Raw genomic sequence first — 55551 nt, 5'->3', positions numbered from 1 at the left:
TTTGTGGCAGCCCTAGTTATGTCGCACAGAAAAACCAACTTACACCTCCACTTTTTGCCCCATTGCACTATAGTGTTCTGTTCACCCCCTGCATCTTCTCCCACATCATTCCTACTAATCTACCTTTTTTGCAGCGACTCCATCTGTTTTTCAGTCGCATAAATTAGTTCCAAGCAGTTTCATATCAATTACACATTTAGATACTTCATTAAAGATTCCTTTTGCCCTGGTTGTAGTATGCAATGATTTAAAGCCCAAACGTTCCTCTATGACACATAAACTGCAGCCCCACAGATGAAGATGGCCAGCTGTGCTGTGTCAGTAGTGTCAGTGCTCTCATCCACAGCCACAGAGTATTCAATGAAATCTTTTCCCTTTTCCATCAACTGCGCTTGTAAATCAGAGACAAGATCACACATCCAATCAGCAACAGTATTTGTGCTTAAGCCAACATTTGAAAATGCTTGTGTTTCTGTGGACACAAGATGCCGCACACTTTAATCGTGGAGTATTTCAAAAGCTCTTCCTCTTTCTTCTCTGCTACTACAAAACCTGCTTTCACAGCAGCTCTCTGGCTTTAATTTGATGTGACATCAGATTATCAGATTCTTCTCAAACTTCCAAATTCTGCACCTACTGCTATGTATCCAGGTTTTTGTACTTGTCCCAATGTTGTGTTTCATAGCGCTGTTTTTATTCTTTAATTGCTGGCAATGTCAATAAAATGATACTATCCCTCCCTCCTGTTTTCAAAATACACTCTTAGCTTAGCCATTTCTTAGGGACTAACCTAAATGTCAATATATAAACTCTGACTTGAATTCATCCACATACTACTGTGTTACTAATGCATTATGGGACCGTTGTTTATACAAGTCTGAGTTATATGAGACAAAGATTGCTTTGGGATTTTAACCTTAAATGGTGGACTTTAGAAACTCGTCAGACTGGTGAGCTCCTGTGTTGTAAAATGACAAAACCATACATATGACCAGGATGTAAGCTCTTTATGCAGTAGAGTTGGATTTTTATGCTTTCCAAAGCAACAAGGAGATGAGGTCATGAGGATGGCTTTGGGTAGCAGCTAGAAGAAAGAAAAAAAACAACAAAAAAAAAACAACCTTCAACAACATTTTGGAAAATACTTCAAGTACTTATTGGCGAGTTAAAATTCTAACACATTTAACTGCTGTAGTTACATGAGACTATACACCCTACAGGGAAATCTTTAGGTTTTAAGTGTGTGTTCAGGGGGACTGAATACCACCATTACACCTCGGGCACTCTTACATCTCGGGCACACGGAAATTGTTGTGGCTTCTTTGACACACATCAACAGAGAGCAAGGGGACTACACCCTAAAAAGTTGTGCTTTAAGTGTATGCATTGCCATGAGATGAAAAGATTCAAACTGAAAACTGAAATACAAAACTTACTATAATTTAAAATTGAAGAAAAAAAACAAATCACAGCACGCTATTAAATGTTACGTAACATGAATACTATACAGTATGTGTTTGCAGGGAAAAAGATGCAGAAATGTGTGCACATATCACAGAAAAATGCCTCAGAGTCACACAAGCGTGAATGTGAGCTTGAAGCCATTTATAATTATTAACATGTTTGATGAGCAGGTGATCCCCATAAAAAGAGTCTGAGAAAATGTCCGGGAACATAGCAGTAGTAGTAACTAAAAATAAAGTTACCATTCCTTGTGTTTGTGAGGATCAGCCACAATAACACACCTTTGCCTAGCTATCTAGCTTCTCTCTGTATTACATCATACAGCTTCAGCAGATCCCAGAAGCAACGTCCGAGATCTCTGTTCAGAAGAGTGCAGTGCCAGGAACAGCAAAGAATCTCCCAGGCCTCTGGTAAAGGACCCGAGCTTTAGGGATAAAGGAGAGTGTGGGGAATGCAATTTTTTTTTGTATGTATGCATTTAATTATTTCTTTATTACAATGAAAGGCTGACCATATCGAATTAATGTCTGAATATAAATGAAATAAAGGCGAATATATTGAATGAAGAGTGATGTTACAGAAGCTCTGGCATCACCTGTTGTTTTAGATGCGTAATGTTAAAACATGTCATGTCACAGTGTTACTTCTTGTTCGAGTTGCATGCTTTAAAATAGGCTGTAATAAACTGGCTATGCTTCAGCATCCTATTTGGACCTTTATGTTTTGCACTTCACTTCACTCAGTGATTCATTTCATTTTCTTTTTTCTTTTTACTTTAATGTCTACTTACTGTTAGCTGTTGGCATAAAAAAATTACACTGTTAAGTTTGTAAGAAATAAGGAAAATTTGAATTTAATTTTACATAATCTTCCTTTAGGACTGCTAAAGGTTCTACGATGAAGCAGTAGCTACATTTGTCATCTGTAGTAAAACACTGAAGCATCTCTTTTATTAGTTTGGACAGTACATGCATTTTCCATGGAATTGTGTCTTATTTCTATTACTTAGGAATGCTGCACCACCTGCTGACTTTTTCTACATCTCTAGTTCTGTTTACTGTGGTCCACGTCAGTTGATGACTTTGTAGACTTGTAGCTTTTCCCCGTCCTTTGTCGTTCACGCAGGGGAAAGATTCAAGTTAAATCCAAGTAAATGCGTCACTGCAAACCATGTGACAATATTTGGTCCACTTATATTCATTTATTTATTTATCTATACAGGCGTATGGACTGCCTATGTGTGCTTCCACTGCTGGCCGAACCACCATAATTTCCCTATTAGTTAATTAAGAAACACGCCTGACTTAGCTGGTTATCATCACAGCTCAACACCTGTGTGTGTGAAGCTGTGTCATGGTGACATTGCTTTGTTCAAAAAGAGCACATGTGCTTCATCCTTCATAAATGCTGACAGTTAAGCTGCTAGATTTGTATCACTCTGGGAATAGGAAACATCCGGCTCCACAGTAAAGAACTTGTTCAATGGGCTGTTGCAACCCGGAGCTTATCTTTCCAGGAAATGATGTGATGATTAAACAGCAGTAAGTTCAGAGGATTTGCAGCTGACCAGTAATGGAAATAATTTATAGTAACTGATAGTTTCGTCCAAACTAGTCTACAAATTGATGATGTGACACGATGACTTGTGTTTCTAGAGTAGTGTCAACATTGCCTTTCGTTATGGTTTGCTGTGTGTCATTCACTGTGCCATTCACGGTCTGCAGTGCGTCTCTGGAAACAACAAATTTTATTGTAATTTACTGTTTATTGTATTGTAATCATAAACTTGTACATATGGGTTACTGTGTAGCATGGTTTGCAGGATTGCTGGTGGCTACTTTCAAGTCTTAGGCAACTTTTTTTGTTTACGTTGTTTTTTTAAATCTCAGCTGATGGTTTACAGAGTTTAAAGGTTTAAGGTTAATTCTACACAGAGACACCTAAACATTCATGTTCTGTCATTTTTTAATTTAAATGTTCACATCACCACGTTGTCTGTGACCAGAACAGGTTGAAAAGCTGACAAACCAGAAAGCATGACGAGTTCCACCTATTTGACTCACTTTATCTGACACCAGTGCGCTGTCACTGGCTGTGTGTGGACTCACAGAGCCAAAAACGTGTACTCTGACGACATTCTTGAAAACTTGGAAGTATACTACAAAGACAACTGACTAGAAAGAGCAGAAGCGTTTTCCCTTAAAGCGTGAATGAGACGCAAAATTAAATTCCCTTTCTGGGAGAATTTCAATGCGACATAAAATCGCACACATCAACAATCCTATGCAAAATACACAAAGAGCACATTTGAATGGGATGGTGAATTACCGCCTTTCTAACTCCTGACAGGTGTAAGTGACACCGGCAGCTTTAATCACACGTTTCCTCTCAAAATTAACCACGAACGAGGAGGTACTGAGGCTTTCACCAGCAGTGACGATTAAAGTGCGCCATTGGAAAGCAAGGTTTTATAAACTGGGGTTTATAAATCCCATCCCACAGTGCAGTAACTTTACCTGCCCGGTGATGCCGGTGATAACGGCTACTTTCTTCTCATTCTTCGGCTCTCCATGAACATCGGAGCTAACGGTGGCAGTCTCGAAGCACTGAGCCATCTCTGACCGGGTGAATGTTTACGGTTTGCTGCCTCACTGACCAGCCGGACCCAGCAAAAGGCTTCCGTCAGTTTACCGTCTGAGTAACACCGACCCTCCGCCGCATCCGTAAACCAAGCTGGAAACCGCTGCACGCTGTTACGTATGAGGAAGCGTGATGAAGTTGGCCAATGGGAACCGAGCGAGAAGAAGCAGTAAAACACACTTGCCTAAAGAGAGGAAAGCCTGTGAGCGCTAAATAGTTTTTTCTTGCAACAGCGTCACTAGAAGGACGGAGGGAGAAATGCAACCAATAACTGTTGTTTCTAACAGCTAAGAAAAAGACTTTTGAACACTTCGCAAGTATTTGTTCACAATATAGGCCATAACTCACAAACCTGAGCACAACTGAAACTTTTAAATGTAGTTTAAAAATAAACCATTTTAGAGTGATCCTGATTATTTTCTGTTTTGTTTATTATAGGCAGCACAGTGTGATTAGCACTGTTGCCTCACAACAAGGAGGTCCTGAGTCTACGGTGGTGAGGTTTGCTGTTGTTGTACGCAAGCTGCTTGGCATACACCTTGTAATGAAGAAAATGACTTGTGAACATTATAGTAATAACATTTAATTATTTTTAGGCATGTTATGTCTAATACTTTATTAGGAGAGATCAGCTCAAAGTGTTGCCATACCGGGAGAAACACTTCTCCTTTCACCAAGCTCCATGAAAAAAGCTCGAACACTAACACGCAATTTTTGTGGTGATGTAGTGCACTTCACCTCACTTGTCCATAACGAAGCAAGCCTGGTTACACACCTCACAAAAGTCTTCCTAGTGCACAGTGTAAGACACACAGCCAGGGGCGATAGGTCAGACAATCAATGTATTCAGACACTGGATAAATAGTATAACTGTAATAAGTTACTTGAATTTTCAAAAATCGCCAGTATATGTTTCAAAGAACATTACTATTACTAACATAACATGACTATTTAAATGTTTTACATTTATATTTTCATTTTCTATTCCTACATCTGTCTCTTCCAGCACTACTCTCACCTTCTCATCTCCTTCCTCCTCACCATACCAGTATCTCTTGTTTTTTTCAGACTCTAGTCATCTAAGCCAGTAAACAACACCAAAGAAGAATCAACAGCACAATAAGCTCTTTGGCCTTGGCAGAAAGGATTTGGCACATTTTTCGCCAAACCCACAAATGCATTGTCCTTAAAATGTGGCTTCATTTAGGGGAAATAAACAGGCTTTCCAATGGTACAAGATGTATTACCAAACACAAAATTCCTTACTCTTGCTTCTTTTAAAAAATATATATAGAGAGAAAACATTTTAATTTGAGCCAAAATTACAAATTTATACCAAGGATGTTAGCCTAAACTGTGAGTGGGGATGTATAATGAAGTGAATTGAGTAAGTTTCCATTTGATGCAAAGCAGATGCTGCCAAAAGCCTGGCATCTTAATCTTAGGAAAACCATCATGCAAATATCATAACTTCAATGAAGCAGCCAAATATGCTCAAATATTCCTTACAAAGCCCAACGGAAAGTGATCCAGATCCACATCAAAATGTAATGGCTTTTATTTTTTGCTCACACCGAATCACCAAATTTCTTCATATTTAGCTAGAAAATTAGACAGACAGATACAGAAAGAAACAGAAATGGCCACATGTCTATCCCCACATAGCAACTTGGCTGAAGTTTGATTGTCTCCAAATCTGGAAAAATATGTTTTTCTAACTCAAAAGACATTTCAGAGAAATTTCAGAGGAAAGTCTATGTGTGGGCAGTTACATCTGTCACAGAATTGGTCTCTCCAGGGGCCAAAATAAATACAATTCACGACCAGAACTTGATATGTTGACCCAGAGAGGGGAGTCATTTGAAAAGATGATCCACAATGATTTAAGACAGTATCTTAAAAGAAGCAATCAGAGCTGCTCTTCATCTCTTATTGTTCTTGTACATTTGATCATGTATGACAACATCTGCTCCAGCTGAGAGTGTCAGTAGCCTCGAGAAAGTGTTCTCTTTCTGCTCAGCTTTTCTGGGAGCACAGCATGGTGGGAGGTGTGATTTCATTAGAGTGTAAAGTAAACATCATCATGAAAAAAGGAAAAAAGAAAAGAAATGTTCCCTGGGTCCTGAGAAGCACAGCAGTCTGACGATCCACCCAGCCTGATCAAACAAGAACAACACACAGCTCTGTTACAGCCCGAGGCTCCTCACTTGTTTGGGCAGCAGGTGTCTTGCTGTGCGTTTCCAGATATTTGAGTGACTGTGTGTGCACTGCTGTGCAGAGAGCTTCATTCTTCACACGTGTGTCGAGTGTGCAGAAACACCACAGAGTGCAGGTCTGAGTTCAAGTGAAAGAACTTGAGATCAGATGGTCACTTTGATAGGATATCTAGCAATTCCTTCTTGGCAACTGAGAAGAACATTTCTCAGGAGTTTAAGTTGTTAATAGTGGGCTCTTTCAGGATGACAAGGCCTCCAGAGATCTTTTTGAAAATAAAGAAAAGTTGTAAATTAGGACAGCGTCTGTATTTTGAATAAAGAAAATGAGCACAGAGAAAGAAGTCCTTTGCCAAGGTCAGTGTCTTATCTTACAATGGTATCAACAGTAAACAAAAATTCCATGTAGTACCCTTTGACTTTATGACAAGTGGGTGTGGCATCAGTTACATCCACAAGCACCATGCAGCTGACAGAGAAACTGGGAGACACGTCACACTCATACAGTAGCAACTTGTCCCACAGTAGGCTTTTCCAGAAGTATACTCTGCTTTATCTTCTTTCTGAGACCAGTGAAGCCTCACTTTACTAAATAAATATTACGTTATGTTCAATAAGACTTCTCAGGAAAGTGTTTACTGAGGTCAAAGGTCAGTCCATCCTTCTAAAACTCCCTCCTACTGCTCCTACAATTTTAGTCATATTTCAACGAAACTTGTATCAGGTAATGACTTCCAAGGTTAAATGTGGTTTACTGTGGTATTCCACATAAATACAACTGTTGATGTACCAAATAAGTGTTTTTTAGCCAACTGGATCAGTGGGACCAGTGGAAATCATGACAAAATGACCATTTGTATTAAATGGAAACAGAATTATTAATGAATGCAAGTGTGTTGCCTGGCTTAGAGGAAACATTTGCATCCGGTCTCTAGGAATCTTCTGACAATAAGACGTTCTAAGTGACTGAGTCATCAATGAATTTTCAGGATCTTAGTTGCCTTTGTAACTTCATTCATTCCTTTCTTACTGCCAGTGAATAGTGCTGTCACAAAGAACAACATACTGGTCAGCCAGAGGTAGTACAGGAGAGGCTAGCGTGGAGCCTGAGGCCATGTTAAGTCCATAGAACCTAGCAAATGTGCACAATGTTGCCCAGGTTGCTCCTGCACATTTGCCAGATTCTCCACTAGTGTAACATCTCTCAGTCCCAGATGTGGTGGCAGTGCAACATGTCATGCATGGATTGAAGACTGGGTCCAAACCGTTGTCCCATGCATTAACACCAACAACTCTTATACACCATCCATGTTAAAAGAGTAAGGTATCGTTAACAGAAGGTTCAAAGTCAGCGAAGAATGACAGATCCCCTTGTGGCCATGCATCCCAGCCGGGACAAAAGCTCCAACCTCCTCGAAAGATCCTGTGGGTCCCTGCTCAGCAGACTGAGAGGTGTCAGGAACCAGACGTCCGAAGCCACCAAGAGAACCCTGTGGCCAAATGCATCACACTGTTAAGCAAGCAAGTGAAGTTTGCGGACGACACTACAGTGGTGGGTCTTATCACCAAAGGTGATGAAACGGCCTACAAGGAGGAGGTCAGTGCCCTGACCCACTGGTGTCAAGACAAGACAAAGACATATGTATGTATATATATATATACACACACACAAAGATATACATATTTAGTATACACATTCCGTAATGCGCATACACTCTTATATTGTACATGTATTTATTCATATACTTCTCAGATTTACCCATTCTTATATTTTGCTTGTTCTTATGTTATTGTATTTTTACACACCTCTGTTGCTTGTGAAGCTCGCACACAAGAATTTCACTCACATGCACTGTATCAGTGTGCCTGCACATGTGATGTGACAATAAAAGTGATTTGATTTGATTTGAAGCACATTAGGGGAATCAAAGGGAAAGCATAAAGGAGACTCCCTGGCTAGGCACTGGTGAGAGCATCTACCCTTAGTTGGGTGCCAGCCTATACCAAGAAAAACCATAGATGGCAGAGTTGTGCGCTTGGACAGAAAGATGTCCAACCAGGCTATGCTGTACTGATTCCAAATCATTTGCACTCCTTGTGGGTGCAACTTACACTCCCCTTAGGGGACTCTGTGGCAAGAGTGTCAGTCTGTTTTTTTGGTCTGCCCGGGAGATTCATGGTTCTCAGGGAAGTAAACTGTGAATGCACTCATGTTAGAAACCTCTGGGCTAAGTGACTGAGTGACCTCATCACCCAGATGGTTTATGTGAAAGTCTGCTGAGGTGCTTTCTGTTCAAATGAGGACGTGGTTGCCCTAGATGTCGGGAACTCTTCTCCCTGGGGTGGCTGTAGCTCCGGAGGTAGAGCTTCTACTGAGGTAGTATTTACTGACAGGAAGGTTAGTGGTTTGATTCCTTGGCTCCCCCAGTCTGCATGCCAACTGTCCTTGGGCAAGATACTAACCCCATTTGCCCCTGAAGAACTCCCCCTATCTACTGTTAAAATCTTCTGTTTATATGTGCCACCGATTGGTAGGTGGCTGATTGGAAATTTGCAGGCTGCACCAAGGACCAGTGTTAAAACTATTTTGAACTGCAAAATGTAAAACTACTCCAAGAAGGATTTATGTCTCGTTGCTGCTGTCTTACAGTTTATCCATCTTTAAGTATATAAGCTCTTACATTTTTCATGTCCTTGAGTTGCATTATCTGCCCCTCCCTCTCCCATTACTGCTTTGTGTATTTTCCCAAGTCTTCAGACACTAATAAACATTTCAGATTTCATTGTTGATGAGGCTGGGGAATGAGCAAGTGAATTTTCGTTGGTCTTGGATGTCCTCTTCCTTTCCTTTTCCCAGAGCCTTGCTCGCACTTCAGAGTTTTGATTTACGCTGATAAAAAGGGGCTCATTCTGGTACAGCAATCAGATATTTTGATGGATGTTACAAGATCCCTGAGTTGATGGCAATACAAATTTCAGCAGGTCACAGGGTGGTTTTATGTGACAATGTAAACTCACAACCCCAGCCCGTTATCTGGTGGATTTATGAGAAAAATGTAATTCTCAGCTGGAAAACTCACTGGAGCTGTCTGCTAACTCAGCATATCAACTAATCAGTGAATCGCCCTCATTCTCATACTGGTTTTTGTTTCCTCTCTTTTTTTGTTTTTAACTTTGACCCATAAAATTGGTTATCTTCTCTTTGTTGGACTGTCGTTTTTCTTTTGCAAATAGCCAAAAATCCCTCGCTGTGCACAGGGACATGTTTGTTATTGCTGGAGAATGAGACTGAGGGGGACTCAGTTGGAACTCAGTTGTTAAATGAGGTTTGGATTCTCAGCAGCTGACTGTGTGAAGTAATGATGCTTCCAGCCGCTGATTTCCCGTAATGCTGCATTAATCACTGGACATACAATCCTTAGTAGGGATTCAAGCACAGAATCTCATGAGTCATATCAAATATTTAAATACAGTTACATCCTTTCAATCATTTGCTATTGTGCAGTCTTCCTTTGGCTTGGGTTAAATATTTTGACAGTTATTTAAAGTGGGATTTTGGAGATAAGTGGATTAAAATGGCTAGTAAAACCAGGAGACAGGGAACAACGGAAAACGAGTAACTTTAAAAAAAAAATTTAAACACTACATGTGGTCTGTGCATAGTGAAATTAAAATAATGGGAATCACATCTGAAACAGTCAAAGAGGCCTTCATACAAATCTACACAAGGCCAAGTTTAGCAACCTACAGCTACTTTTGGGCTTAAGAATTGCAGATACACTATAGATTACAAGGATTAAATGTAACCTTAGGCATGTTTTCACGATTTTAGGTACATTTCTCTTTCTGCGAGGCTGTAGAATGCTGATTTGTAGAAATTGAGTAATATGAAAATTAAGTAGTTAATACACCTCAAATACAAATAATCCTTTAGGTTTCTCTCCGTACCCTATTTTGTATCTGGTTCAGATTTTGAGATGAAAGGGTCAAATATCTGGTGACTTTCTTTTGGTTTGTTTTGAAACATTGAAAGAGTCAGGATGCATTTACAAACTTATGAAAACATAAGAAATTATAACATGTTCAATTAAGAAGATTTTGTAGCAGGACAATCATCCCAAATGAACTTTAAAACTCAGAAGATTAAAGATGACCAAGGAATGCATTTTCATGGACATTCCTCTACGTGCGCTTGTGGTTTCAATGAATCCGGTGAATCCATCTATGCAGCTTGTTTGAAATTGTTAAGCAGATATTATGCAAGGGCGCAAAGGCAAGAAGTAAATCATGGATGGAAATAAGCCACCCCCCATAAAATCTTATTTCATTTTAATGATCAGATTGTTCAAACATGTTATTTCTTTAGTTGTCAGAAAATAATGTGTCCCAGTCTCCAGTGAGACAAAGAGGGACTATTCCTCCGTTTCCCCACATGAGGGATTTTCCTCTGAACTGAGCAACTCTAGTTGAGGTAAACAGGCGAGATAACTCACTGCACTTCTGCAGTAGGGCAGAAAAGGATACACACCATATGTGTGCTATTGGTATTTCTGTGCTTGCATGGGTTCTGTCAAGGTACTCTGGCTTCCTCCCACAATCCAAAGACATGCAGTTAGTGTGTTTAGGTTAATTGGTTATTCTAAATTACCCATAAGTGTGAATGTGATTGCAAATTCTTTTCTGTCTCTCGGTGTTATCGCTGCAATAGACTGGCGACCTGTCCAGGGTGTACCCCGCCTCTCGACAGCTGGGATAGACTTCAGGCTACCCGTAATAAGTGGAAGAGCATGGATGAAGCAGCAGCTGTATGTGAAATTTGTTATAAATCCATAAAATTGAAAGATGCACATGACAAGTTTTATGTTAACCAGACTAGACTTTGTTGAACACTCCTAAAAATAACCCTTTACGTGAACTTAAATAATCGTGGAAAGGATTTCCACATTAATAAATGGCTTTCTATTCACACTTCTGTTTGTATTTGAGTTGGCCTAACAAAATTTGCATGAGTTGGATCATTTCCATCAAATTAAGTTGGACTCAAGTGCAGTAAATAAGTTGATTCATCATTAATTAATTAAGTTGGTCCAACTCAAGTACATTAAGCTGGAATAACAGAATTGCATAATGCTTAAATAAAGCAAGCTCTAACTGGGTCTTGAAATGCCAGATTATGTACAGAACCAGTGCCATGTAAAGGCTTTTGACTTTGACCTACCTGAGACAAATCACACAGTGGCTTCAGTGCTTGCTGCACCTTCTTTATCTTTATAGATATATCTTTATAGATATGACAGCGTACACAAGACAGGAAAGGGGGGACCTAGACCACTGTATTGAGGGCTAGAGGCTTTGTTACATGGGTTACCTACTCTGCTGTGAGCAACAGGGGTGCCCTACTTTAGAACCTTTTAAAAAATCAAAGAAAATTCCAAAGCAGAAGTATCTTTACTGTCATATTTCTTTTTCAATTTCCAAAAATACCCAGTAAGTAAGATGCACTATGAATGCTGTCTGGTGTGAGTTATTTATTAACATAATAATATTTCATAATTACTGATCTCTCATAATTGCACAAGAAAACCTGAAAAAGAAATAATAAATTCAAATGCACAAGTATTGAATTCACAGAGCTTTTCTGCTTCCAAATGGAAAAGCAAACTGAGCGTTGAAGTCACATTCAGTTTTCATCTCCTTGAAAGGGATGACAAAGCAATGGCTGGTGTCTTTTCTGCTCTGTTGTTGGCTCTCCGTCAAACTGAGCTGCACAGATGCACTTACCGTCTGTGCATATCTACATTAAATCCTGCTCTTCTCCATTGAAAAAAAATCACTTATTGAATAAAAGCTCTTCAAGTACATTCTGGTGTTGAACCAGTAAATAAATGAACATAAGAATCCACTTCAGTCATGAAAATATATATATATATATATTATTCACATGTAGTATTCTGTTGTTCGTGATGCCTTCATGGAAGGTGAAAGGGCTACTCCAAACTGCCGAAGCAAGACAAGGTGGCGGCATAAATGCATACAGAAGGTGATGCGGGCTTAAAAATTAGGGTGAACGATGGCACAAACCAAGATATATTCACTGGTTCACTGATCACTAACATTTTGTCAATCCTCAACGGGAAGTGAGGGTATGCAGTGCTGTGCTGTACACAAAATAAATTAATCAGCTATGACTTCTAATTCAATCAAATTCTAAATATACTTAAAGTTATGTTCAAGAAAAAAAACATTTCGTTTTTATAAGACTTGTAAATTAAAAGAAAAAAAATCGCAAAAATATATTATTCAAATAAGAGAATTCAGTCTATATTGTGTTTAAAAATGTTTTCTGACTCTTAGAGAAAATAAATGAAGAAAGTGCAAAGCATGCAAGAAAACAGGACAATATGACAAACTGTGGCTGAATAACAAGGATGGTTTGATGCTATACACAGCTGATCTGTCATATATGTGGAAGCAGACAGGTCACGTGGCCTTTATGTGTCCAACAGTTTGGGTTCTTCATCATCAGTGTTTTCAGACACTACAGAATAGGACTGTCTGTTATTACCGTGCATCACACTATCTGGAGTCAGAACTGCAAGATATGGAGCGATGCAGAAGACGGATGGAGGAGAGTAGTTATCAAGTTCATACACAGGTACAGCAGCATTGGTCCAGTGTTGGGCTCCAGCTCCTTTCATTATCAAAAGGCATGCCGAGGGTCTCACATAGTTTCTAAGAGGAAAGCAAACAATATGTTTGGCTTAATAGAAGAAAAGTTGAGAAACTGTCCTACAATAGGCTCTTTGGGTTGAAAATTAATTAAAACATTTATATATAAGCTAACAGGAAAATGAAGACAGAAATCTCTTACTTGTCTTACTCTCTGAAGGAGGACCATGTGTGGAGTGGCACTTAGTTTTCTGCAGTAAGAGGATCCAGTAAAACTGTTTGTTATTACACTCTTTGAATTAGGATAGCAAACAGGCTTCAAAGATGCATAACACAAACACTTTTAAGTCTTCCTTTCATGTTTACAATAGATATTACACACATATTGGTTCATTTGCTTACATGCAAAATTTACATCTAATGTTGTTACATAAGTACAAATCTAATCAAGTGAAATTTACTTGAATGGTACACATTCATATTTGAATTAATAAACTTTTGATCTTTTATATTTCAGATGCATTTTACTAATAAAAAGAAGCATTTTTAAAATTGTATTTTGTATTATTCACTGTTTACTATAAAGTAAATTTTGCGGTAAGGTGAATTTAGTATTTACCTTGCGATTTAGTTGATAGTGCAGACTCCGGTCTGACAGCCAGGGATGTTTGAGGGACTCTGTTGCACTCATCCTCCAGCTCTTGCTTTTCACCAGAAGACGTGTGATAAAGTCTTTAGCTTCATCTGAGACGTCTTTAAACTCCTCTTCCTCAAAGTTCCACTCACAGGCCAGGATGTTGTTCAGCGTCTCGTTGTCATCATCCCCCAGAAACGGAGACAAGCCGCTGAGTCTGGACATTAAGAATAATACAGACGTCAGGAACTGTACAGGTTGTGTCTCTGTGTGTGCACTGAATGAACTCCTTGACTCACAGCATATAGGTGATGACTCCAAGACTCCACATGTCCGTGGGGAATGACACAAACTCGTAGTTGATGACTTCAGGAGCTAAAAACTCAGGCGTTCCAAAGTTGACCTTTAGCTTCTCCCTAGGCTTATACCTGTCAGAGGAACCAGAACCATAAGAGAAAAACATACTCAAATAAACCAATGCATGAAAGATGAGGTGACTATAAATCTTACCTCCTGGCAAGGCCAAAGTCAATGATTTTAATCTTGTTAGTAGCTCTGCTGACACAAAGAATGTTCTCAGGCTGAAAAAGAACACAAATTCTGGTGTCACATATACCGGTACTGTGTTTTAGAGGCCGTTCTTCTTTTTGGCATAGGTGCAAAAGATAAAGAAAAGAACACAGACAACACCCTAAATTTTATTTCATTAACAGAGATGGAAGCTTTTATTTTGAAACTTTATAAACTTGTCTTTTCATTAGACTGTTTAGGCTCCAAATGAATGTTGTAACATATTGAAAAATAAATAAAAATACTGAAAGAGATTATTCCTACTGTGATGCGAAGACTCAAGTAGGTTTACCTTGAGGTCGAGATGTAAGATGTACATTTTATGCATGTACTGCAGCCCTTCACAGATTTGCCGTATAAACAGCACCGTGTCCAACTCTGTGAGGTTGTAGTTCTCGTCAATGATGCGGTCAAACAGCTCCCCTCCTTCCACACTACCACACAAAGAGAGACACTGTTACAGCCAGTTCGAATTTGTAGAGGCTCTTTTTGTATTGTCACAGACACACACAAACTTACTATTCCATGACCAGGATGATGTCGTTACGCGACTCAAATGCAGCGTATAGCTGAATGAGGTTGGCGTGGTTCAGCTGGTTCATCACCTGGATCTCATTCCTCACCACCTCCTGATAGACGGAAATGAAATGTAAATCAAATTTAAAATCACATATAGGAAAATGACACGTAAATATGGAAGTTAATGAATGACAAAACTATATTAATTTTAATTCAATTGTATTTTTTAGAGCCAAATCACAACAGTTGCCTCAAGGAGCTTTATATTGTAGATTAAAGATTTAATAATACAGAGAAAATCCCAACAAACAGAAAATGAGCAGCACTTGGTGATAGTGAAAAGGAAAAACTGCCTTTTAACAGGAAGAAACCTCTAGCAGAACAAGGCTCAGGGAGGGGCGGGGCCATCTGCTTTGACCAATTGGGGGTAAGGAGAGGAAAACAAGAAAAAGCCAGTCTGCAAGATTTTTAAAGCTTACAAGGAATAAGTTATGAACACAAATAAGTCATGCTTGTCTTGAGGATTTTCAGTGTGTAACATATCAGCTGTTGAATTTGTAAAAAAAAAAAAAAGACCTTAAAAGCCAAGTGCTGGTTATATTTTGCCTTATTGAAGCATGTCAAAAAGTGCAAGAGTGCCTTTTGCTTCACTGCACAATTATTCCTCTTTGGTCCCTCATATCATAAAACTGGAGCGATCAAACAGGCAGGGTCCTTTCTATGATTTAAGCTACTGCAGACTGCTATAGAAAGGTTGGTTTGGTCAAGATGGTATGTTAGGGACGAGGTAGATCAAATCCTTCATGGCAGTTTTTGCTTGTGGTTCAGTTTAAAATGTTCAATGGAAACAGAAGTTACAGACCTAAGGGACTTGATTAAAAAGTAAACATTTATATTAGCAGCATGCAACTCATAGCAGCCTGTGCTACAGCCATTCGGGGGCATAGTTAGATACAAATAAGACAAAACAGACGTACAGTCAGACACAAAGTGCCAGCTGTTTGGTCGTGGATCATCAGCGACAGCCATGTGGGTCATTTGAGGATCTGGCTACAAGTTTAATGAGCTTTTTAAATACTTCAGATTATAATCTAACCACACAGCTATACTCTGACATCTGACCTCCACCGCATATCTAGTTGACTGAGAGAAATAAAGACACAATGGGGCTGACAAATGCCCATTACCTCAGCGTGTCTACTTTTAAAATCAAATCCTTTATAGTGCAGTGATAAAAGTGACCATGTATTAGACTGTCTGAGAAAACTGGCATCTCAGCAGCATCGCTAAACCTGGATTCTGTTTCGTATTCAGCATTAACCAGCCAATCATTGCTGCACCTTCTCTTTCTGGCTCCGGGCTTTGATGATCTTGGCAGCCAGAGTCAGACCAGACGAGTTCTCTACGCACTTGTGGACTTGTCCAAAACGTCCCCTAATGAAAGAAAAGCAAACACACGGAGGAGTTAGAGGTGTGGACAGATGGGATGAAGAGCCGGAGAACAACCATTCTGTAAATTGGATTTTATTATTAAAAACAAATATTTCTGGCGCTGAAATATGATGTTTCACGTTTGCTGGTGTTTGCTGCTCAAGCGTATTTGGATACGGTTTTGATTGGTTTTGTTCAGGATCTCTTTAATGTTTATGTCGGACCAATTAAACAAAGGGGTTTTATGAATCAGCTGCCATTAAAAAGCTGAAAATTCTTTTAAATATCAAAATAACAATTTGTTTGTGACTCTTACTTATGTCTATACATTATAATAGTTTATTGACTCGTATAGAAATTCAGGCTATGCTCTTGTGTAATTTGACAAATGTGTTTGCGTGCTAAGGAGTAATCTTCTATTTGAGAGGCAGGATTTAGCGCTGGTCTGTTACATCAGAGAGCCCCCTGAGGGTCAGCACCATTTGCCCTTTGGGGGGCAACTAAAATTATTAGCGCAGGGTGTGAGATCGTCTGTTATTTCATTATTGAGTGCCAGTGCACACTAAGCATCTGTGCCTGTAACTGAGCGAAATGAAAAGAAAGTGCTGTAATGAGAGATGAATGTTCTGAGTGTTTCCCTCACCCTCCCAGGACCTCCTCTCTGTTGATAGTGTAATAGGTGGCGATCTGGTGGGGTTTGGGAGTAACGATGCGGTGGTCGAAAGGTGCTAGCGGTGGAGGACTTGAGTCTAAAGAAGAAATGAAAAAGAAAGGCAAAGAGAAGACAAGTTACTGTTACTGAGTGCAGAGAGGGAACGAAAGGCTGAGGAAGAGGTCTCAGCACCCAGAAACAAAGTAGTTTAAAATAGCAGCATGCCGGCGTCTCATTATGTGCTCCGCCAGCTGTGCTCGCTGACATGTTAGTGACGCTCGCACAGGCATGCTGTTATGACACTGAAGCTGATTTAAAGTCTGAGGAACGCAGAGGCAAATGTCATAAAGTAACTCATCAAGCTGAGGCTACACGGAGAGCCCATAGGATGCATGAATACTGCGCTGAGCAGTCCAGGATTTTGAAACACTGAGGTCATGAAGCCTAAATGCATCTTTTATGGATAGCACTGGAAACGAAAAAAAAAAAAACCCTCAAAGATGCACTATGAAAAGTGTCTGACCGTTTTTTGCTGACTGTCACATATCTTTTATTTGCAGCTTATAGCAGATTTAAACAACAGAGGTTGACCTAAAGTGCTTTTTTACATCTCCCCCCAAAAAATACATTTAAGCTGAAATGCGTGTTTTGTTGTGTTAAGTAAAAATCACTGTGTTTTAATGATCATTAAAATGTGTTTTGAGTTTTCAGATTGATGATGATTCATATCATTCATCATGAAACCCTGTCCTCCTCTAATAGTGCCCTGCATGTTCCTGGGATTGGATCGATATTGAAATTTGCAGTATTGCACAGCACTACTTCTTGATCTTTTTCAGTCTGTGGTCTCTACTCCCTCACATGCACATTGATAAGATACTGCATGTATACAATATATTGACTGACACTGACGGTGATTCAGAGGCCTAAATTTCAAAACACAAGTTCCTGAAATCTTTCCTTACATGATTTCTACAAACACTCCCATTTACATGTCGTAGCATTAGTTGTAGAAAGCAACAGCCTACACCCCAACCTCCCTGGACCGTTCAGAAAAGAAGCACTCACACACTTTCTTACCAATAATAAACTCCTTTATTTCCTCCGCCGGCTCCCCTTCATCTTCTGTCTTCGCTTGGTCAGATATGGAGACCTGTGGCTCGGCTCCCTCTACGACCTGTCCATCAGCCCTTTCCACTTTACTGTCCTCCACCCGGCTCTTTTTGAGGTCGTCTTTTCCAAGGTCTTCTTCTGGGACGTGGCGTTTGCTACAAGTGGCCACATCACCAGACTCCTCAGAGCTTCAGAAAGGAAGGCACAGAATATGAATGTGTGATGTGGTTTGAAGTTCCCCTTTTACTCCCCCAACAAAATAATTTCCTCTTAGCTGGCTTAATGATCCGAAGGAGTACAAGTAAAGAAAATAAATAGTTAACTTAATGAATTTAATAGCAAGTAGCATAAAGATATATGGTAGCTTTCCTAAGACACACCTGTCATACTGAAGCACAGAGGCCCTGCAGAGCCAGGCTTTTTCTGATTTTGATGATTCTTCTCTATGCGTTGTCTTCACATCATCTTTCACTTTTCCACGATTTTCAAGACTAACATCTTCTCCATTTTGCTTTTCTTCTTCTTTTTCTTGTTCTTCTGGCTCAGAGTCTTCAAATATACCCCCCTCTCCTTCCTCATCCTGCCTTTCCTCAGCCTCCTCCTGCCTTTCGTCTGACTGGGCAACAGAGGTGTGCGGTTCTTCAAGGATCAGCGTTTCCAGATCCTGCCTTCCACTTCTTCCATCCCCCTCAGCCTCTATGTTTATGTGCGAATGCTCGGTGTTCTGCCTGTTGAGCTTTTCCACCTGTTCCTGGAGCACAGGCTCATTCAGGGAGGAGGTGTCTGTAGTGAAGAAAATACATGGATACAACCAGATGTTTGGTGAAAACGCTGTATTATATTTACTAAAAATGAATGTAATCAGATGATTGATAATCCTCAGATAGGTGGAATTCACTCATCACATATTTACATCTTATGCTAGTCTGGGTGGTCACTTGCTCGATAAGTCTGGCCCAATTCAGATAAAAATCTCACATCATCCTCTGGATAGTTTGTTGCAGAGTGTTGTGAAGACACGAGTGCAGATCCGGTTCTCAGATCCATATTAAAGCTGTCAAGCTAAGACCTAAATTCTGATCTGTCATCTGTCTTTCAGATTTTGCTCATATATAAATTTATTATGCGAGCTTGACATGTAAACATGGGGGATTATTGCAGACAAATACTGTTTAAATTTTATTCACTTTGCCTTTTGTGTTCTGACTGTTTACATGTTGGTCGATGTGAATGTATCCTATTTATTTAGATACTGTTTCATTCTCCTACTTGGGTCTCTTATACTGTCTTCCCTCACTTTTGTCAGATTGCTATGTCTTCAGTGTCTTTTTGCATTTTTTTCTTCTCATTGCCTGAATTTGTAGTGTTTTGTTTGATTTCTCATATATTTAAATAAAGGCTGAACTGCCTCTTGTCTCCCTTTTTATGCTGTTATCCTTTAAACATGATGAAAACTGTATTTATGTCTGCCAAAAAGTCAGCAGATGTAGCAGTGCAGCCATGCAAGACTTCCAGGGATCATTACATAGCTTGTCTACATATAAGATTTACATTTTTTAAAGGCCTTCTTAATATATTTCCCATCATTTACTTATATTTTATGTTTTTATGCTAAACAGAACACATATCTTATATTACAAAAACAATTCTCAGAAATCCTGAACTGGTCTCCCTGTTATATTAAAGTCTCTTATATTCCATGATGTACATATATTTCAGATTTATGGTGTATTATATGCAGATAACGAGTTTAGAAATTTTGTGGTGGGCTCTGCATAAACTTGTGATTGTGGATTGTGTAATATCTTGTTTGAGTTTACCTGCCGTTTCTTGCGGTTTTCTCTTTTTCTGGGCCTTTAAACCTTTCAGGCTCAGCTTGGCTTTTTCCTTATCATCCTTTGCCTGGATGTTAACAGAGGAAAGAAAGATCAGGTTTTAGACATTGTGCGTAACATTCAAAAGTGGGACAAAACCTGCAATTGGTGGAAACTTCTCATAGAAAGGAAAATTGCTGATAGATGCAGATATTTCCATTTGTGCAATAATGTGACAACAAGCTTCAAAGCAGTTTCTGTTGGGAAGGTTTTCCCTCATAACTCAAGTGTATTGATGTCTTGCTCAGCAGATGCCTCCTTCTGGCCAAAGAGGAAATATGTGGCATTTCAACTATAGCAGTTGAAATGCTACACATCACTCGAATCAGTTCCACACTTTAAAAGAGAAATATTCACTTTATCCCTACATACAGTATATATGACAGTCACCATATGGTGCAACAAATCTGTCTCCTTAACCCTGTATCTAAAAAAAGCCTCTGAATCAGCAGTGTAACCATAGATTATATGAATGCATGAACTATGCAATATATGTTGCATGTGTTACACATCTGTAACATATATTCATATTTGGTTACAGCACTAGGAAGTGAGTCTCTCTAATAAATCATGGCATTAAGAACGATTAAGAATTTGACGACTGTTGGACTGAAGCTGTGCAGCTGCACTGCAAGCTGATAAAGACGTGGTCTGGGAAAGATAACCAATGTGACATTAATCATTTACGCCTCGGAGGCCGATCACAGTCTCAATGGTAAATCACTTAACATTACAGCAGGCACAGCAGAGCCAAGACCAGCCACATAGGAGTCATATCTAAACTCACAGGAGTTAAAAGGCAGAGTTTTAAAAAACATTGCCATTTAAATGTTTTTTGAACTGCCACATATACACAATATGAATACATTCAGTCAAGAGGATACCAATGCAACCATGCTCACTATACAGTGAGACCTTTCACTTTCACTGCCATTTTCAACAATGCAGATAAAAATGATGGAACTTTAAAAGTGCTTTTGCTAGATTCTAGTGGAAAACTTGCTCATGATATCGTTTAAACTTCTCACCTTCCTGTTGGCTTTCCGTCCAGGCTGTTTGAACAGAAGCTCCACCAACCTGGAGCTCTTTACCACCTCACCGATGAAGCTTATCACCTGCTGGGTGCCCTCCACCAGTTTCTCCACCCCCTCCAACCTGCATCCCTGACTCTCCATGTGCTCGCTGGCCCTCTCCATGGCCCCATGCAGCTCCCTGCATACTGCTTCTACCCCAGACCCACGGCTTTTTCCATGGCTTTCTTCACGTATTGAAGCTAGATCCAAACCCATACCCCTGACATCCTGCGACAGGCCATCCAGCTTGATCAAGACAGTCTGTTGCATGTTGAGCAAACGCTCCATCTGAGAGCTCAGGAAGTCCATTCGACTTTCCACAGATCGCAGGGCAACATCATGAGGAGAGCAAGAGGATGATGATGAAGAAGAGGAAGAAGCAGCTTGAGACTTTTCTGATCCATTTAGAGAAAGCTTCCTTCCACCTGGCTTCTGCCCGTGAAGAGGGTTTGGATCATAAACCTTGGCTAAAGAGTTAACAAGGCTGGAGCTCATGATTGACCTAAACGTGGCTTCTAATAAAAAGCGTTTATTTAATCTAAAGTCCAGTTACTCTCACAAAGTCTCAACTAGCACAAAAAACATAGTGCCAGACAAAGCTGCAGACAAGTTAAAAGGACTGGAGGGACAACAGATAGCTCTCTTCCAATCCTTCACCACCGAGCTGAGTTTTAAGAATAGCAAATGGCTGTTCTCCCAATTACAGTGCAACACCGCTGTGGACGTAAGGGACTCGGTGGCCAGTGATAAGAGCTGAGGGCTCGAGTGTACAGTGGGGGATGCTGGGGAGGGTCGCTATGTGACATTTGAGATACTTCAAAAGCCCTTCAGTCGGGTGTTAGAATCCCAAGAATGCTGAACTAAATATGATGCTGTAAAAAGCAAGATAAACAAATATAGTTTAGGGACAATAAAGAAAAGCATAACATCTCTAAATCTGAAGAGCCCGTGCCATTTTTCAGCAGGTTTAGTCACATTACACCATTAATCACATTTTCATTTTGTTTTTCACATTGTAACAAGATTGAAGGAGGGATGCCAGCACGTGCGAAGTGGTAAAAAAGTTACTAATTAAAGAGGACTGAGATTATTTCTGAACACTGCCAAATACTATCAGTTTATCGCTTTTTATACCTAACTTGTTTCACTCAGAGTAGCAGAGAGGAGCCATTTAAATTTTTACCAAATCACCACCATTCTGACTATTTAGCAGACTGTTTTCTATCTTTCTGCAGTGTATTGCTGCATTTTTGAGTTATTTTGATTGTATTTATGGTTAAATATGAATATTAAAGTTTTTTTTATTTGCTGTTCATTAAGTTTAAAAGTCATCATTTATTTTACAGCTCACTAATCCTGAGCCAACACTGTTCAAGGACAGAAGTTGAGTAAAAGTTAAAAGGGTTTGGTTTTCCTCTGGAGGCCACCAAGTGGAAAGAACTTCCGAGGTTCCCAATATAAGCCTGCTGTCCACACACCGTGAGGGACACAAAGACAACGGGACACAGGTGATCCAGCTGACACCTAAGAACTGTTGATGCAGAGGAGAGGGGGATTGTGGAAGAGGAAACTTCCTGCACATGTGTTGCTGTACAGAATTAAAGAGGACAGACATACACACTGTCGCTGACACACGAGTTCATATTCATGAACAGGCCCACCTACTGAGACGTGACTCTGCACATTGACCTCAAACTTTTCCACATCTCAGTACAGTCTATCAGGAGTAGGCTGAGCGACAAAGCGCTGGCGCCTATATACTGGCACCCATTTGTCAACAACGGAAAAACCTGACCTATACTCTGCTCCTCACGCTGTTCCCAAGTACGGACAGCTCATCAGCTGTCAGGGTTAACACTTATATCCCCAGTGGCTATTTGCTATTGAAGGTGAGAATGATAAAGGACACGGTGCAAGTGCAGACAGAATGCAAAACATATGGTTGAAATACATGTTTCCTTAGTGAAGGAGATCAGTAATCCGGCAAAAGCGTTTTCACACTAAACTGCTTTATAAAGATTATTGTAAAGCCTCTGTTTGACATTAATCAAAGATAAAATACTGTAATTAGTCAGGGTCTAAAACGATATTCAGTGAAACTTCAGAAACAGCTCTCAAGCTAAAGTGGATTATTGCAAGTAAACATATAGAAAAATCTGTTTTTTGTAGCTTTTTCAAGCAATTGCTTTGTACGGTGGCCCTAAGAGGTCAAACTGTTTAAGAAAACACCTGAAATTATAAGAAAAACAACTGCAAAACACAAAGGATGTAGAAAAAAAATGCAGCCCAAGCTCACAAAAAAAATAATCACAAAACATGACAAAAATACTATATGAGGGAGAAAAAGATGAATGCACAATATCTTCCATCTTTTCCATCTCCATCTGAGGATTCAGCAGTGCTGTGAAGGAGGAAAAAGATGGAAGAGATAGTGCATTCATCTTTTTCCTCCTTCACAGCACTGCTGAATCCTCTCCTTCATGCCTTCAGTGCAGTGTTTTGGTTTCTGTCACTTCAGAAGCTGGTCCGTCACAGTTTTGTTTCCCCCAAAACGCTTCTGTTGTGCTTTTTGACATTTTTTTAAATAGTTCTCTTGTATTTTATTCAACTTCTGATGTGTGTTTTATGTGCTTTTGGAACATTTTCACATTTGGTGGTGCTTTCTGAAGGTGCAGTACATTTGGCCTCACAGGGCCACCATAGTTTTGCACTTGAAACACCACAAACTAAACACCACAGATTCAACCACAAAGAGGTTTTTATATCTCTGTATCAACGGCCTGTTTCATAAAGGTATTTCTCAGGAGTGTTGAGGATAACTTGGACTCAGGGAAGAACTGGGTGATCAAAAGTCACTGTGTGAAAACAATTTCGAAAATATCTAGTTAAAGAAAATCCAGTCAGGATTCATTCATGAATGACACATAGTTAACATGTCAGATGGCAAGGCCACCATTCTTTCTCTTGCTCTCTTTATTTTTTGTTGTCTTTAATTAATTAAAACATGTTCTATGTACGCTTGGTGTTCATTTTAAAGTAAGATGCTCTGACTACATGAATACTTTTGTTAAACTTCAGTACTATATATGTTACAGCAAGTTAGCACAGATCTCAAGCATCTCTTTTGAAAAACTTCAGAAAGTTTTGCACTTAGCCATAGCCACTAAACAATGACCTATAGGAAACACACACAGGCAGTCAAATACACACATGTAATGACTCAAAAGAATTGCTGCCATTAAAATGCTACATACACACAAAAACACTGCATCTCAGGAAAAATTATTATTTTCAGGAGCTGTCTTTTTTGGTTTCTCTTTCTCTCCTTCAAAGATCCTTGCTTCGCCCAAGCTCAGTGAGTTGATGCCACGCCGTCATGGAGAGTATTGACAGTGTTTATTGTTTCTAAAGGAAGAAGAGGTTACACAGACGTTTCCTGCCACTGCGGTCTTTTGATTTACATTTGAGAATACTCAAATAGGAATGCCATGAAATTTTATATGAAATAAACATCAAATGTGATATGCTGCTCTGTGGTCATAATTGCACTGTGTAAAACCTTTATCTTTTTCAAAGCTACTATTTCTGTAACAAAAAAAAAAATCAGACCAGATACATTTTACCAGCATTAAACAATTTTTTCACAGGCAACAACAAACAATACTGCTACATCAAAAAAATATTTTATTATTTAGATTATATTATACTGTCATATACTCAAAAGTATCTTGTGCTTGTTTTAGAAATATATAAGTAAAAAGGGAGTAAACAGTACACTATTTTATATGAATGTATCTTCCTTTTCCCTACTTCTTTATTTCCTTATATCAGCATCAGCTCTGAATCACTGCATACTCCATAACAACTACCTTTTGTGGGGACAAATTGTGATACAGTAGATGGCTAAATAAATCTCCACACAGACTCCACACTACAATAGCCAAGAGCCAGTAGGGTCGGAGCAGAGTGCTGGTAGATTGGTCTGGTGGAAGGTTTAACTGTACCCTGTCAGACAAGCTCTGAAATCCCTAGTCAGAAAAGGTTACATGGTAACACGAGAGGCTGTGTGGTACAGGAGCACAGTTTGGGAATGAGGCTGACGCAGCCTAGCCACTCTCACCGCATATAGAATTACTCAGCAGGAAGACACAGACAATTTATAATGCTTCTTCTACTGCCGTGGGCTTTCCAGTAATCCATTATCACTCCCAGAGCCACAATTATAGTCTGTGTCACACATAACAAATGCACGCCTTGGGATGGCTGCTGTTGTGGTAAACCTGGTCCATATTTAACAATGCTGTAGCTTGGCGAGGGAAAGCTGAAATAAGAGGGACATGGTAAGTAGGTAATTTACTTAAGTGATGGATTTTTTCATATTTTTGAGACAAACATTTTTTCCTAGGCTTGCTTATTTATAAACTAGAACACAGAAAAATGGTCTAAAATGTGTTTTCAGTTTCTCGAAATGACAGCAAAATATAAATGTGCATGTGTCAGTAGATTCATGCATGCCTTTTCTATATTTTGCTTCAAATTGATATACTTGAAAAGCAGTTTGGGTCAGGTAGACGAGTGTTTTAAAGGACATAGGAAGAAGTAGGGCTTGTGGATTAAATTGGTGCCTCCTATCCAAATGATTAGACCAGGAAGGGAAGGGATACAGACGAGACATTTTGGACCCACCGACAACAGCTCAGTGGCGGCTCTTTGAGCTTTGGCATGTTCCAGGGTGCTGGTCCAGCTCTGGGACCCCTGGATAATCCAGGGTTTCCCTCCCAAATGGCATCCCTAACCACATAAGATTCACCATACCATGAATATGACTCACACCACGCAACCTTGCTGAGACCAAAGATAGTTGCATTCAGAGAGGGGGTCCTCATCAACCCAGCAGTGTGCTTGACCTGAACAGTAACGAACCACATGCACACTCTTCACACAGACTTCATTTTTACATTTTACATTTTCTTGGAGGTTTTAGTTTGAAATTCTGGAAAAACCCTGAAAAGCTATTTCAGCCCTGCATGCAAGCCAAAGTATGCAAACCCAAGATACCGTCTCTTCATAGTTGTACATTTGAAATAGAAAATTTCAACATATTTTGCACAATCTACACTTTTTCCTTACAGTTTCCTATTAGAGATTTAGTCGTTGGGAGCAACATGAGTCAATTTGAAACTAAAGTTTTGCTAAACCTGCACCATGCAAAGCTGTAGTGATCTGTTCAGCAGAGGTGAGGAGGTTATGTAACATTTTGCGTTTAATGACAGGATTGTTCCGTTGTTGATAGACCATATAAGTCTGGCGAGTAGATGCCAATAGGAACAAGTGCACATATTATCTCCGCAGCTCCACCTGCTGCTTTTCTATCTGTCAAACCTGCATGTGTCACCACTGGCCGATGACAGTCTGTTCTTTCCACAGTTTAGCTGCCATGATAACCAGATGGTAGATTTAGCTCTCAGCAGCCTCAGAGCTCAGTGGGACAGGAAAAAATTCTCTTCATAGAACAGAGGTGCTTTATTACGTCAGAAAAGTTTGTGTGTATGTGAAGCGTGTTTGTGGTGCAGGGGGTAGCGAGGATAAGCATGTGGACGTGTTACATGCTAAACAGCATGAATGCATAACCCTGAGTGATATCACACAAATGTCAAATATCAAAACTGTATCACATTCCATTTTATGCTAAACTAAAAGCTAATGGTTTAGATTTATTATATCAAAGCTTTTCTCGTACAGAAATCACACTTGCTTAAGTGCTGGCAATGGGCTCGGGCTCATTTTCATGATGCAAACATGCAGATAGACACAGTCCACAGGCACGAACCAGAGACACTTCTGGTATTTACAGGTAATTCAATAACCATGTTGATGCACTTAGGATATCTGGAGACCCCTAGAGCATCCTCCGCAATACTTTTTTGGCTACTTCTTACTTTGGGATACTTTGAGTGTTTATAGAAGGAAATATTCTACATATAAAATTGAAACAAAATCATTGGATATTTAAGGCTTATTATACACTAACTATTAGCTTAGTGCCACGCAGAGACAATTTTGCGAGATAGGATCTAAAAAATTAAGCCAACACATATTTTTGTTTCAATGCCCCAAAACATGCAAAAGCAGCAAATCTGATACATCATACGTCCAGAGATGGTTTCAATACAAATGGGTTGTTTGGTACAGTCTGAAGTGAAGTCATTTCGTGCATTTTTGCTTTTCATGTGGTTTTTTTTTCATAACATGCACCGCTGACAAATGAAACCCTACTTGTGACCCTCACCCTAAAAGTGAGAAGTATAGACATGCACATTCCTGAAGAGATTTGCTATTTATGTCCAATCCAATCTCATCACATTGTCACATCTGGGAAACGTTACGATGCAACACCATCATTTTCAGATAGACCTCCACAATACCCAACTCTTTAACACAATTGAACAGAGTAGAAGCTGCATGTTTGCAGCGGTACATAAAAGTGTCTGACAGCAATCAAAGTAAGTGCTGTGATTTAAAAAACAAATGGTGAAAGAGAAACACTTAAATACTTCTTCCTAAATCTGTTGCCGTAGATATATGTTAATGGATTTCTATAATCTGTAGTGATCTGGTCAGGATGTGCAACACTATCATTCTATAATAGTCTTTTAGGTACTAGTTTAAAGTGACATATAACAATGTAACAAGAAGCACTGCACACAGACGTCCACCATATCAGCTCACTCTCTGGGCAGTATTTACTTTTAACAGAACAGCATTGTAATTTGTGTCTATTCATTTTGCTTTCTTTGTTGATTTTTTCCTAGCGTGGTAAAAATTAGCACAAAGGGCAGGATTTTGTTATTTGCTCTGTTGAAAACTATTTTAATATATGTGACATAATTTTTGACATAATTCCTTAGACAAAACAAGGGCAGTAACATACTTTTAAATAGCTCTATATAGTATTGAAAGACCTTCAGATGAATCTATTAATCTAGAAGGAGAGGTCAGAGGTTATTCACAACTGTGTAAATCTTTATACGATACTTAATTACAGCATCATATCGTATAATTACACTATGTAAAAATAAGTCTGGTGGCTGTATTTTAAAATCAAGTATTTTGCACTTTGGTCTTCTTGCCACTAGATGGAAGTCTGTGATCACAGACCCATCATGGACGGCTCTGCCATAGACTGTCTCTGGTCTATGCGCACAACTGTTGACTACTTGGGAATCTGGAAACAAAAGCATGTTGTCAGAGTGTAGCACCCAGCTGTTCCCTGGTTACTGTGACCCCTGACCTAATGCCCCTGTACAAACATTTAATCGCACAAATCCAAATAGTCAGTGCTTGCCATGGAAGATCTGCTGTACATGGTGACAGATCATAAACACAGCGTCCAATCGCATATCTGTTTTACTGAGAGATGAAATTCCATGCTGGCTGGCATTCTCTTACTAACATTAGCTAATTTTGTATTTGCCTCTTTCAGCATATTTTACATGCATAGCATTTTCTATTAAAGTGCTTAGCATATTTGATTAGTTGATTTAATTAAATAGCTATAATGAGCCCATGAACACTCATTTTACTTGTCCATTCATGACATGCTGCACTTTACATCCCAATGCATCCTTTATAAAGCAGCCTAATTAAGATGATGCTTCTCTCTCTGCTGTGTATTTTGTCAATGCTGATGCTCTGCTGCAAACTCAGGGGAAATAGTATAATCTGGATTAAAATGGGATACATTTTAAACGGACTCATTTGCTATTTTAAAGAGCAACACACATACTCTTAATCAGTCTAAAAGCTCTGCAAAATGTCCAGTTTTTACTGAAAATGCCCTTAGATATAGAATAATTGTTGTATATGTAATTTATATTGCTACTGTAAGCAACACAGGCCATTACTTTCCTTGAGATTAGTTTGCTGCACTCTGTTTATCTCAATAATGACTGACTCAGTCTGACTACTCAAACTGTTTTGACTCTCAGGTAAAGAAAAAATAGAAAAAATAAACATGTTGACTTTATAAACTAGTTTAAAAAAAAACTAATCGGGTTATGTGGGCTAACAAATGAAGGTTTTTGTGCTTTTTGGACAGGTTTCAGTGGTTGTTCTAAATCTGCCTGCTTTAAAGACTGCTGGGAAGCTGTCTTGTTTGCTGTTGTTTTAACTACTATTCTTTAATCTGCTAATGTGTCGACAAATCCAAATGATCCCAAAGACAATAATGAAAAATGACTTGAATGTTTTAGCAGCATTTTCTCTCATTCAAAGTATTTCAGGCTTAAGGCCTGGCCAAGCAAGTTTTCCAAATGAATCGGTGCCAAATACCTGAGTCAGAGCCTACGCACAAAGAAAAATCCACTGAAGCTCACATAACAAATTAGGCTATTATGTGATTTCTTTCTAAGTGATTTTGTTCCCGTCTCTGTGTGGTCTGCCTCAAGTCTTTTGTTCAGTACTGTATATTTTTGGCATGAATCAATGAAAGTTTTCTGCACACTGTACATCACATCTCAATGATATTTACTGGAGATCTGCAAACCCATGCAGGCACAGCAAAGCTTTCTTAACGAGACTGCAGTGCTAACAGTCCACCACTGATCCGATCAAGTCACTGTACTGAACCTCTTTGCTAAAATGTCAATGGTGGTGCATTTCGAAGCTTTTTGTAGCATTATTTTAGAAAAAATACAGCCTGCTGTCGTATACAGATCGCTGAGGACGTCTGGGCTTCGGTTCTGGTGAGTTAAAGTCTGTATTTGTTCAGTCTGTCACTTAGCATTAATAAGCAGTTAGCATCAATAATATACACTCTATGAGAACACTTGCCAAAGATCTTTCAGATGGCTCTGGTAGTTGTGACTGTGCCAAATATGAACTAGTGAGTGTTTCCAACAAAATAAACATGTGGGTCAGCCCACATAAAGTAAATACATAGTACTGAAACAATTTGCTTACTACCTAGCCTTCATGGAGAAAACTCTTTTTGATAACCAGATGAAGAATAATTAGATTTCTCCACTTCAAACTTCAAAGTACAATAAACTCACACTTCTATGTATATGCCAACAATATTACCATCTACTGATAGTGACGCTAAAGAAATTTAAACCTAAAATTGTTTAACACATCAGCACCATTTTTTGATGATAACACCATAAACCCTGAAATTTCTCAACATTTAAATATAAAAGGTAAAAGGAATAAAAAAAGAAATACAGTGATCATCATTGTGTTAGAGCGATACAACAGGAAAGAAAAAGGATACGGAAATTACTCCTTTTGGAGCTCTGCATTGACACAAAGCTTTGCCCGTGTATATTTATTTGTGTTTGTTGACAATGAAAAGTAAACAACTGGGGGGAAAAGTCTACTTCTGAGTAGAAAAGAAGAATTAAAAGGACGGGTATGTTTCACCAAAACCCATTTTAACACCTGTTTAACAGAAAACAGCTTTTTAAAGAGCCTGTTTTTGGTTTTAGGATACAGGGCAATAGTGCAGTAAAAGAAAAACATGTGACTATGTATCCACCAAATATAACTGTTTCCCAGCTTGCACATGGCATAATGTGAAAATATCTTTTTCAATATAAAAGTCATTAGTCTAAAAAAATGAATCTACATTATTTCTAAAAGTAGTTCTGCTCAGTTTAGACAATTAAGCCTATAAAACAAGGCGGCTCTCGGTTCTGAATGTCTTTCTTTGTGTTTTTTCATTGTGTCATGACTGTGAGACTCAAACCATTATGGGCTCTTCTCTATCCCTCATGTATTTGCATGTGTGCTAATTTTATCTGAGCTATGTGAGTGTGAGAATCTGAAGCTGGAGAAACCCTTCTCACATTAGTCATACTCACATGTATTAACACAAGCTGCAGTTTACTCTTCACAAGCCTCATACAAAAACCCACGGTTCAAATTATCTTATCAAATTCAGATGACTGGTTTTGATTGTAAACTTACAATACTGGATTTGATTGGCTCCAGCCTCCCCGGTGATCCTGAATTGGATAACCGGAAGAGGATGGATGGATGCATGAAAGTCATGGTAATTATTTAACTTATTTGCCTATTATATCAGCTACAACTGATCTGTAACACCAATATTTATACAAATTCATTTGGAATTTCATAATTGCATTAGCCAAGCATATTGTAGCTGAAATTTGCTTTTAAGACATTAAACCCATAAAAGCTGATCCCGGGACTCTTCACTGTTTGAGAGAATGGGGCTTGTAGTGTAAAACTACCTTGAGTCTTTGTGGCAGTCAGTATGATAAAAGAGCTGAGTTACATAAATGTACACATTTGAACACTTTGACTTAATTAAAACAATTAAATGCCTCCCTGCTGAGGCAATTTTGTATTATCAATGATGCAAGAGAAGGGAAACAAAACATTGCCAGTGTGGTGACTCTTCAGTTTGTGGTGTGTGAACAGCCTTCCTCTTTGTGTCTCATGCTCTCACACTGTTGTTTAATAGAAAATTTAACAAAAGAAAAAAGTTATGTTAAACAGGCTTTTTTCCACACTCCAGTTGAAGACAAGATGAAGGCTTTTCCCCCATTTCAGTCCCAACACTAGTCCTTTAATGTTAAATAGAATGCAAAAGACTGTACGTGCATCTCTTGCTTAGTTACGCACACCTGTCTGTAAGTGACATCAAGATCTGACAATGAGGTGACAAAATGTTAACAGGATGAGAAATGTGACCATCCTGAGTACTATCACAGCTGTCCTGGTGTCATATGTCTCATAAGTTACTTTTAATTTAAAGATCACAGATTGCACTTTCAAACTATATATATCTTGATTGAACATGTGTACATGTATATTTTCATCATCTCTTTCTCATTCTGTCTTTCTCCTCCTCCAGCATTGCTCTGTCGAATGTCACAAAAATCACACAGTTTGATTACATTCTTACATCATGCATGAGTTTATTCTTAAACTAAGCGACCACTTAAAACAAAGCAGCAAAAATGGAAGTGCTTACCAACAGAAAAGTTCTTGATGTCCTTAGTATCAGTGTTATTGGACAAAGGTGAAATTCATTGACTCGTTTACTTGTATCCAAGTAAAGTATCCACAATCACGCCTCGCGTTTAGCGTCTATGCTTACTGACTGTTGTGGTTGTTGTTGGTGTGTGTCTGGCAGTGATCTGCAGAGCTATAGCCGAGTTGTGTGCAACAGCAACCGCAGTTAATAAAAGTATGCTGAAAGCATGAACGAGTGGTCGAGTCTGTCGTGGATCTTTCACAGTAAGAAAACATAACTTACTGCAATCAGCAATCTACTGACATATGATGGTGACATTTTACACACTGTACACTTAATATAGAGTCTATGAAAAAGAATCCTCCAACATTTAAAGTCTTTAATCGGGTTCACCGGTAACGATCGAATCACGAACCGCGAGAAAGGAGTCATGAGTTTCACGTGGTTGTGGGTAAGTAGCGGTGGCTGCAGTGACTCCAGACTTGCTTGCAGAAGTATGAGATGAGTTTGGCTGTAGTATGGACATATGCCGTGCATCCAGAGTGGGACACGATGACTTGAGAACAGTGTTTTGGATGTAAAACGTCACATTCAGCCATTTGTTTTAAAATTGACTGCAAGCTTCTGTCCATTACTTTTAGTTTTGCCTTTTGAAATCACATGATTCTTTTTGATACACCCTGTTTAAGTAGCTATTATTTTATTATTTATTATTTTGTTCTGCTGGCTGTTTTTTTGTGCAAACACAACGTTAAAGACAAGCATTGCATTTAAATTAGTGAACTTTGGCATGAATGGACCATTGCAATCGTTTAGAAAAAACCATGAAGTGGAGTTTGTTTTAACAAAGGCTTTTCCTACAGCTTGAATGTCATTCAGGTGTGCAGTGATATTTTCGATTCTGCAGAGGGCTGTCTTGCTTTAACACCGTGGACAGATTTCTTTTAAACAGGATTAACCCGCTGCACCTACAGGCTACGAATCACTTTAAAAACCCTGAAAGTTGCTGTGACAGTAGTAGAAATGATAAGCAGAGCTATAAATCTAACGGTAGTCGGTCAGTGTGAGGAGAAGAAGACAGAGCAATAAAACGATTAAGCTTATACTGACAGACATTAACTGCCGAAGCACCACAGCACCCAGCTTTATGGGGAGTGGGTCACATTTACTTCCTGCTGGATTATGTTAACATAATAAACCGGCTTACTGGACACAGTATGCTTAAGTGTGGAGGGCATAGGCTTGTCTGCATGGAGTGGTGGAGTTAAGTGCAGTTGGATATCAATATAGATGTCACTCCTGGTGACATGTGTTTGACGCATGTATGATGACGTTATGTTTTCCACTGACACTCACACGTTGCCTTCAGAGGCATGAAATGTGGCTTCACATGCCTCAATACTATTGTTGTTGTTGGGTTTCATTAAAGCAGCATGTTGACTGGGCGTCAGCAGTTCAACCTCAGTGCAGATGAAAAATGTCAGTGATGCCAGAGATAACTGAGCTGATTAGTCTTACTGCCACTTTACAGTTACCGTCTATAAAACGGACCTCATCAGTCAAGTCAGCGGACCACGTTCACATGATCAGAAACACAACTCTTCTTCTTGGAGTGAAATCAGACACTACCAACAGATAACACCAGCATAGCTGAGCTGAGATATTTTAGGATCTTCATTGCAAAGATATGATAATCAAAATACCTGCACGCAGTGCCAATGGCTTCTGCTATCACAAGCCACCAAAGTGTGTGCATGTGTGCTCTTTTAGCATGGAGGCCTTCTCACTTCAGATCATCCATATAGGTGCCAGTGCTGCACATTATTAAACAGAATCTGTTATTTTATTATTAACAGAAATTTTGCCAATCATCTGAAAGTCCAGAAAATCAGTTTGTGCAAAAACTAATACACATGAATTACTGTGGTGTTTATTCAAATCATCATTAAAACTAATTTGTTTCTCTTTTTCATTTCACTTTTATTTTACCTGGAGGTTAATTGATATAAGAATTTCTTTTACAGGACAGACGTGGTCAAAGCAACAATCACCACTAACAAACAGAATCTCAGAATCAGATTGCATCACTCTGGCATCAAGACAGCATCCCTCTGAGTGATAATGTGACAACATCCGTTACTTAATTTCTGCTTAATAGAGAGCTGCAGCTTGTCAGGCTCTAACATATTCCACAACATGAGCGATGCCAGATTTCCCCATTTCTATATTTCTTACTGTTTACACTTGTGCCGTTTAGATTGAGTGACCTTCATGCATGCTCCCATATTCACCTGTGCAGATGTAGCACAGCTGCATTGACCTAAACTACTGTCTCACTCTGTTACCTCTGCATCTGAAGATGATGTAGTCTTTCTTCTCTTCTTTGTGGAGAATAATTTCCACAGCCGTCGCCACAGAAAAGTGGCCACCAGACACACACTGCCTAAGATCCAAAGATCTTTATCCCTTAGGAAGTTCTCCATGATGGAAGCCTTCCTCTTCCTCTTCCTGTCCCCGCTGTCTGCCTGCACGGGCTGTCCGTCTTATTTCAGGCTCTTTGCTGGCTTGGGTGGCTGGCAACAAGATGTTGACAAGGGAAGAGGCAGCAGGCCTTATTTATGAAATAGCTAGGCTCCTGTATCATGTAATGCTAAATCGTTTGCTTGCAGCGGTATCAGAAGAGGACAGGGTTTCTGTGGAGTCGAGCCACCCGCCCACCCAGCCACCCATTCACCCTCCACCCGGCTTCCTCCCTACCTCCCACCACAGGACCTAAAAGGAGAGAACACGCTGTCTCTGAGACGAGAAGGGGACAGGTGGTGTAGGGTTCAGGGTGTCGTTGCTGTACGCAGAATCAGATGCCTGCTGCTGTCCCTGCTGCTGCAGGCATGTCAGTGAGACCCCTGTGGTATCCTTTAACTTCAGACACAGCACTTCATGCATGTTTCAGCCCTCTTTAGTCTGCCTCCCAGGCAGCCGCTTTTTCCTACTTAAGCCTCACATATAGGCAAAGACAAGTGCATGCATCACTGCAGACACACCTTATGGCAAACAGTTACACAAGCATGCATGACTGGAAACAAACACCTGCAACTGAGTGCTGCTAAATTTGCATTCTCTTCAACAGCACAGGTGACATTAAAACAAGAGCTGAAGCTGAAGTCTTTGTAAGTGCAGTATGGTGTCCATAGTGAGTCAAAGATGGGGAAAAGGGGACCTTCTTTTTAAGGTAATATTGTGTATTAATTATTGGAGGTCACGTAAAAAGGAATATTTGTATGGAACTCTACGTAGTCCTATGAAAAGTGTGTTCACTAGCTTGGATCACCACATTTAGCAACAATAACTTCTCCGTATCACTTTATTATTTGTTTATGCACAGCTCCCTTAAGGTTCAACTACACCATTTCAGTCAGATTGAGGTCTGGACTTTGACCGGGCCATCGCAACATCTTGAGTTTTTCCTTTTTCAGTCCTTCTGCTGCTGATTTGCTGCCGTGCATAGGAACCTTGTTCTGTCGTATGACCAGTTGTGACAAAGTTTCAGTTGTCAGAAAAGCAACACCTCACAACTGACTCTAGAATACTTTGGTATACAGATGAGTTTATGGTAATTTTCTTGACGGCAAGGTGCTCTGGTCCCGTTACTGCTAAAAAGCCCCACCATTAAGGCTTGACAGTTAGCACGAGGTGTTTGTCCTGCTGTTTGGTGTCACTCTGCGTTATGGTCAGACATTTCTACTTTGGTCTTATTTATCCAAAGGACATTGTTTCTGAAGTCTTGTGGTTTGTTCAGATACAACTTTGCAAACCTAGGCCATGTTACCGTGTTCTTTTTAGAGAGAAGAGGCTGTCTCCAGGCAACCCTTCCAAACAAACCACGCATGTTTGTACCCTACAATAATATCTCTCTGTATAATTTCAGGGTCTTTACCTTACCGTGTAAAGCACTTTGAGGTGACTGTTGTTGTGATTTGCCGTTATAAATAAAAATGGGAAGGAACTGAATTGTTCTGACTCTTTGTTATTTTACTGTAATGAACTTGAACATAACACACTAAAGGCGGTTTTATGGTGCAGCAGAGTTTGGTGCGCGCTCCACTCGGGGGATTGCCCATCTGCCTGCAGAGAGATTTTGAGATTTAGCTCCTGTGTTTTTTGCTGACTTTGAGTGAAGTTGCTGGGATGTGAACTCCTGCAAAGACTGTAGCATTGTGTTAACACACCTGAATGCTTCAGCAAACTGCCAAGAATTTTATAGCACTGCTCGCACTCGCTGTTGATCAGTCAACCGTGTGTATTTTATTATCAGCACCTGGCTGCTATTTATGATTTTAATTCTTCAGGAAGCAGAAAGGGTACACTTATTTAATGTGTAAAATTCTGAATTTATATTAATAATATAATAATGGATTGCATTATATAGCGCTTTTCAAGACTGTCAGACCACTATTCCTTCACTCTCACATTCACACACTGGTGGAGGCAAGCTACAGTTGTAGCTGCTCTGGGGCAGACTGACAGAAGCGAGGCTGCCATATCGCACCATCGGGCCCTCTGGCAATCACCACTAGGCGGTAGGTGAAGTGTCTTGCCCAAGAAAACAACGACCGAGATTGTCCGAGCCAGGGCTCGAACTGGAAACCTTCCGATTACAAGACGAACTGCCAACACTTGAGCCACGATCGCCCCCTAATTTCACTTTGAAAAGAGGAGAAAGAAAGACAAAAGACTTCTCATGCTTGCCTATCTTTATAGAGTTGTCTTTATAGCTCTGGTCAGTTGTACAGTGATAGTGGAACATGTTAATGTTTGTTTTTTTGTGTAAAGTTTTATTTTGCTGTTTTCATGTTTTCAGCTTTTTCTTAAGAATATTTTACTTTGGTGCTTCTAAATGTTTCTTTAAGAGATATTGAGACTTTTTCTTGTCCTCTTTGTCAAAACTTACTTTATCAGTTTGACAAAAGTGTAGAATAGACCTTTTCAAAAAGACAAAGGACTTTACAGGTGTTCACATAATATTGAAGATTCTTCACTGCAGCACTCTAAGGCAAGCTTGATTTAACAAGCAACAACAGCTGGGGGTGGGGGGTTAAGTGGTCATAAATGTTGCTGAGCAGGAACCCTGGGAGGACAAACATTCCCCAGTGGGAATATGAGGAGAACCTCTGCACAAACAGATCAGGGGCAGAAGGGTCAGCATTAGGTAACGATGCTGGTGGATCTGGAAACTAGCCTGCGATATTACAACAACATATAGTTGTTCCTAAGAGACAGTGTTTTGTGGAGCATTGTTGTGTGTAGATTCTATTCCACCGCAGATATAGTGTATTCTTAATTTGTCATTTATTACCTTTAAACTGGCTCCAAAAAGTACGCTGGTACAAACATAAAAGGCATTTTAGGCCTGCGTGTGCGTGTGTGTGTGTCTGTGTAATAATATTCTCCTGAGAAAAGCAAAAACTGGCAGCAATAATGTTGCCATTATCACCAAATTGCCAACTAAGATTTAAAATGTGACATATAAAATATAGCAGGCATCATTAGTTAGTGTACATTATCAGATTTTCTATACTCTGTTAGTATTGCCCAAAATTGCCATGCAGTTCTCACAGCCTGGGCTTCTGTCATAACGTCTTAGTTCATTGTTTCTTACTCTTACTCTTTTTTGTCGTGCCTACTGTGTTCCTTCTATATTTGCCTTACTGAGCTGAGCTGATTTTCAGTGTTTTTATTGTTTTCCCTCATTCTTTTTGATGACCCTGTTAGAGTCTTATTGAGTTCACCTGTACTTCATGATCCTTCTTTCTCTCCCTGGTGCATTTTTGTTATTATTCTTTTACATTTTATTAGTTATAAATTGTCCTGGCACACAAATTTTTCACATTTTATCCCTCGTCTGTGTTGTCTGTCCTCTTGCTTGTGCACTGGTGTAGCCTCTTCTCAGCATCTAAAAGAGTTTAGCACACAGCTGGAATAGACAAATGATGGAGGGAGGAGGACTCTTGCATTTTAGTGCTTTACAATGTAAATAAACACAAATCATCTCTTTACATGTGGACTTCAACCACTTGCCTCAGTGGCACACACAACAGTCTGCCGCTTTTTAAAAAGGCTGCTTTGTAAATAATGAATGAAGCATTTACTAATACGTTAATAATGCTTTATAGTGTGTAGTTATTATAAAGTGCTACCATAACAAGTTATTAAAGTTAAAAAATTATTTTGACAAACTAAGATTGACTTAGAAGCAAGCATATGGACATTGACTGTAGCTCATATTCATAAAGCGATCAATCCTAGAAGTATGTATCCACTTTCTAAATAAGCAGAGCAAAGTAGTCCAGGACTGCCATCTTGTGGCAACTGGAGCTGTATCCTGTGAAGAGCCAAATTCATTTCAGTGTGTGGTTTTATGTACTGTATGTATGATAGACGGGCAGAGTTGAGGAGGTTCAACTGAGCAATAAAAAAATTAAATAGACCTGCAGCGCCCTCTAGTGAGCTTGCTGTACTTCACCTGTCAAGGCCTCTTGCATGCCAACCCCAGTCAACGCATGCTACGCTTTCTATGAGGCGCTGTGAACTAGAATAGTGTCTGAGAAACTGATATTTAATTGTCAGTTGAGTCAGGAGTGAATAGAGAACCTTTTACCTAAGCCGATTAGTGTTGAATAAAACAACACTGAGTGATCCAAATCCAGATCAGTGATTCACCCGATCACAAACCTCAGTGTAATGTGTGAACAATAACAGCGAGGAGTGTAAAATGAGTGCATATTACCTGTTGGTTTCTTCCCTCCAGCTCCACATGTTTGAGCTCCCAGAAACAGCGCATGGTCTCCACCTTCTCCAGGTGTCGGTAGAAGGCCAGGCGGCCCAGGCGGAGGCTGTTGCTGCGGTTGCGGATGGCCTTCAGTCCCTCCATCTTTTCAACAATGGGAGACATGGGTATCGGTGGTGGTACAGCTGATGGGGGAGGTTTTCCATTTTTATTAGCAGAAAGGGACTCGTTACAGGGAGTCTTCTTGTCCGACCTGAAATTATGACAACCAATCATGAACCCACTCGATAAAATCTGCTGTTAGAATCATTAGTCTTAGAAATCAACACAAAAAGATTCAGTTCAGTTTATATTTGTATAGCTTTAAATCACAACAGCAGTCATCTTAGAGTTCAATATATTGTAAAGTAAAGACAATAATAACCTGGATCTCATTCCTCACCACCTCCTGAGAGACAAACATCAATGAAAATCAAATTTGATACCACATACAGGTAAAATTATAGTTCAATTAAATTAAATTGTATTTATATAGGTCCAAACCACAACAACAGTCACCTCAAGCAACCTTATGATGCAAGAATAAGACCACAGAATAAAGCAGAGAAAGCCCCAGCACACGACCCCCTTTTGAGCAAGCACTTGGTAACAGTGGGAAGGAAAACCTCCCTTTTAACAGGAAGAAACCTCTGGCAGAACCATGCAAGCAGGGGCGGGGCTTTTGTGACTGGTTTGCTAATGGCGGCTCTGAGATATGTGAAATATTAAAATGCCTGTTCTCCCTGATGCCCCCTGATATGAGTTACTGGATATGCAAATTATTCATCAACAGGCAAAGGGTTTTTTTTCCTGAAGGGCAGCTGACAGACAGAAGCACATAAAACACATGCGCAAATGCACAATCACACAACTGAAATCCAGGCTATTTGCACTGCCTTTTAAATACTTTACACACAATACTCTGTCTTTTCCTTTATTAGTATTTTTATGGCTTCAAATTGTTTGAACACTTTTCATCTAAAGTAATGTAGCAGGAAAAAAAATCAATCTGAAGCCTTTGCTTCCACTTTGGACGTTTAGAATATCATGTTAAAATCATCCATCAGGGAATATGATTAAAAAGAAATTCAGAATTAGAACTGAGCCAAGGTGCAGACAAAACGTTACCACTGTGACTCTAGATAACTGACAACTTATGATGCAAAGATCATGTAAATATAAACTGACAGACAGCAGTTCTGTTCAGTGATTTCTTTCCCTGTAGTAATGCCACAAGTAATATCAAAAGGATTGATACCTTACTATTAGCAATATACTCTTGCTTGCTCTAATCTACACTGTTGAAATAGCTGTACATCCCATACGCTTTGATCCAGGCCTCCAGTGTGAAGCAGTATGTCAGATCCAAATGAGATGACTGATGATGTGGTGGAGAAATCCACTCTGACGCCTGCTAGCGACAGCTGGCTTTCTGCTGTGCTCTACCTGTTGAGCCTCTAGGGAAGTCATGGAAGATCACTGGGGATATTTATACCTCTAGAGTGTAAATGTTCCAGCTCTTCTTGACAATTACAGAGGCCAGAGAGTGGCTGCAGTTTCAGCATGGTGCATAAGCCTCTAATGCAACCTGTGTGTAACAGCCAGAGCTGTTCCTCAGCATCAGAGGCTTTCTCGGGGTAGGATTTCAGCTTCAGTGAACCAACAGAGTGGCCATGGATGCACCTGTCACTGCTTCTCATATTGGCCTTTTTTTTTCTTTTTTCTTTTTTTTTTTTTACATTTGGTGATTTGTTAATAGTGGGGATATATTTAAACTGTATAATTGTTTTCTTTTATTTCTGTGTTCACCTTTGAATTGGTTTGTGGTAAATTGATCATTTAAACTTAGAGGTAGATGAAAGTGTGAAAATGTTTGAACAAAGTTTGCATATGTAGAATCGCAGGAAAATAACATGTCACTTTTAAAGTGCACTTGTAAGTTGTACTCCCTTCTCCAAGAACTTTCAATGAGACACGTCGTAGAACATTTTTGTGAATACTAATTTGCAAACGATCATTAACATCGCTATTAAAAAAAACCCCAAATAACTGCATTGCACTTATTTGACTAAATGACTCTATTTATCTACTCGTGATGAGGATGGCAGTTAGCAGGTGGAACACAAAGCATAACTGCAGTTCATGCAAACAATGGACAACATCCTGTACCTGCAGCCTTTTGCTGAGGCGCTTCTCAAAACCAACATCCTATAAAGTGCAATTATTTACAAGCTATGCCTCTGGCTGCCACAAGGCATATCTGGCTTCATAGTTTTTTGGAGCTCACTCTATTTATAGGCAGCAAAGTATTTGAATTGTCAAAATGTCCCGTGACCTGACATTATTAGTACTTTACTTAAACTCAGTCAAGAAGAAAGAAAGAAAAGAGTCACGTGTGATGAATCAATGAAAACATAATATGTAAATAAAGATGTCTGCAGCTCTTTTTTTAAAAAAATAAGAAGTATTTAAAACATCCTGAAAGGAAGGAAAGGGAGACTTTGTTCCTGCTTAGCTGAATACAGAAAAATTCCTTCATAATACTGATTCATGGAACCAGCTTTCACAATGACTTTTTAATCAGGTGTGACCACACACAGTGCATATGGCAAAAGAAAACATGTCCACCACTTTATTTCTCAGTAAACCACGACTTCCTTTTACAAATTTCATCCTATTTTATCCTTGAGTGATGCTTAAAAACAAGTTGTTGGGGAGTCCATGTGGCTAAATCCATAAATATATTAGGTTTTTAGTGCCTATGAGCAGAACATTGTGAATTTTACATATTACTAATTGAATGCAAGCCTAAAAGCTAAGAACTATTTCTGCCACTCACTGTGAGACACACTGCCAACTGCCCTTCCTGTGGCTTCAAATCTATCTTGAAGAGGGCCTGTTTTGACTGTCAGCTGGTGCTGAGACGGCCCACAGCCCTTGCCTGTCCTGTTTGCTCTGTCAGACAGGCTGACCCTTCGGTCGTTTATTTTATAGGGCTTTATTTTGGGTTCTCTGTAGTGCAGGGTGAAGGTCAAGGGGCGCGCTATCACCAGATATGGAAAAAACCTCCCTTGGTAAAACCATTAGGAGGCATGAGCTATCAAAAGGCTTGTTGCCAGGTGGACAGGAATTAAAACTGATTAGTTTGCTTTCCATTGTGGTCGCTTTGACTCATTCCGGTTGTTGTTTCAGCCGCCCATTACATAAAGGCATTGTGGATGCGGCTGTTTCATGTACCCCCTGGCAGTGAGCATGTCCAAGCACTGCTGTAGTTTGTGTATGTTTGCTTAGCTTGGCTTAGTAATGCCTCTCTATAAAATGGCAGGGGGGTTCCTATCTGTCTTCTCCATCCTAATCCTTCCATGTAACCGACAGGACAAACTGCATGTGTCTCATAACTCTTAAAGTAGCAATGAATCATGAAGACCCTTGGGACTGTTTGAAGCCTCAAGTGTATGTTTAGATGAGCACCAGAAAACTGTTGGCATCTTTCAAAACCCTCTATGATGCCAAGTTGGCCACAAGGGTACAGTAATAACAGGAGACATCAATGTCCAAACCTGCCTTTGAAACCCAAGCTATAGATCTGAAAAATCTATTCAGATTAACTGTCCATAGTTTTAATATATGTGTGATACCAATACTAGCAGGAGGAGACAGAAATGAGGTGTTTTTCAGGTGATACTATATCTTTGTGTTAGGGATTGTTGCCAAACTCTGTGTCTATACACAGCTGTAGGTTTATTGAAACAGGTTAATTTTACAAAGTACACTGAAAAGAATCACAGTGAGGGACACAATGAAAGACAGTAGCAACAGGTGGCAATAAAACACTCCTCCCTGTCTTTTATGCCTTCTCAAATGATTGCCACAATAAAGTTTCCCGTCACTGTAAAGCACTAACAGGGCCATTCATAAATAACCTTAGTGGACCCTAACTGTACCCTAACCTTACTTTAGGACAGCGGTTCCCAAACTTTTTCTGCTAGGCCCCCCTTTGTTTTACAAGAAAAATGTACAAACACATCCTCCAACCACACACACCCATATTTTGCTCCATTGTGTTTATTTCACACCTCAAACATTTAGTAAACAATTAAGCAAATACAAGTAATCTGCAATAAATTACAGGTAGTAAGAAAATAAACTACTAACTCTTTTACGCTACGTCCGCACCTACACGGGTATTTTTGAACACGCAGCTGTTTCGTCCACACGTAAACGGTGTTTGGAATCACCGAAAACTGAGATTTTTTAAAACTCCTTTTTTGCGTTTATGTGTGGACAAGGAATACAGAGTTCGCCACGCAACGTCAAAGGTATGTGCCTTTTTTCACGTCACGCTGTGCGCCACGTTATTGTTTACATGAGATGAATTGCAGAATAGCAGATAGAGACAAAATACTGTTAATCTGACTATCTGCAGTTTTTACACGCTTACATACACACACGCAGTTACTGTCCCTCCATTTACAAAGGCAGAGGCGTCACGGTGTAATTATTTTACGTGTAGTTGTTTTTTTTTCCTGTGTAATAATATTCAACATCGCTATTAATACATTTTTCAAAAAATGCCTCTGTGTGCAAAATGGGTTCAAAAACATAAATAAAGGTGGGATCCTGTTTGTCCGTGATTTGAACTAAGGGAACAAATCGTGGCAGGATCAGCCTGATATTATTTGTATCCCGCTGTAACTTTACTGTATAAAGAACTAACATCTCCAAAATGTCAGGAGTAGTTAGTCATTGCGGGCCCCACAATTTGGTAAGCTCTGCTTTAGGATATCTATATATATCCACTTTTACAATCAGGTAAAATGTGTTTAGCAGTGAAGTGTAGATCTGACATGGACACCTTTAAAAGACATGGATGCCTTTCTTTTTATAGTGTCCAATACAAACATATGTTTGGGTTCCTTTCAGCTCAAAGACTGGAGCACAGGAACGAGAATTAATCAACTTTTTCCAAACAGAGCACCGAGTCACAGTGAACAAATTCTGCACAATCAGTGTTTCTTGTGGCAAATTTTCAAATGCAGATCCAGAAATTATCTGCTGCTAGGTACACACACTTTGTAGTCACACTTAACTAAGATAACATTAAGTGGGGCGAGGAGACACAAAGTCGGCTGCACTTCCGTTTGCTTGCATTGTGTCCACATGTGGATGCATTTGTGTATGCAGGAAGTACCCATGCAGCCATGTGGAGGTAACCTAAGGCCAAGCTCTGTTGGGCCGTGTTTTTATCATGCAGGCATGACACAGAAACACCAATAGGGCAAATGAGAGACCTGTTTTAAGTGTTAGGCCAGAATAGAAGGCCTTGTGCCAGTCGGCTCAAATGGGGGGTGGGGTGGTGGCTTGGAATGGACAGTCTTCAATCCCAGGTTGCTATCTTTCTCTCTGGGGCCTCTGCTGTCCTGGTTTAGTAGCTGCATGGAAACAGCCATCAAAGCCTATAAACCACAGGAATGTGGGGGAGGTGTCTGTGTGTCTATATGGAGAGTAGAATATTAGGGAATATTGTCATCCATAATCAACCATATTTGTGCCTTCTCTCACACCAAATAAATGAATAAAAACAGGCTATAATATGTATATTTAAAAAAAAAAAACATACAGTATTTAAAAAAGCATAGCTTTTTAAATTTCCTCAGTTAAAGGACGTGCTACTCAACACCAGTGCTGATCACTAATAAAATGAAACAGCAATGCTGAACCTGAATCCCAGTCCACACTGCTTAATTAGAGGGGGCACTCAAGGGGCAGCGGTCATTACAAATGAACAGGCATCAAATTAAAAGAGTTGACCGCCCGACACTATGATATCAAGTGATCAGCAGCTTTATTTTTCTCCATCTAAACTCGACATTCTCTCCTTTTTAGCTTGCCAGCACGCTTTCATCACAGTTAAAGCCAAGGTGTGATCTGCCATCAGACTGTGGAGGTTCTCTGAGGTTGAAGCCAATTTGTTACTGAGCCCAGGCAACCCCGACATTCCATTGCAAGTGCCATATACAATATGCCTACATGTGTATTTAAATACGTTTTAGGTGCATGGAGTTCATATGAGCACTGCCTTCTCAAAAAATGCGCAAACTATTTGCGGCCGTTGCATTAGACTTTGTGCAATCAAACAGCAGTTTCTCATATATACATGCCTAGTACGTATGCAGACTCTAATCTGATACCCATTAGGCGTATTCAGTGCCCACATCCCCTCCAATCCTTCGTGCTGACAACTACTCAGCAACCCAGGCAGTAACAGAGTGTAACCGTAGAACTTCCACACAGTGCACGTTCCAGTTTCGCCAAGAACAAAGCAGTGCTCTCCTTTTAGTCCACATCAAGAACACCTGCTTTCTGCTTTGAAACAAAGTTAAGTAGACTTCATTAATCAAATGTTCCCAATTTACTGCATTGTTACACATAAATACAGTCATGGGAACCCTTTAACTGTGTAAGAAAGAGATTTGGGATAAAGACTTGTTATATTTTACATTTAAAATATATGTTTTGTTTTTTATTTTTTCAAATAGTTTTTAAGCCAAAGCTTCCCAGGGAGTAAATCTGTCTCACATGCATACAGCATATGGGTAACTGGACAAGCGGCATCTTGCACTTGGTGCAAACGATCCCACAGGAGAAGAGGTGTTAGAATTCAAAACACGGTCATCATGCAAGTTTAATGTTGCTTTGCATTTCTTGTCATTAACAAAAATAGTCACTATCAAAAATGTTTCTTTTACTATTTAACTCAGGAATTAGAATATGACAGCGGTGAAGGATTTTCCACCTTTCTCCACGGAAAATCCTGCAGTGGTAAGGAAACAACACTCACCCTGGGTGCACATTTGCAATCACCAAAATCTTCTTTTCCTTTCCTCCCATGTCTTTCATGGGTGTGATGGAGTCCGTGTCTCCAGGTTGCCTCTCTTCCTCCACTGGTTTTCGTTTTCTTCACCAGATACTGGATGTGTTGCTTTTATTTTTTTACTTCTCTACATACACGGAGCAGCTAGGACGGAGTGACCAAATGTGACTGACAGACTGACAGATGAGGACAGATAACTCAATGGGAAGCTCTGGCTGCTTGTGGCTATCTGCGCCGGGAGCCACAGCCGCCCCGGGATAAGCACCAGAGGAGGGCGGGTGAGGGAAAAAGAGGGTGTGAGGGAGGAGGGTGGGGGGTGTCTGCTCTGGGACTCAGGGACCACAAGCAGTGAGAGAGTGGAGGAAGTGTTCCAGGGAATGTGGCTTATTATAATGGAATGAGCGGAATGCCAGAGTGCCGTGTGTGTCTGCAAGAGGAGGGATGATAGACTGAGAGAGACAGAGTGGGGGGAAGCAAGAGGTCAAAAGAGGGAGGGAGCAAGGATACAGACTGAGGTTTTAAAAATGTCTACCTGGTTTATTGTTTACTTTTATGTTTAGAGCAACATTACTATTTGATAGGAGTCACAAGTCTTTCCTCTGATCAACTGACTCTCGTTTTAACCCTGTTTTGGTCTCTACCACCTATTTGATTGTTTTCTTTGTGTTGATGATGTCCTTTTTATCTGCTGACGGATATGACATCATCAACAAAACAGTAAAATGTCAAAGATATGGAACATTCTAACAAATAAAATCCCTCTAGAGCTGGGGTTTATATTGTGTATCTGTCTAACTGGCATGGAAGGTCAAGTATTGTGAGTTAGGTTGTGTTAAATCCTATGAAACATAAGACAGACCTGTTTGAGTAAAAGAAACCAACACCAAAAGTCATTAAGCGTAATATAGGACAATAGAGAGGGGAGATATATGGGGAGTAATGAAAAATAATAAGCACTTGTGCCCTTTGATTTCCATCTGTTAAACCCATCTACTGGTGCCTGAGACACAACATGAAAGTGATCCACTTTCTCCAAGTCCCAAGCAGTCACACAACCTGACTGTTGACATTTCATCATTGCTGTCTTTATTTACATATCTAATGAGTTGGGATTTGGCATCTATGGGTGGGCAAGGGCCAAAATGAAAAACAAACAAATCTAACATAACCGAGAAAACCTCGCATGCCTAAACCTACTGGCAGACATACTTGTTACAAGAGACGCTGGTTGGGAGAGGAAGGAGACAAGTGATTCCCCTTCTGCCGTGGCCCTGCCGTTAGGCGCCTTATGTTGTGGACTATCAGAAGCCGGTTGAAGAAGCTGCCACCTGTTCCACCAGTCATCACCTCACCCCTGTTCCCTCTGATTAACACACGCATGCATTCACACCTGCACTTCCTGCAGTTTCCACATTGTACAGATTTTCGCATGACTGAGAAAACAACTTTGTACTGGACTTTTATCCATTTCAGCTGAAGTCACCAGTGCTGAAGCTGCTGAAGGGGAAGGGTGCAAATAAAGCCAAACACTTTGGGGCAAGAGTTCTTGCCTTTCTCCAGCAGAAACAGGAACTTCCTGACAGTATCAGGATCAACTTATACTGCTGTCAGATGGCTGGGTTAGATTCATCTCCATCACTTGAACTGTTTACCATTCCACATTGCTCCCACATGTCTTCATTCTTTTCTTCTACTTGTTTGTCAGCAGCATTTATAACTGATGAACGTTTGAATTATGAGCCACCTTTAATAAACACACTGTACAAAAAAAGGCTTTTAAAATGTTATTTCTGAGACATTCCTAAAATAATTGCATAGAAATCATATTTGTCAGTGTAGTCATTAAAGGTGGTGATTAGCACCTGTTTTTGGACTGGGATAATAATAGTTTACTTGATGCAGGAGCAGTTGCAGAGATAAACTGAAGTAAAAACATTTTTGTATTGGTTGGCAGAGTCTCCAAGAACCCCTCCTTCTGTTTAATTAGGGCCCGCAACTTTTCTTGCATTCCCATCAATGGGAAAACATTTCACACCTGACATTTGCATCTTCTCTTTCAGGTCATCCAGTGGGACACCAAGACATTCCCAAGCCAGCTAAGACATAGGCCATGTCTACAGTAGCCTGGATAAATTTGAAAACGGCGTAAACGTCTGAAAACGCTCCGCATCCACACTATCATTTTCAGTCGTTTTCACAGAGTTGTTCATTCACATTGAAACGGCCAAAAACGCTTACGTTCCAGTACTGCGTATGCGTGAAAAGCAAGACGATTCGACCTGCCTCATTTCCGTCTGCCATTTATTTACTTTCCAGCTTTTTGAAACATCGCAGCAAAATGTTGAGGAGAAGCACCGAGTTTTTTAAATGGACTAACAATGAGGTAGAGTTGTTGCTGCGAGTAACACAAAAGTACAAAGTTGCAAAAGCGAGTGAGAATTAAAGAATTTGAAGAAAAGCTATCTGGAGCATGTACAGACTGATATTAATCTTTAATAGGGCTGTCAAAATTGAGAGCAAACAAAACAACTGCTGTGTAATGCCCTCCTATCTTAGTTTAATTGGTCACATGACTGCAGTCTTGGCAGTCACCTCTCTGGTGGGGAAGGAGCCTGAGTTAGTGCGTGAGGTTGAGAGGTACCGGCTAGATATAGTCGGGCTCACCTCTACACATGGCTTGGGCTCTGGAACCAGTCTCCTGGAGAGGGGCTGGACTCTGTCTCAGTCTGGAGTTGCCCCTGGTGAGAGGCGGCGGGCTGGGGTGGGTATCCTAATATCCCCTCGGCTTGCTGCCGGTACGTTGGGGTTTTTCCCGGTGGACGAGAGGGTTTGTTCCCTGCGCCTTAGGGTCGGGGAACGGGTCCTGACTGTCATCTGCGCTTATGCGCCGAGTGGCAGTTCAGAGTACCCAGCCTTCTTAGAGTCCTGGGGGGAGGACGCTGGACAGACCTGGTGCACCTAAACGCGTAGTGAGGGTGTGCTGGGAACGTCTAGCAGAGGCCCCAGTCCGCGAGATCTTCAACGCACACCTCCGGCAGAGCTTCAACAGCATTCCGAGGGAGACTGGGGACATTGAGTCCGAATGGACCATGTTCAGCGTCTCCATTGCCGAAGCTGCTGCATTGAGCTGCGGCCGCAAGGTGGTTGGTGCCTGCCGTGGTGGTAATCCCCGAACCAAATGGTGGACACCAGAGGTGAAGGGAGCCACCAGGCTGAAGAAGGAGTCCTATCGGGCTTGGTTAGCCTGTGGGACTCCGGAGGCAGCCGACAGGTATCGACAGGCCAAGCGGAATGCGGCTCGGGCAGTGGCTGAAGCAAAAACTCGGGTGTGGGAGGAGTTCGGAGAGGCCATGGAAAAAGACTTTCGGACTGCCTCGAAGAGATTCTGGCAAACCGTCAGGCGTCTCAGGAGGGGAAAGCGGTGCTCTACCTGCACTGTGTATAGTGCTGGCGGAGCGCTGCTGACGTCGACTGAGAAAATTGTCAGGCGGTGGAAGGAATACTTCGAGGACCTCCTTAATCCCACTGACACGTCTTCCGAGGAGGAAGCAGAGTCTGGGGATGAGGGGAATGACCCGCCAATTTCCGGGGGCGAGGTCACTGAGGCAGTTAAACAACTCCTTGGTGGCAGAGCCCCTGGTGTTGATGAGGTCCGCCCCGAGTTCCTGAAGGCTCTGGACGTTGTAGGGCTGTCCTGGTTGACACGCCTCTGCAATGTTGCGTGGAGATCAGGGGCAGTACCTGTGGACTGGCAGACCGGGGTGGTGGTCCCCATCTTTAAGAAAGGGGACCGGAGGGTGTGTTCCAACTACAGGGGGATCACACTCCTCAGCCTCCCTGGGAAAGTCTATGCCAGGGTGCTGGAAAGGAGAGTTCGTCCGTTAGTCGAACCTCGGATACAGGAGGAACAATGCGGTTTTCGTCCTGGTCGCGGAACACTGGACCAGCTCTTTATCCTCTCCAGGATACTTGAGGGTGCATGGGAGTTTGCCCAACCAGTCTACATGTGTTTTGTGGACTTGGAGAAGGCATTCGACCGTGTCCCTCGGGGTGTCCTGTGGGAGGTGTTGCGGGAATATGGGGTGTCTGGCCCATTGCTACGGGCCATTCGATCCCTATACAACCGTTGCAAGAGCTTGGTTCGCATTGCCGGCAATAAGTCGGACTCGTTCCCGGTGGGTGATGGGCTCCGCCAGGGCTGCCCTTTGTCTCCGGTTCTGTTCATAATTTTTATGGACAGGATTTCTAGGCGCAGCCAAGTGGCGGAGGGCTTTCGCTTTGGTGGCCTCAGAATCTCATCTCTGATTTTTGCAGATGATGTGGTTCTGTTGGCTTCATCGGGTGAGGGCCTCCAGCTCGCACTGGAACGGTTCGCAGCCGAGTGTGAAGCAGCGGGAATGAGGATCAGCACCTCCAAATCTGAGGCCATGGTTCTCAGCCGGAAAAGGGTGGAGTGCCCACTCCGGGTCGGGGATGAGTTCCTGCCCCAAGTGGAGGAGTTCAAGTATCTCGGGGTCTTGTTCGCGAGTGATGGGAGAAGGGAGCCGGAGATCGACAGACGGATTGGGGCTGCAGCTGCAGTAATGCGGACGCTGCACCGGTCCGTCGTGGTGAAGAGGGAGCTGAGTGTAAAAGCGAAGCTCTCAATTTACCGGTCGATCTACGTCCCTACCCTCACCTATGGCCACGAGCTGTGGGTAGTGACCGAAAGAACGAGATCGCGGATACAAGCGGCAGAAATGAGCTTCCTCCGAAGGGTGGCTGGCCTCTCCCTTAGAGATAGGGTGAGAAGTTCGGCCATCCGGGAGGGGCTCAGAGTAGAGCCGCTGCTGCTCCACATCGAAAGGAGCCAGCTGAGGTGGTTCGGGCATCTGACAAGGATGCCCCCTGGGCGCCTCCTGGGTGAGGTGTTCCAGGCATGTCCCACCGGGAGGAGGCCCCGGGGCAGACCCAGGACACGCTGGAGAGATTATATCTCTCGGCTGGCCTGGGAACGCCTTGGTGTTCCCCCGGATAAGCTGGAGGAGGTGGCTGGGGAGAGGGAGGTCTGGGCCTCTTTGCTTAGGCTGCTGCCCCCGCGACCCGGCCTCGGATAAAGCGGATGAAGATGGATGGATGGACATGACTGCATCACATGACTAAAATGTGTCATCGTTTTTCGAAAAGGCTCCGGGTTTGCTGTCCACACTGCGACACGAAAACGGCGTTTTCAAATGTATCTGCTTTGGAGAGCGTTTTCAAAAAACGCTGCGTTTTCCTTGACCTAAAACCGCCTCAGTGTGGCCGGAAGGCCAAACGCACCGAGGCCTCCTCTTGGTGATGTTCAAAACACCTCACCTATGAGGTGTCGAGGAGGTATCCTAGGCTACGTCCACACTAATGCGTTTTCGTTTGAAAACACATCGTTTTCTCTCAGTTTTGGCCTCCCGTCCACACTGAGACGGCGTTTTCCCCAAGGAAAAACGCAGCGTTTTGAAAACGCTCTTGAAAACGCATGCATTTCAAAATGGAGCTGTCCCGTCGCAGTGTGGACACTCGAAAACGCAGACTTTCAAAAACGATGACGCATGTTGGTCATATAATGCAGTCATGTGACCACTTAAACCAAGATGGCAGACGGCATCGGGCAGCAGTTATTTTGTTTGCTCACAAGTTTGGTAGTCGAGCCGTCTTGCGTTTCACGCATGCGCGGAACTGCAACGTCAGTGTTTTCGGCCATTTTAGTGTGGACGCGCAACACTAGTGTGAACGCGGAGCATTTTCAGATGAAAACGCTGTTTTCAAATCTATCCGGGCTAGTCAGATGCCCAAACCCAAACGCCTCACTTGGCTCTAATCCGAGCCCCTTTCAAAAGACCGAGCACCCTACCCTATAGCTTGTGACCATGGGTTTGAGGGCCAGTTGTGGGCTTCACTTTTATGCTTAGCTCTCTCTTCACCACAACAGGTCGTTACAGTCCTGACCTTGTCATTCTCATGCTTCACTCCTTCCTCAGTCCTGAACAAGACTCTCAGATACTTGAACTCCTCCTCCTTCACACTCATCCAAAAACTGCTCCAATGCAAGCTTGAGGTCATCACCTGATGCACCCAACAGAACTACATTATCTACACACCACATGTTCAAACATGGTGTTTGCTATGGACAAACTTTGGTTAGCATGAGTCCAATTTGCAGAACACCCCTCTGTTTCAGATTGGGTAGGCCATCTCTCCCAATCACACCCTTTCAGTTCACATTGTTGTTGCCCATGTGAGCAATGAAGTCCCCCAGCAGAATGATGGAGTCCCCAGATGGAGCACTCTACAGCACCCCACCCAGTGACTCCAAGGCCTAAAACCAGCCCAAGAACCAGAGCAGTGCTCAAACTTAGGACCTAGTTTAGTTCCACTTTAGAAATCAAACCTTGGGCTAGTAGGTTGGCTCAGCATTTTTTTTAACCAACATTACTTAGTTATGGCTGGCAGCTTATTTCTTTTAGAAATCTGAAATAATTGATTAGTAACATATAACTTTAATTAAGTTAACATGCAGTCAGATGGATAAATAAGAGGATAGTCAACTAGTAAATTTAGCTCAGTGATAAATGTAGCACATTGCTCAGGTGGTGACGTACATGCTTATCTTGTCAAGAGACCAAGACAACAGCAGCTGAATTGAAGTTGTGCTTGCTGGCAAACTCTCTCAGTTCCAGTCAGTGATTCAAAAGTGTTAACAGGTGGACTAACTAGCAAACACGATTATTGCTAAAAGGCTTAACTGAGAAACTGAGAAGATACAGAAAGCTCTGAATTTTACAAGCCTTACAGATTTTCTAATGCCTAATAATATTTATAGTGTACTTTCCTGCTGCATCCATTATATTTAACTATGTTCTTTTCAATATGGGTTCATTTTCGTACCAAGCTTCAGGCGGCTGCAAATATTATTTGACAGGCTGGTCTCGTTGCAAATAGATTACTGAAAAGTAATCTATTTATTTTTGCATGAAGTCAAAAACATGACTGTCCGAATGACACTGAATCTACAATATACTTCAACGGAAGAACATTTTGTGTCTGAAGGACATGTTGATATGCCCACACTTCAACTGGGATTCATCACCATTGCAAGAAAAAAATCACAAGAAAACCAGACATTTGAAACAGTTACAACCAAAACAGTTATCTTTTTTTAACCTGGTTGTTTTTCATGCTTAAACCCAACCAAGTAATTTTGAATGATTTAAAACGTTCCAATTTTAACCTTGGCGACAGCTCCCTTTGATACCTTTCATCTAAAGTTTGTGACCAACAATGTAAAGAAGTCTGAGTGAGCTGTAAATAACATGTTTGTTTGTATGCATTATATTACACTTTTTTCACATAATCTTAAGCACAAAGCCGAAAGATTTATTTAGTTGATTCAGATTTAGACTTAGTTGCTTCATTTAAAGGAGTTGTTGGACACATATAAATAATTAATAGTTAAAGGACACTTTGTTTGCCTAAAATACAAACTCAGTTTTATTAGAAATTGTACGATCTCATTTTAAGGAAAAAAAGAAACACACCTACCACACACAAAAACAACTTTTGTAAGCAGCCATTTCAGCTTCTTAATGTGCTTCAGCACATCTGAAATGTGCACCAGGCTTACACTGGATTGTCTCATTGTCATCTGTTCTGCTGATTATCATCATCTATTGTTCTCTTGACCTCCTAATCAGTGGGCTCAAACTCTAAACATGACATTTAGACTTCCAGCTCTGAGTCCTTCCTCATGTCCTCCTTTCCCTCCACCTTCTTCCTCTGTGATAAGTGGGCACACTGGTGCTTGTTGCTGTAGGGTTTAGTAGTACTTTTCATCTGTCCAACAGTGTCACCCAGGGCCAAATGTTTGCATTCCACTTATGATATATATAGCACACACTCAATTAAATTATCTTGGGACAATAGTAGTGTATGCCACAGGAAATAGGACAGAGTATTGCCACACTCTTCGTAAATCATAGTAATCCAGTACAAGAACGGTTGTGAACCTGTCTTGTACTGGAAAATGTCAACAAGACAAGTTAAATCTAAATTTAAAGATGCTTTTTACAAAGGACAAACGTTCAGCTGCTAGCTGTCGTCTCTGCTGCTGCATTCTTTTTTAAAAGGCCTTTCAAGAGCCAACATGTTAGCTTTCACAGCATAGCCACAAAACACCTGTTTTTCATTTGTACATACAGTAAAGCCGTTCCATGAAAAACTCTTGCCAGTTTTCCTTCAATTTAACTTTTCAGTTGACATGACAGATAGTGATTTTATAAATAAACAGTAAATGTGTCAACAACAGGAATGGGATTGATTGTGTTAAGATACTGTTTGTTTTTCTGTTTGGTCAGTTCTGTACGGATTTTCATAAATGTAATTCATACCTTTCCATAACACATATTTTGAAAAATTAAATATTCACATGAATGAATCATACTTGTTATTTATCTCTTGTGACATGAAGTTCGTGCTTCATGTACAACAAGGACATTGGAATGTCATGCAGATTGGCGAAATGTATGGTATGGGATGGTATGGGAGCCATACCTGGGAATCCCACAGGCAAATGGGAACCACAAAGAGTGTGCTGGGAAAGCTGCAACCACCGAGTACCTGCAGAGAGTAAGGAAAGTCCTGAGGAGTGAGCTGAATGGTAAGAACAAGATCTGGGCAATCAACACCTACGCCCTGCTGTGATCAGGTACCCTGCTGGGATAATAAGCTGGCCAAAGGAGGGTTTCACCCTCAGATTGTACACTAAGCGGAAGGACCAAGGACTAGTGAGTGTCAGTACCACAATCCAGGATGAGACCATGAACATCCACAAGTACATCAGAAAGATTGCGATGACTGACAATGTGAATGCCTCAGGCAGCAGAAACCCAAGAAAGAGGAGGAACCATCATGGAAGGACAAGCCCCTGCACGGTGTGTAGAGGACAGAGGAAGGTCCACAAAGCTGGTCTGAAAGACAGGACAGTGGCACAGAGGCACTAATCATGGCAGCACAGGAACAAGCTCTGAGCACAAGAGCCATAGAGGCTGGGGTCTATCACACCACGCAAGACCCCAGGTGCAGGCTTTGTAAATAAGCCCCCGAGACAATCCAGCACATAACAGTAGGGTGCAAGATGCTAGCTGGCAGGGCATACATGGAACACCATTACCAAGTTGCCGGGATAGTGTACAGGAACATCTGTGCCGAGTATGGCCTGGAAGTCCCAAGGTCAAAATGGGAGACGCCCCCAAGGGTGGTGGAGAATGACTGAGCTAAGATCCAGATACAGATGGCTAACCAACTGAACATAGTAGCAGTAGACAAGTAGAGGAAGATGGCTGCAATGATAGCCGTAGTGATACTGAATGACAGCAACGTCAGGAAGAAGGAACATGAGAAGCTGAAGAAGTACCAAGGGCTCACAGAAGAGCTCGAGATGATATGGAGGAGGAAGGGAACAGTGGTCCCAGTATTAATCGGAGCGCTCGGTGAAGTGGCCCCCAAGCTGGGTGAGTTGCTCCAGCAGATCCCAGGAGCAACATCCGAGATCTCTGTCCAAAAGAGTGCAGTCCTAGGAACAGCTAAGATACTGCGCAGGACCCTTGAAAGCCCTTTAGTACCAATTTCAGCATTGCTGACAATATCCATCCTTTTTATTATGACAGACATCTTTTGATGGCTGCTTCCAGCAGGAAAACTCACAATGTCACAAAGTTTAAATCATCTCAAGATGCCTTCTAGAAATCTGAAAAAGTTCACTGTACTGAAATGGCTTCCACAGTCACCAAATCACAATCCAACAAATTACCTTTGGGATGTGGAGGACGTGCAGCAACTGTATGATGCAATCATGTCAGTTTGGACCAAAATCTCTGATGAATGTTTCCAGCTTTTTAAATCTATGCCACGAAAAATCAAAACACAAGGAGGTCCTACCCAGGGCCCTGTTTCAGGAAGCCGGTTTAGTGCAAACTCTGAGTAAGTA

General features: G+C 40.9%; 2 protein-coding genes across 4 annotated transcripts in view; both read right to left on the bottom strand.

Annotated features, from left to right (window-relative positions):
• The window catches only part of gmds (GDP-mannose 4,6-dehydratase), a 192887-nt gene extending 188641 nt beyond the window's left edge, over positions 1 to 4246 (bottom strand). Inside the window, exon 1 of the mRNA XM_042223022.1 lies at positions 3981 to 4246. Within this exon, the coding sequence (XP_042078956.1) occupies positions 3981 to 4079 (99 nt within the window). The 5' untranslated portion in view covers positions 4080 to 4246. The remainder of the gene's footprint in view (positions 1 to 3980) is intronic.
• Positions 4247 to 11830: 7584 nt separating this feature from the next.
• mylk4b (myosin light chain kinase family, member 4b) lies at positions 11831 to 45974 on the bottom strand. Of its 3 annotated transcripts, XM_005937247.3 has the most exons (14): positions 45519 to 45974; positions 38639 to 38891; positions 19726 to 19807; positions 18286 to 18688; positions 17873 to 18093; positions 16784 to 16889; positions 16050 to 16143; positions 14710 to 14819; positions 14483 to 14624; positions 14131 to 14201; positions 13920 to 14048; positions 13606 to 13837; positions 13189 to 13237; positions 11831 to 13049 (listed from the first exon to the last, which is right to left on the bottom strand). In XM_005937247.3, the coding sequence occupies exons 1-14, from the start codon at positions 45575 to 45577 to the stop codon at positions 13039 to 13041; spliced, it is 1962 nt and encodes a 653-aa protein (XP_005937309.1). In that variant the 5' UTR covers positions 45578 to 45974; the 3' UTR covers positions 11831 to 13038. The 3 variants fall into 3 exon arrangements, with proteins under 3 accessions (XP_005937309.1, XP_005937310.1, XP_005937308.1); XM_005937248.3 differs by lacking the exons at positions 38639 to 38891; positions 45519 to 45974 and adding an exon at positions 34200 to 34555; XM_005937246.2 differs by lacking the exons at positions 38639 to 38891; positions 45519 to 45974 and adding an exon at positions 20808 to 22141.
• Between the last annotated feature and the right edge of the window lie 9577 nt (positions 45975 to 55551).

The sequence above is a fragment of the Haplochromis burtoni genome, unplaced genomic scaffold, assembly GCF_018398535.1.
Source record: "Haplochromis burtoni strain Fernald_Lab_line unplaced genomic scaffold, NCSU_Asbu1 Contig_99, whole genome shotgun sequence".
NCBI lineage: Eukaryota > Metazoa > Chordata > Actinopteri > Cichliformes > Cichlidae > Haplochromis > Haplochromis burtoni.
Note: the sequence above shows the minus strand (reverse complement) of the source record. Positions and strands in the feature narration are given on the sequence as shown.

Excerpts from the sequence above, each read along its gene's own strand:
- mylk4b (XM_005937246.2), bottom strand. The coding sequence starts at position 21,347 with ATGAGCTCCAGCCTTGTTAACTCTTTAGCCAAGGTTTATGATCCAAAC. Across the intron at positions 18,689-19,725 it reads AAAACCGCAAGAAACGGCAG|ACACCTCCTCCCTGAATGAG; the intron begins GTAAACTCAAAC and ends TCTTCACTACAG. Across the intron at positions 14,625-14,709 it reads ATCATCCTGGTCATGGAATA|TGTGGAAGGAGGGGAGCTGT; the intron begins GTAAGTTTGTGT and ends TTTGTGTGGTAG.